This window comes from Dendropsophus ebraccatus, chromosome 14 (genome assembly GCF_027789765.1).
Source record: "Dendropsophus ebraccatus isolate aDenEbr1 chromosome 14, aDenEbr1.pat, whole genome shotgun sequence".
Lineage (NCBI taxonomy): Eukaryota > Metazoa > Chordata > Amphibia > Anura > Hylidae > Dendropsophus > Dendropsophus ebraccatus.
Genome location: NC_091467.1, coordinates 59,229,710 through 59,301,798, shown reverse-complemented (window position 1 = coordinate 59,301,798; position 72,089 = coordinate 59,229,710). Strand labels below are relative to the sequence as shown.

Below are 72,089 nucleotides of genomic sequence, written 5' to 3'. Positions count from 1 at the left end.
ATGTTCACAGAATTATATTGGGCTGACACAGAGGTGAGGGGGTCCCATAGCAATGAGTAAAATGGGGCCTACTTCCGGTGCTGGTTGTCTTTAGGACTAACCATATTGGACAGAAGCTTCCCATTCTCCATCTACGATTCTTGGGTTATCTCCTCATGCTCTTGTAACCATTGTAGAGGTTGAATGTAAAGGTTCTTATCACCTACTAGAATAAGTGATTTAGTCAACCTCCATTGGACCCCCTCTCTCCAGTGAATCCATGGTAGATGCACTCTTGCTTCGGGTGGTAAAACTAAGCTATGACTTTGAATAGTCTTCCTTATAACATTTATGCAGTTAAAATTAATAAAGCTCATAAAATTTTAGCTTTTTAATGAAAATAAGGCAAATCATAATTTTTCTACAGAAGAATACTACATTTCTATAAACCTTTAAGACTGGGTTCACATCATATTTGGACTGTACTTTATCGGCCCATTGACAAAATGCGGTTTACTGAAGCGATTGCAGTCTGTTAGGGACTACGTTTGGTCTTATTTTTTAATGTATAGTGTACAATGTAAAGTATTGTCTTACATGATTTCGAGTCCTTCAAAAAAAAAAAAAAAAGACTTGGTTTTTGAGTCGCCAATATATTTGGTCCACTATAGTGGGCCCAACTTGGGTACTGAAAAAGTAGTACCTGCTTAGAACAAACTTCCAGCAGATGTGGTTGATAAGTCCACAGTAAATTAATCTAAAGCTGCCTTGGATAAACATATATCCATCCTAATAATAAAAAAAAATAACATAAGGGCAGATTAGATGGACCAGGATTTTTTTTCTGCTGACCATAAAATGGCATACCATTCTGTCTGAATTCTGACTGGTATACTGGCAACCTACAGCCTCAATGTAATGTGAACTCAAAATACTAGTAAGAGTCATAGGGTAATGAAGAAGTATAAAATCCATATAGTGGCCAAATCTTAGACCTTTCATCCTTGGTCAAGGTCCAACCATGTGGTAGAATTATTCATGCACAACATATGATGATTTAAAGGGGTATTCCCATCTCAGTTTGTTATGGGCTATGCAACTGATAGCGTCCGACTGATAGTACCCCATGTTATCATCCCCGCAATCAATAGAGCACTCAATGCGCCTGGGCTCCATTCATTCTCTTTGGGGCCTCCAAACATTTTCTGCGTTTAGAACATTTGGTGGCCCCATAGAGAGTGCTCCATGCGTTGCAGGAATAATTGTGTCCTGTTCTTACAAATAGTTGGGGTCACAGCAGTTACACTTGTAGCTTGTTATCCCCTGCAATTAACTTGTTATCCTCTATGTCCTGGCAAGGAGATAAACAAACTCAGATGGGAATACCCCTTTACGTTCTGTTTACATTGGACGATTTTCGAAATCAGTAATGGAACATAGAACCATTGCTAGCACATCTCCCCGTATAAGGGGCTGCCCAAACAATCCAGTGATCATCCGTGTGACCTGGCTGCATGATTGGATTGAACCTTGTAAAAGAGTTCTGATCTTGCTGATCACTGCTTGTTTGCAGCTAAAGGTCCTTGGTCAAGAATGTGAAGATCATTAACATAAGAGGCCTATGGGTAATAAGTCTTTCCCCAATTGTCTCATCCATTGTGTGACCCTGATTGTAGGGACACACCAAGTCATTTGATGATCATCAAGAGCTTAGTAATCATAATGAAAGTGGAGGTTTAGTTTGTAAGGTTTGTATGGAGATGATATCGGAAGACTAGCCTGTGGGGAGGAAGATCATGCTAATTTTATTGAGCGAATTTTTATGAGCTGCGTTACCATACCGATAATGATTACTTCTATAATGTGTTATACCCAGTAATAAAGGATAGTGTTACAATGAACACATAGCTGCCAGAGAAGAGCTTCCAGCAAATATATATCCCTTACTCGGTCTCTCGCAGATACAAATATTTGATTGCAAGCTTTAGAATGCAAAGGAAATTATCATGTACAGAGCTAAGTACATTAGCAATTAATAGACGTCGCAGTAATCTCCGTATATCTTGGGAAATTTGTACTACATTGGTTAAATCACTGCAATTCCCAGAAACATTAGAGCATAAATAGCTCTCTTAATAATGAGGACAGGAGAATGGACTATGGGCCTAGGTCGATACATTTCCTAATGGTTACTACTTACTTTATATAAGAATTAATAGCAATGAGTAAATTGATGGGCATGGGAAGAAATTAATGTAAAGAAAAATGAATATGGAAATGATGGACAACTGTGTAAACCAGAAATGCAAAAAGTTGAAAAGATCAGTGATGGCGCTGCTATGTAATAAAACTGTAAGTACTTAAGCATAAAAAAGCATAAAAAGCAACAAGTTTCTGGACCAAAACGGTCACTTCCTCAGGCCAAAAACATGCTTCATCCAAGGATGAAACGGTTCCTTCATCAGGCAAAAAAACATGCTTCATCCGTGGATGAAACGTTCCCTTCATCAGGCCAAAAACATGCTTTATCCGTGGATGAAACGTTCCCTTCATCAGGCCAAAAACATGCTTCATCCATGGTTGAAACAGTCCCTTCATCAGGCCAAAAACATGCTTCATCCATGGATGAAACGGTCCCTTTGTCAGGCCAAAAACATGCTTCATCCATGGATGAAACGGTCCCTTCATCAGACTAAAAACATGCTTCATCCATTCATCCATGGATGAAATGATCTCTTTGTCAGGCCAAAAACGTGCTTCATCCATGAATGAAACAGTCCCTTTATCAGGCCAAAAACATGCTTCATCCATGGATGAAATGGTCCCTTTATCAGGCCAAAAACATGCTTCATCCATGGATGAAATGGTCCCTTTATCAGGCCAAAAACATGCTTCATCCATGGATGAAATGGTCCCTTTATCAGGCCAAAAACATGCTTCATCAACGAATGAAATGGTCTCTTCATCAGGTCAACAACATGCTTCATCCATGGATGAAATGGTCCCTTCACCAAGGCAAATAAAATTCTTCATCCATGGATAAAACGGTCCCTTCATCAGGCCGAAAAAAATGCTTCATCCATGGATGAAATGGTCTGACGAAAGGAATGATGAAGGGACCGTTTCATCCATGGATGAAGCATGTTTTTGGCCTGATGAAGGGAACGTCTCATCCACCCATGAAGCTTTTTTTTTGGCCTGATGAAGGGACTATTTCGGTCCAGAAATACGTAGCTTTTTATGCTTTACTGTACAGTTTTTTATGCTTAAATACAGACAGTTTTATTATATAACAGCACCATCACTGATCTTTTTAAATGTTTGCATTTCTCGATTTCCTACGGTGGTTCGTTTGAACTCATTGAACTGGATGAGAGGCTGCAGCTTTTCAGAGATCTTTCACTTCCTATAGGCGTCAAGGTGTTGTGCCCTGTGCATAACCCACCCAGGTGATCATGTCTCTTCATTCTAGGAGAGTACTGTTCTCACCACCTTTTTCTCTGCACATGAGCGCTTTCTCCTTGCTTTGTTGTAACAACTGTGTAAAGTAACACTACACGGCAGGTCAACCCACCCATTGGTTCAGGTTGTGCCAGTCACAATGCCATGACCATATTGAACCATACATTGTAAAGCTCACAATAAATGAATTGGGGGAAACATACATATATACGTAAAGTCCTAGACTATGGAAATATATGGTAATTTAGGTTTTTCTAATTTGGAGCTTGGATTAGATATCAAGGTAGAAATGTAGACAATCTTGGAGATGGCATTGGTGAAGTATATAGGAGAAGAAGCTTGGCCTGAGGTGTTGTCTAGAAAATACTGTTTGGTCAATTAAAAATCCAATACACAAAGTCATTCACAAGCATTTATAACATTTAGAAGCCCTTCTTGAGGAATCACTACAACTATCCTATACTCTTGATGTTAGTGTCTTATGAGAAAATGGAACCTTGGTTTGGAATGATGGAAAAATTACTGTAAAAAATTGAGTATGTACTAATCTTCTGAGTGGTACGAGTTACTGTATGTAAAGATTGAGCCACCAGGTTGGGTAGCATATGGCCCAAGTTAGACTCAGTAATACATGATAAGAAATAGGTAACCAAATAGGTATCCATCAGGCGAAAATATGAGGAAAAAAAGTTTTGGGTCTCGTTCAGGACACTGGGACTGGTAACTATGTCATCCTAACTTACTATAAATATTGAAGATAAGACCTATTGATCCATGTAAAGAGGAGAGGGATAGTCAGCTATTTTTTGGATCAGTAAAATATTGCACATAAACTTTAACACATAAATTTAAACTTACTGCATCAACCTTTTAGGATTTAAATTTAAATTCAATTTATAACAGATGATTTTCAAATTTAAATTTGGCTTTAAATTTTCAGTTAACGTAACAGATATAAGTAGCCATTTCATTGTCAAATTACTTTATTATATGTTTAGTTTACTTTATTTACTGTCACAAAAAATCCCTCCATTATCAGTGCTCAAAATTAGAAATAATTAGCTTAAAGTGAATCTGACACCACCCTGACAGCCTATCGAGCTTCTGGCACTGTCAGATATATATCAATAAAAGCATTCAGAACATATATTTTTTGCCTATGTTTGGGCTTTGAAAAGTGTCAAGGAGGCGGGGGCCTATCATTCCCTTTAGTACCACTACTCTAGCACCACTACCGCTCATAGCCCTGTATGCCCGCCCTTTTTTTTTACTGTGCATAGTACTAGAGCTGAGGGAATGATAGGCCCCACCTCCTTGACACTTTTCACAGCCAGAACATAGGTTTGTTTGTTTTTAAATAAAAACACAGGAATAATAGGCCTCCTATTATAATAGGCTCTACCTCTTCAACGCTATTCATACCTCAAATAAAGATGTTTTTATGATCACAGACACAGGTATGTTCTTACAGCTTTTACTGACATCTATCCAGTGGTGCTGCCAGCTCAGTGGGTGATCAGGGTTTGATCAGGGTTTTAGGCTGTGTGTATTCATTTTATGATAATTATAGATGAGCTAGACTTGAGCATGCTCGAGTTTGATCGCTCGGCATTTGATTACCAGTGTCTGACAAAGTTAGATAAAGCCCTAGGGAGTCCTGGAAAACATGGATACAGCCTATGGCCTATTGCTGTATCCATGTTTTCCAGTGCTCCCTAGGGCTGCAACCTGATCCTTGATATAGGTTTTAACCTATAATTGTTGGGCGCCGACCGCCAATCACTACGTGTAATAGCGGTGCGCTACTGACGATTTACATTACCTGTCTCAGCTGACAGGCCGCTCAGCCAATCACAGGCCGGGACCGCCGCGGCCAGTGATTGGCTGAGCAGCCTGTCAGCTGAGACAGGCTGCTCTGAAGCTGGAGCGCCCGGGACCCAGGGAGAAGAAGACCGCAAGAGGAGCCCTGCAGCCTGGATAGGTAATGTATAAAGTTTAAGCAATAATCGGGCCATGGAATAGGCCCAGTAAACGAGCGCCGATCTTGCAGATCGGCGCTTGTTTACAGTTATTACCAGGTCCCCATTGGCCCTTGTAATAACCCGTTATTCAAATGCAGAACGATCCAATTCCAGCATGCTCGAGTCTTGCTAATCTGTAAAAATTATCCATTTTATTTCTAATGTTGGGCGCTAAAAATGGTCTACCTATAGGAATTTTTTGTGACGATTATATAAATGATGACAAAAAAGATTATATAAGGATTTCTAAACAGTAGAAAATGAGATTTTTCGAGAATGAGAAACTGTACCTAAAGCGTCTTCATTTGAAGAAATAATAAACTAGGGAATATACTTCACTCTGCAATTGTGTTCTGATCCCCCACTGGTCTCCATCTGTCCCTGCCGCTCTTCTCTTTAGATTCTGGCATATTGATATTTTGTCCATAATAACTTCATATCTTGTTACTGCAGTCAGTCCTAATGGTCAAGTTGTCTAAAGGCCAGAGATATTTTTCTTCTTCTTTTAAATAGAATGTCTGTATTGTAGGTATCTGCTCGAATTGTGGAAGTATAGGTAAGCTCAGTTAGTTAAATAGACTAGAAAGGTCACCAGTTAACTGTTGTTTAAAGTGAATGTACCATCAGTAAATTTGCTTTAAGTTTTGCACACAAAGAAAACGGCGCTGATGCGAAGAAAACGGCGCCGGTGCGAAGAAAACCGGTGCCGCGATGCCTTTTTTGAACCATGGCCCGATTCCAACGCAAGGCGCTGGTCTATTACCAAGTATCGGCTGGGGGTGAAGCACTGGAGGTGGGTAGGCCTGCCCCCAGTGGGAGGAAACCCCCACCCCTCTATTCCATTAGAATCAATGGAGCCGCATCATAGACGGGCGGGCTTTCCTCTCACTGGGGGCGGGACAGCTCGTTTTCAATGCTTCATCCCAGGCCGCTGCTAGGTAATAGACTGATGCTGTCAGACCGTTGTTCACAAAAAGTACTGCTGCACCGGTTTCCCTGCATTGGGGCTGTTCTATTCATGTGCAAGACTTGTATTGATGGTACATTCACTTTAAGGGTAGCTTTACACGTACTGATTCCGATTGCGAGTTTGCGGATCCTGCAGTGTGAAGCTAAATGGGTCCCATACACGCAGCAGATCGATCCGCTGCGTGTATGGGACCCAGCCCCTCTAACCCCCCCCCCCCCCCCCCCGCCGCCGGCTGCCCACAGCCCTGGCCCCTTTAAGCCCCCGGTCATCCGCCCGCAGCCCTGAGCGTACATTACCTGCTCGACGCCGCAGCTGTGTGCGACGCTGTCGGTTCCACTCGCTCCTTATCAGCCAATTAAGGAGCGAGGGGAGCCAGAAGCGTCACACACAACCGCAGCACCGAGCAGGTAATGTATGTTCGGGGCTGCGGGCGGGCCGCCAGGGAGTTAAAGGGGCCGGGGCTGCGGGCGGGTGGGCGGCGGCGGCGGGGGGGTTAAAGGGGCATTCAGCTTCACACTGCAGGAGCCGCAGCGGATTTCACTGCAAACTCGCAGCGTAAAATCCGCTGTGGATCCGGTACGTGTAAAAAGCTACCCTAAATGCTATTTAAAATTCAACTTTGAGATATGTAAGGATTTGATTGCCCTACATACTGTGGGTCTCTTGTCAAGCAAATAAGGAATTCCGACGGACACTAAACTATTCTGAAGGAGAAAGAAACATGTGTCACCTAGATTTGTATTTTACTGATCAGAGCCTCATACTGAAACGTGTGCCTTTTTCTAATCTGTTTTTACTTTCTCATTGTAAGTTTTTTATATTTCATCTTTTGTACATTATTAAGGAGGCAGATATATTGCCTGAACTGCTTTAAACAGCATTTACAGATATGCTTTACAACAAGCCCCATGGACATGGAAATAATAGGGTTGGAGCGTTGACTTTTATAGGTTTTCTAGACATGCTCTGTGACCTGTGCAGGGAGGGGGAGGCTGAGCTGAATTGTGAATGAACTGATTCGATCTTATCTATGTCACCCGTCATTGCAATCCTGTCTGTCTTGATAAGGAGGAGGCTGCTGAAAAGTTTTCTCTGCGGAACAGAAAGTGCAAACGTATTATTAGGCTAATTTACAACATAAATAGTGAAATGAATAGTGTAATGTAACATAAATAGTTACTTTATACTTTTACACAATAGGTCATTTTGTGATGACACATTCCCTTTAAGCATAAAATACCTCCACTCCAAACCTTGGGTAACTTCGGGCGCAGGTCCAAAATGAGCATAGGTAATATAAAAGGGTTAGATTTATTTAAAAACACAACGCGTTTTGAAGTCGTACTGACTTCTTTCTCAAGTGTCCCTCAAGTGTCCCTTAAATAAATCTAACCCTTTTATATTACCTATGCTCATTTTGGACCTGCGCCCGAAGTTACCCAAGGTTTGGAGTGGAGGTATTTTATGCTTATAGTAACCAATTTGGTTCTCGGGAGTGGCTGCGGTCCATCTATCTACATGCTTTTGCTGAGTGTTGTGCCTTGCATTTGCACAACCTCCACAGGTAAGAGTCTCCTTTTTTCTCCTCTCTTTCCAATTGGTTTTGTGGGAATCACACTATGGAGCGCTGTTCACATTTGTATCTACATTCCCTTTAAGGCTATGTTCCCACACAGTATTTTTGCTCAGTATTTTGCAACCAAAACCAGGAGTGGATTGAAAACACAGAAAGACTATGTTCACACACACTGTTGAAATTGAGTGGATGGCCGTCATTTAATGGCAAATAATTGCCGTTATTTAAAAACAAGGCCGTTATTTTGAAATAATGTCCGTTATTTGCAATTAAATGGCGGTAATCAACTCAATTTCAACAGTGTGTGAACATAGGGGGAGATAAAAAAAACTGGTGTAAAGTAGAATTGTCTCAGTTGCCCCTAGCAACCAATCAGATTCCTCTTTTTATTCCTCACAGACTCTTTGGAAAATGAAAGGTGGAATCTGATTGGTTGCTAGGGGCAACTGAGCCAATTCTACTTTACACCAGTTTGATAAATCTCCCCCATAGTCTTTCTGTGTTGTCATTCCACTCCTGGTTTTAGTTGCAAAATACTGACCAAAAATACTGTGTGAGAACATAGCCTAAGAGCCAGTTCACACGGAGTAAAAGTGGTGGAATCCCGCCTGCCTCAGTGGCATGCAGTCTGTCTATGGGAGGGCTCATGTACCTCCTCTGTCAGCTCCACTTCTCTCAAAGAATTGATATGTCCGATGCTTTTACTCCTTGTCAACTGGCCCTAAAGGAATAATCCGGAGTAAAAAATCAACTGTTATCAGGAAGTGGTGTATTCTTTCCAGTCTGACACAGTGCTCTCTGCTGCCACCTCTGTCCGTGTCAGGAACTGTCCAGAGCAGGAGAGGTTTTCTATGGGTATTTGCTACTACAATGTACAGTTCCTGACACGGACAGAGGTGGCAGCAGAGGGCATACAGCAGCAGGACATACAGCAGCTGATGCGTACTGGAAGACTGGAGATTTTTAAATAGAAGTAATATACAAATCTGGATACCATTTAGGCACTTTTAATGCTTCCCTTGTGCTTCTCAGACAAGCCTAACCACATAGGACACAGGATAGGGCACCTAGATTGATTCCATCCAACCCTCCATTCTCCGCACCCCTTACCAAACAGAGTAATATTCCATACAGACGTCCATCCGAAAATGTGACACTTTAGTGTTCTTTTGGCTTGTAATGGCTCCCCACTGAGACCATAATAGATGTTAGTCCCCCTCCGACCTTTCGTGGCAAAAGACAGAGAGAAGTGACAGTAAGGCGATATAAGTGTTTGACACCAAACGTTTGTGGACGGGAGGTTCTGTGGAGACTGGATGGGTATATTAAGAGATCATCCGCACAGGCTTCTATTCTCCATCGCTCACCTTGTAGCCTCTGATGTTCTTGTTGTTTCTAATCGCTATCAGCAGGTCCTCATAGCAAGAATAATAAGCAGCGGGGATAGAGGGCACCCTGCTAGCTCCCATTATTGATGTGTATTAGCTTAGAACAAGAACCAATTATTTTATTCATGCAGATGGGGCATACTAAACACCATTTTTCCCCTCACTTTAACTGAAGCCGGGATGAATCTATAAGAGGGTGTGGTGGACTAGCACTTTAATATGTCTTTTTGCCATCTATTAAGTGTAACATGAAGATTGATTGGGAGAAACGCCTCTTTTTTTAAAGGGGTAGTCAGGAGCCCGACATTTTTTTCAAAGAGTCGGGGAGGAGGTGGCGGAACTACATGCACCTACCTCCCCGGCTCCAGTGCCAGGGTGCGCTGTCGAACCCTCCGGTTCCTGGTCCCCCGGCCAAATTCTGGTTGACCACCCTGCTTAGCCAGTCAGTGGTTAACGCAGGACCCTGCTACGGCCACTGACTGGCTAAAAAGGGCACGGGTACCCGCTTAGACAAGGAAGCCGGGAGACTGGGAACCGGAGGGGCCAACAGCGCCCCCCAGCAATGGAGCCAGGTAAGTAAGTGCATGTAGTTAGGTTCAGCCAACTCCTCCCTGGCTCTTTAAAAAAAATGTCACGTGCCGGTACCCCTTTAAAGAGACCCTGTACCCACAATCTGACCCCCCAAACCACTTGTACCTTCTGCTTTTAATCCAAGATCTGTCCTGGGGTCCGTTCAGCAGGTAATGCAGTTATTGTCCTAAAAAACAACTTTTAAACTTGCAGCCCTGTGCCTAACAGGAGTATCTGTGTCCTAACTTTGCACCACCCCTCCGTCCCTCCTCCCCACCCTCCTCATCATTAGGAATGCTCCAGGCAAATTGCCTCCTATTCCCCACCTGTGTCAGCACGGTACATGTGCTGGATCATTAAGCACCTCTGCAATGTTCAGCATGGAGGAAATGTTCCCCACAATGGTGCCGACCAAATAGTAAAAAAAAAATTTCGCTTCTCCAACTGGTACATTTGCTTTAAGCCTTTCTCTCTCTGATATAACATTGTAGTTGATGTAGTCCGTGCCCGTCTTATTATCATATAACGTTACGATGCAAATCATAGATCAGTTGAGCAACAGTTTTAGTTCGGACTTGGATTTCCTGACATTACCATGTTGTATAAAGTTGGGCCCCAGTCGAAATAAGCCCTGTACTAATTCCACCATGTATCTTCATCATGTCGTCTCTTCATTGTACCAATAAAAAATGCCTGACTATAATAGACGGTTGATGTGGTTAAACCCAATTACTAGTAGACTCAGAATGAAACATGATTTATAACTTACCACCGTGTCCTGCTAAAGAAGATAACGTGGTGGGCCCTAGTGGGACAAGCGCCTTCTCTACTGCATAGACAATTGATGAATGCACAATGTAACATATTTCCAATTTGTAGGATCAATTACAGATTAGAGGTTAAAAAGATTCTCTATGAAGTTTATTTCTATGCAATTGATTTCTCACTGGTTGCAAAAGCAATACTGTTTATTTTTTTTTTACATTTCCATTATGATAGTTGATGTTTATGGTGATGATGGTGGCCAGACCTGAAGAAGGTCGATAGCAAGTAATAACATGGTGATAACAGCCAAGACCTATACGGTGATGTACATGATGAAGCTCTAGGTGGAGATAATCTGTCACTACACAGTCCTCTCCATGGTTCCCTAATGCCCTCACAGTCCTGATAAGGCTAGGCTCACACTGCGCAGCGTCTTTTATGTCTATTTTAGCCGAAAGGAGTGGAGGAAATAAATTAAGGGGGTTTAAGTGTAGCATGGGCTATCTGGAAATCCTCCATCACTTTTTAAATAGCAAGCATCATTTCAGCACAAATGTACTGCATTGATTACACGTGTGGGATCCAGGGAAACATAGAAACACAGAACATTGTCGGCAGAAAAAGACCATTATCTAGTCTGCCCTATTAGTATTTCCCTTCTTATTATCTTAGGATAGATAGATGTTTATCCCAGGCAGGTTTACATTCAGTTATTGTAGATTTACCTACCACATCTGCTGGAAGTTTGTTCCAAGTATCTACTACTACTACTACTACTGTGTCCCCTTGTTCTTGAGTTTAGTTTTTTTTCTAAAAACAATTTCCTCCTGAACTTTATTTAGTCCTTTCACATATTTAAAGGTTTCGATCATGCCCCCCCTTTCCCTTCTTTCCTCCAGACTATACAGATTTAAATCCTTAAGTCTTTTCTGTTTTATGTCTGACACCCTTTTGTAGCCTGTCTTTGGACCGTTGTATTTTTATCAATATCTTTTTGTAGGTGAGGTCTCCAGACCTGGTCACAGTATTCCAGATGTGATGTCACTAGAGCTCTATACAGCAGAATCACAATCTCCCTCTTCCTACTGGTTATACCTCTAGCTATACACCCCAGCATACCATTATATATACAGCCCAGCATACCATTATATATACAGCCCAGCATACCTTTATATATATACAGCCCAGCATACCATTATACATACAGCCCAGCATACCATTATACATATACAGCCCAGCATAATATATATATATATATATATATATATATATATATATATACACACACAGCCCAGCATATTATTATATATGCAGCCCAGCATACCATTATATTTACAGCCCGGCATACCATTATATATATTATATATACACACAGCCAGCATACCATATAGCTATACACCCCAGCATACCATGATATATATACAGACCAGCAAACCATTATATGTACAGCCTAGCATACTATTATATATACAGCCCAGCATACCATTATATATACAGCCCAGCATAATTATATATATATATATATATATATATATATATATATATATATATACATACATACACACACACACAGCCCAGCATATCATTATATATGCAGCCCGGCATACCATTATATATATATATATATATATATATATATATATATATATATACAGCCCAGCATACCATTATATATATACAGCCCAGCATACCATTATATATACAGCATAGCATACCATTATATATGCAGCCCAGCATACCATTATATATACAGCCCAGCATACCATTATGTATATACAGCCCAGCATACCATTATGTATATACAGCCCAGCATACCATTGTATATACAGCCCAGCATACCATTATATATACAGCCCAGCATGCCATTATATATATACCATTATATATACAGCCCAGCATACCATTATATATACAGTATATACAGCCCAGCATACCATTATATATACAGCCCAGCATACCATTATATATACCATTATATATACAGCCCAGCATACCATTATGTATATACAGCCCAGCATACCATTATATATACAGCCAGCATACCATTAGCTTTCCCCACACCTGGTTGAACTGGTGACTCATTTTAAGGCTGTCAGAAATCAATGCCCCTAAATCCTTCTCTTCTGAAGTCTTTGCCAACACAGAACAGCCTATATGATACTTGGATAGAGGATTCCTCCTCCACAAGTGCATTGTTTTACATTTGGAACTTTGAAAGGATAGCAGAATGATACCTGGGGAAAAGGGAATACAGTAGTCTTCCTGCCAGCCTTGCATAGTGTATGGGGAGCACCATAAAGGTTAGTGTGTATTTGGTTTTTGTTTAATTTTCTTGCACCTAAGTTACTAAACTCAGTTGTGCCTCATGCTTTTACTGGGTTTTTGTTTTGGCTTTTTTATACTATGAAGACAATAATCGCTACATGCTACAACCTATTAAGGGGGTATTCCCATCAGAGCTTGTTATCCCCTATCCATAAGCCGATCGCTGGGTGTCCGACTGGTGGGAGCACCTACTGATCCTGAGAATGGGGATGCAATCGCTCTGCAATGAATGGGGTGGGTCAGCGTTTTATTCAGTCTTTATGGGACCACTGAAGTCATCTGAGTGCGGAACTTGGCGGTTGAACCCCGAGTGATCAGCTACCTGTGTATGGGGAGGATTGGAAGTTATTGGCGGTGTATGGCCAGCTTTATACTGCAATTGTCTAATAGTCTTCCAGAGGACTCTTATAAAACAGTATAATTCAGACTCTATGGGACATGTTGTAGATGGCTCCGTTATGGGGCATATTGACGGATACTGTTATGGAGGAGCAAATGTGTCTGAATATACTTAGCACATGAGCCATGAAAAGTATGTAGCCATATAGCGTATACAGCAGATCACTGTATAACTGTATACAGCAGTAACATCTTGGCACTATATAGACAGTATATCCATATTATGTAGGCACAATAAGATGGTATTATGTGGGCTGTATATAGCAGTACTATCTTGGCACAATATCGGCAGTATGTCTGTATTATGTGGGCACAATATGATGGTATTATGTGGGCTGTATATAGCAGTACTATCTTGGCACTATATAGACAATTTATCCATATTATGTAGGCAGAATATAGTGGTATTATTTGGCTGTATAAAGCAGTACTTTCTTGGCACGATATAGGCAGTATGGCTGTATTATTTGGGCACAGTATGTTGGTATTATGTTGACTGTATATAGCAGTATTATCTTGGCACTAAATAGACAGTATGTCCATATTATGTGGGCTGTATATAGTAGTACTATCTTGGCACTATATAGGCAGTATGTCTGTATTATGTGGGCACAATAAGATGGTATTATGTGGACTGTATATAGCAGTACTATCTTGGCACTATATAGACAGTATGTCCATATTATGTGGGCTGTATATAGCAGTACTATCTTGGAACTATATAGGCAGTACGTCTGTATTATGTGGGCACAATAATGGTGGTATTATGTGGGCTGTATATAGCAGTACTACCTTGGACTATATAGGCAGTATGTCCATATTATGTGGTCTGCATATAGCAGTACTATCTTGGTACTATATAGACAGTATGTCCATATTATGTGGGCTGTATATAGCAGTACTATCTTGGAACTATATAAGCAGTATGTCTGTATTATGTGGGCACAATATGTTGGTATTATGTGGGCTGTATATAGCAGTACTATCTTGGCACTATATAGGCAGTATTATGGGGAGATTTATCAAAGGAGTGTAAAGTAGAGCGGCATAGTTGCCCCTAGCAACCAATCAGATTCCACTTTTCATTTTTCACAGACTCTTTGGAAAATAAAAAGGTGGAATCTAAACCAGTTTCACTTTACACCATGTTTGATAATCCTCTCCCTATGTCTGTATCATGTGGGCACAATATGGCGGTATTACGCGAGCTGTATATAGCAGTACTATCTTGGCAACTATACCAAATGTTTTTTTTTCTTTTCTTTTCAACACGACCAACATGTCTTATATGAGAAGCATAGGCTGAAAGAGCCCCTGAAGCATCCCTTTGACGTATAGGAGAAACATGGTGTGAACATAGCCCTAGGCAGATTTGTGCTGCTAAACAGTATACAGTTTTCTGTATCAGAACAGACACAGCACCATGGCCCCAGGCGTCTGCATTTACCCACAGCCATCCTGTACTGGATTACAAAGATTGAGCGGGACAGAACTGCCGTCTATGTGTTAGTAATCAGACGCCATTGTTTTTCAGTAAAGGATTTACTTAAATATGGTAAAGTCTCTAGTAAGTAATAAGTAAGGAGTGATATAATGCAATGATATTCACCAATAAATCATACAGATATCAGTGTATGTACTCTATATAATGGGATTAATCCATAACAGCTGTTGGGGCCATAAAGTAATGGACACGCATATTGATGAGATTATATATATATATATATATATATATATATATATATATAGTATGTTGGGAGCTTGTCATGATGATAGACGGTCGAGCATGAAATTGGCTTACTGGTAAAATGGCCACCAAAATATTTGATCAATATATGTCTAGTCAGGAAATTGGTTCTGCAATAAAATGTCATTTTTTATTCCTTATTGCATTAGGACAAGTACATGGATTCATTTGTCATTTCATATCATCTTAGTCAATGCCGACTACATTTATCCGAACAGGCAAGACGCTGACTAGGCCGTTTGATTTCCCGTCTCGATGACTTTGACCATTTACCTGTATTTGGTCCTTGATCTTTGTGGAATCTCTTCGCTTCATTATGTTGTGGTGATCGATGTGGCAGCCGGAGCCCCTTTTAGTGATTGAAAGAAGAGCAGGTTTTAAAGGATTCCTTAGGATCCAAATGATTCAGAGGCAGGGTTGGACTGGCCCACCAGAGGACCGGAGAATTCTCCGGTAGGCCCCCAGCTTTAGAACCTGTACTAACATAGACTGACATGTTGGTTCTTACTAGTTCTTCATTGGTGGGCCCCTAGGATCATTTCCTCTGGTGGGCCCTAGATACCCCAAGTCTGACACTGTTCCGAGGGTTCTGTTACATAAGGGGATTATGGACCAAACCGGCCAATATTCATCCTGTGTAATAGGCCCAATGAAGAAGCCAAATCTGATGAATACTGGTATTGGATAGGTGTAAAAATCCTTGTCTATTGGCCGCGCACCGCTCTTTAGGCATCTGATGAATGATTGCAGTAAAGGGCCCCCAAATAGTCTAGCCAATGTTTCAGCAGCCCGGATTACCCCAATACCGAACTATGTAATAGGCTCAGAGTCGTTCTTGGAGACACGGATCATGGATCGTGTTGTGTAACTGTCCAAGCATGTAGCAATACAGACCTATAGGCACGCTGAGGGCAGTCATGCAGGGAGGAAACTCAAGCCATCAATTCTTATTTAACTGTGTATTGCGGTATTATTTAGGAGTTAAATTAAGTGGGATCTTTAATTAGTAATATTTATTTTGTGGGCACAATAAGGTGGGATTACATGGGCTGTATATAGCAGTTAGTATGTAGTATGTTGGTATTATGTGGGCAGAATATGGTGGTAGTATGTGGGCTGTATATAGCAGTACTATCATGGCACTATATACACAGTATGTCTGTATTATGTTGGCCGTATATAGCAGCACTATCTTGGCACTATATAGGCAGTATATCCATATTATGTGGGCACAATAAGATGGTATTATGTGGGCTGTATATAGCAGTACTATCATGGCACTATATAGGAAGTATGTTGGTATTATGTGGGCAGAATATAGTGGTATTATGTGGGCTGTATATAGGAATAATATCTTGGCACTATATAGACAGTATATCCATATTATGTGGGCACAATAAGATGGTAATATGTGGGCTGTATATAGTAGTACTATCATGGCACTATATAGGCAATAAGTTGGTATTATGTGGGCAGAGTATAGTGGTATTATGTGGGCTGTATATAGCAGTAATATCTTGGCACTATACAGACAGTATGTCCATATTATGTGGGAACAATATGGTGGTATTATGTTGACTGTATATAGCAGTATTATCTTGGCACTCTACACGCAGTATGTCTGCATATATAGGCAGTATGTTGGTATTATGTGGGCAGAATATAGAATATAGTGGTATTATGTGGGCTGTATATAGCAGTAGTATCTTGGCACTATATAGACAGTATATCCATATTATGTAGGAACAATATGGTGGTATTATGTTGACTGGATACAACAGTACTATCTTGGCACTATATAGAAAGTATATCCATATTATGTGAGCACAATATGGTGGTATTATGTTGGCTATATATAGCAGTACTATCTGGGGGGGGGAATTTACAAAGTGTACGCCAGGTAGAGGGTGCAGATTCGCCCCCTCTCCCTGGATTACGCCCCCCGCAGGCGCAAATCATGACGCGAATCTACAGCTGCTAGAAGCACGCGCAGGTTTGGTGTGCCGGGTGCAGACTCGGGCACCCGGCCGGATTCACTAATACGCCTGCCTGGAAAAAGGGAATGGGGCTTAATATAAGACCGGTGTACTTGTACGCCTGTCTTCGTAAATCCCCCCCCCAGTATATCTATATTATGTGGGCAAAATATGGTGGTATTATGTTGGCTGTATATAGTAGTAATATCTTAACACTATATAGGGAATATGTTGGTATTATGTGGGCACAATATGGTGGTATTATGTTGACTGTATATAGCAGTACTATCTTGACCACTATATGCGCAGTATGCCTGTGGGCACAATATGGTGGTGTATTATGTGGGCTGTATATAGTACTACTATCTTGGTACTATATAGACAGTATATTGGTCTTATGTAGTTTATAATTAGAAAAAAACTGTCTAAAAAATTGCAAACAAGGAAAAGAAATTTAACGCCTGGACACTATGTTCTGCTGGCATTATATTCCTGGATGGCAGCAATGCTTCTTGAAGGTATATCCAAGAAAAACCTCAATGTAACTCCAAACATTGGGAAGGTACAAAATAGGACCATAGTAGTAGCCTAAGGGTACCTGATATATTATGGATCGGCAAAAACCAAATCCATAACACAGCCATGAGTCCTAACCCATAAACCTATGTCAGGTGCAATTTATGGTTCTTTCCCTTTTACCTCTAGGCCCATTCCCCTAACCCCATCTGCCTGATTGGCATCACCCATGTTCTTGGGTTATTACTTATTATTGAGGTCAGTAGCTTTATTTAATGCAATGCTTTACTGCTGTATTTCTAGCTAAGCACTGTCGCATTTTCCCTAAGGCGATAAGAAAAATGGAGCTTGAACAGCGACGCAATAGCGAATTCCTATCATAAATACTGTATGTTGGATTTTTTTTTTTTTACAAATTATTCTGTCTCCCCGCACTGTGATGTCTGCAGATGCCCCAGAGTGTTTTCTTACAGGCGAAACTTTGTTTAAGGTGGCAGTGCCGCCTATTCTTTATAGGGAATGTATACAGCCTATATACTATTTAGATACAACCTATATTAGAAGTTTGGTCCATTTTATTTTTTTTTTCTCCAAACAATTTTTTTATTGTGATCCATTTATGAATACATTGTATTACTCACTGATGCCGGGTTACAGTCTGTATTTATCATAGCCAAGAGCTGCATTCACAATTCTGTCAACAGACACATCGCTGCTGTAACATCTATGCCAGGTCTCCTGTAATGCAGTGGGACAGTTGGTTTTCCCCACAGCAGACTTCAGTATACTTTTCTGTGAACTGACAATGTAAGGCTGGGTTCACACTACGTATATTTCAGTCAGTATTGTGGTCCTCATATTGCAACCAAAACCAGGAGTGGATTAAAAACAAAGGATCTGTTCACACAATGTTGAAATTAAGTGGATGGCCGCCATTTAATGGCAAATATTTGCTGTTATTTTAGAACAACGGCTGTTGTATTGAAATAATGGCCGTTATTTACTGTTATATGGCGGCCATCCACTCAATTTCAACATTGTGTGGACAGAGCCTTTCTGTGTTTTTAATCCACACCTGGTTTTGGTTGCAATATGAGGACCACAATACTGACTGAAATATACGTAGTGTGAACCCAGCTAAAGCTGTAAGTCAGGACCACCACAGGATAAGTAATGTAATGTATTAAAAAAACCCTGTATTAAATAGACACATGTAAGTTTTCTTACACTTGAAAATGACCCTAAAATTTTTGCCTCTAGGGGTCTCACTTTTGATGTATTTGCTTTTCAGTGCCTGTTACTAAGCTCAGTCTGTCTCTAGTAACAGACACAGCAAGACAGACTGCATTAAGTGGTGGTGATGGTGGGAGGGGTAGTGTTTATCCTAAGCTGCTCTTGTCTGCTCATACAGCCAGTGCTGTATGAGGTACTACATATACATACATACATACATACATACATACATAGTAACATAGTAAATAAGGTTGAAAGAAGACAAGGTTCAACCTAGGGAAACCCTACTGTGTTGATCCAGGGAAGGCAAAAACCCCCACTAGGGAGACGACAACCACCCCACCAAAGGGAGAAAACTCCCACCCCCCCCCCGAATCCAATGGCAACCAGAACAATCCCCGGATCAACGTATCACCGGAAATCTAATGCCCATAACTTGTAATATTATATTGTTCAAGAAAAGCATCCAGGCTTCCCTTGAACTTATTTAATGAATCGGCCATGACAACATCATGTGGCAGAGAGTTCCACAGTCATACCGCTCGTACAGTAAAGAACCCGCGTCGATGCTGATAAAATCTTCTTTCCTCTAGTTGCTACAAGTAAGTCAGATATTTCTTTATTGAGGCCAGACAGCTTCTTGTATGGTTAGCTGCCTGTATGGGATTTAGATATGGGCAGTCAGGAAAGTGAGGGCAGGAACTACATCATAGGGCAGTGCTGGCAGATCAGGGCAGGCTTTCAATTCACCTTAACTGTTTATGTAAATGTTGTTCAAAGTTTTATCTAGATTTATCTACTTTGGACATCTACCAGTACTGGGGGGGGGGGGGGTGATCACTAGATCGTCCGGGCAGCCCGTAGAGGATAGCGGTGGTCTTCTGTGGCCGCTCCTGTTCCACGGAGTGATGGCAGCAGATTGTTGCTATCCTGGTCGTTTTTCTTTCAACATGTTGAAAGACAAACATATACCTATATATGATCCAATGGGTGTATACCCCAGGGTCCATATGCACACTACAATGCCAAAACCAAAAAAGGGAAAGAAGGGGGGAAACAAACCCACCCCGCTAACCAACCATGCAGGACCAAAAATCACAAAGTTTTATATAATCATATATCTTTATTTGTATGTATGAAAAGTATATTACAAAACAAGATTAAAATATTTTTTACATAATGGAGGAACTGACACATGAACAGAACCCCAGAACAATGGTGGTGGTAAATAATATAGAGCAATATATGTACAAAATACAGAAATAGTAAATAAATTTACACAAACGGAGCACTGGGCATTGGGCATGTAATAGACTAAGTTTCAAGCATAGTGCTTAATAAAGTGCATACAAAATACTACCCATATGTCCTTAATGCAACGACCACCATACCACTCACCCGACGCGCGTTTCGCGTACTTGCTTTATCGAGGGTGATCACCCTCGATAAAGCAAGTACGCGAAACGCGCGTCGGGTGAGTGGTATGGTGGTCGTTGCATTAAGGACATATGGGTAGTATTTTGTATGCACTTTATTAAGCACTATGCTTGAAACTTAGTCTATTACATGCCCAATGCCCAGTGCTCCGTTTGTGTAAATTTATTTACTATTTCTGTATTTTGTACATATATTGCTCTATATTATTTACCACCACCATTGTTCTGGGGTTCTGTTCATGTGTCAGTTCCTCCATTATGTAAAAAATATTTTAATCTTGTTTTGTAATATACTTTTCATACATACAAATAAAGATATATGATTATATAAAACTTTGTGATTTTTGGTCCTGCATGGTTGGTTAGCGGGGTGGGTTTGTTTCCCCCCTTCTTTCCCTTTTTTGGTTTTGATGTTGAAAGACAAACGACAGCAATGATTAGTCGAGATCGTTTATGTCGGCTGATCATTGCCTTCTATTACACAGGACGATTATCAGCCGTAACGGACGATATCGGCCAAATGCGGATGATAATCGTTACGTGTAATAGGGCTTTTAGCCACCCCATTTGTGATCACCACAATCGTCCCAACCCAAACCTAACATGGCGTCTTAGGCTGGCGTCTGTTTAACATATACGTTTTATGGAAAAAACTGCTGCAATAATGGATGCAACTGTGTGCCATCCGTTTGGATCCGTTTTTCCATTGTCTTCCAGTATAAAAAAAAAAATGATCGAAACGAATGCGTTTTTTTTTTTTTACGTACTCAAAAATAGTGTTGACTATGTTTTTCTGTCCGTTAGAAGTAACCAGATAAGAACGGATACTTCGAACGGATAGGAAAAATGTAGTGTGAACCCAGCCTTACAGAGATAAGTGTTTATGAGGGTGGAGCTACAATGACATGTAGTCATGCCCTCCTCCCAGCCACTCACGATTGATTGCCATCCACTGTACTGATCTTTGTATTTATCAAACTTATGGCCAGAGTGTATGCCACGAAGAAGGCACAGATTCGCCCCTTCTTCCTGGCATATGCCTGACGTATCTCCCACTTGCCCAATGGGGATACTGGGGGGGGGGGGGGAGGTGTGGCTAGCCCCCCCCCCCCCTTATTTATCTTCATTTATTTGTAGGTGTAAATCATGATTCAAAGGGTCGGGCGTTCCAGTAAGAGGCAGGGTGCCAGACACAGCATCCAAATAGTGTTCTAGACATCTATATGATACTGTAAGGGATGTGACCGTATGACTTAAGGATTTAACCTGTTTTTCAGAGTGCCCACATATATAGTATATAAGATGATCAGCTGTATATAATCTAATCCTGATGGCCAGCTGTAGCATTTATTAAAAAATAATAGGAAGCGACGAAATATTGATAGTGATGAAGAAGCTGCACAATCCTGGGAGTATAATGAGGACGATGATGACAACAACATGAGCTAAATTGTTAGCTAATCTCATCTACTTATGTATTTGAACTTTAGCTTTAGAACTTGGTAATTGATTCTCTGTATATTTACAATGAGAGCGTTGTGTGTTTTGTGCGTATCATGGAAGTGGTAATATTTCTGCTGGGAGACGTCTTCGTGCCTTCATCGTACTTCACCAACCTTTCTGTCTTTTATTAGTCTGAGGATTCCCATAGTCCATCTTTAAAGTATGACCTCCAGTACTCCTGTTCCCCTGTAGGCTTTTAAAGTTATCTTTATGGTGTTGTTATTTATACCTTCTTCTGCTATATTCATTACCTTCTTGAGATGTAGTTCTAGGTCCTAAACTGTTGTCAGTCTGCCGCGTGTGGTGTTATGTTATTACTGGGTTAAAGGGGCATTTCCATCTGGACATCTAATAGATGTGTGACCCGCACCAGTCACAAGATAGAGGACCATCATAGCCTGGAGATAGTTGGATAGTAATGTTGGGCGAACTTGAGAAAGCTGTCCGGGTTCGGCAACTTCTCCAAACCTGGACAGCTTTCTCAAGTTGACTCAATACTACTGCTTGGCATTTGACTCCCGGTGGCTGGTTGAATGCCGCCCTAGGGTGTTATGGAAAATATGGATACAGCCTATAGCTGTGTCCATGTTTTCCTGGCAGCCCTTGGGCGGCATCCAACTTCTCCAGAAGCCAGGAGTCAAATGTGGAGCGTTTGTGTTTGGAGAAGTTGCTGAACAGTTTTCTCAAATCTACTAAACACTGTTCTGGAGTTAAAAGCTGAGTGGGCTATTTACATGGTTTAAGTAACTCCCAATGACTTTAATGGGAGTTGCGCAAACAGTATGTATCATGGTGCTTTGGGGTTTAAAGTAAATGTACCACCAGGTATATCAATTTACGTTTTTTCCATGAATGGATTGCTGCCGACACAGAAATGCCACTGCCGCAGTTCTTCATATGAACCGCCCATCGGTTCCTGTGCACAGCCCCGGTCAATTCCCGGGCACCGTCCCGCATAAAGCACAAGAGACAGATCCTCCGGCTCCAGTGTGACGATCCCCCCTCCCCTCTGTGATGTGGCTCTATTAGAATCAATGGAGGGGAGGAGGTTACGTCACAATGGGGGCCAGCAGGCCCGCCTCATATGCTTCATGCAGGGCCGGTGCTCGGGAATAGACCGGTGCTGTGTGAGGGAACCAGGCAGCAGTTAAAAAAAAGGACCGCAGCACCGGCATCCCCACACTGGTGCTGATCTATTCATGTAAAAACCTTAAAGAAATGGTATATTCTCTTTAACTAACTACCATTGAAGTCAATGGGAGTTACACAAAGTGTCTAAAACAGCCAGTTCAGTCCTCGATCTCGAGAAAGGTGCATGTCCCAGCGGTGAGGACTACATATATCAGTTATTTATGGTGTATCTTGTAGATATGCTGTAGATGTCCAAATGGGAATACCCCTTTAGTTACTGGAGGGAAATGATTACAGAGGTGCAGGGACACCTAACTTTCCTGGAGGTGGTCACTTACTATGTTTGTTTTGTCTTCAGGAGATGGAAATCCCAAGGAAAGCTCCCCTTTCATTAACAGCTCAGAAATGGACACCGGAAAAAACATGGCCCTGTTTGAGGTAAGTCTCAGATAAGAACAGAAAAGTGGGTGAAATAAGTAAAAACATATAAAGTTATAAAGTAAAATTTAAAAAAGGGACACGTGTCCATCATCGCTATTCTGAGATCAAGTTATATGAAAAACCCCTGAGCCATTGGAGCCAATTTGGCCTCATAAAAAAAATTATTTCTTCCTCATCCTACATGGAAAATAAATAATTTCCCTGAATCAATTACATCTTTCCACAATTACAAAGTATAACTCTATTATTATAACACAATTTCAGCATTAGTCATTAGATATATGTCTAGCCCACCACTGAATGCCATTATTATATCTGCCATTATTTTAACGTTTTACAGCTCTAACTGTAAAGAACTCTTTTCTATTTTGATGACTGAGCACTTTTTTTCAAGCTGTGACCATCATCTATTGACCTTTCATTGTACCCTTGCCTCTGATTATAGTGAGCAAAGTTTTCTTAACAGAAGATAAAGTATAGAGCTTATTATTAGGCTTGGTGGCCCTTACTCCTAAGAGCCCTTTCTTGACAACTCCTCTCTAGAAATGATCCCTCACAGGGCTTACAAACCCTCATCTCATGTACTAATGTGCATACTCACCTGTCCCACTTCCCCACCATTCTGATACACCCTGGTTCTTCTGCAAAGCACTAACTGGCCTTGTTCTCATTAAGAAGAAGTTCCCACTCAGCTAAGCAGTGGTGACCAGACTAGTCACAGGCTGGCCAGGAACTTCATTATATGATCAAGACCAGGAAGTGCTGTACAGCAGAGTCAGCAGCAGGAGAGTGGGGCAGGTGAGTACTATCTTGTCACCCTCACCTCTATCTTCAATCTCCCTTCATTCTATGGAAATCTGGTGTTCCTATACTCAAGTAAGATGTGAGCAAACAAGAGTTCTATATTACCTTTAAGAAGTGGATGCCATTATTCTGTTGTTTCTCATTGTTATATCCAATATCTCTCAAAATGATTCAATGTCCTATTTGCAGGAGGAAATGGATACCAGTCCAATGGTATCCTCCCTTCTCAGTGGCTTGGCCAACTACACAAACCTGACCCAAGGAGTGCGAGAACATGAAGAAGCTGAAAACAATGAAGGGGCTAAGAAGAAGCCTATTCAGGTGAGATGTTCCAGAAGACCATCTATCACGTCCATTAGCTTGACTGGGCTCTACACTAAGATCTCATACATACTGTATGTTAACTGTGAGCTCAGTTATATATTATCATAGCTGACAAGCACATCTCCATTAGGCTGTATCAGAATAAAACCACCTGGCTAATGATCTATGCAGAGAAGCGTAACGTAAGACTTTCCTTTTATCTGATTCATGAGATCCATGAGGCTTACTACAAATGCTATCAATATACTGTAATGATCAGGAAGAGAGTGGCCACAAGGGGTTGGCTAATCTTAGCTGCAGGGAAATTTGAAGGTTGTGGCCTTCGAGTTAAGCTGGCAATACGCTTAAGATTAGGATCGGCCAAAATGCGGAAAATCAATCCTTCATATGAAAGATCTTGCCGTCATTATGCCAGACTAAGCCGGAAGATCAAGGAAAAAAGTGTAAAACAGCAGAGTGGGGATGCACATGGTGGCCTATGATAGACTTTTGCCGATCTTACCATACACATCAAGGTGAACACGTCCAACATCATGGATTATTGTTTCGGCAGACAGTAAGATTTCTGTCATTGACCATCGCGAACACAAAGAACAATAGACAATTCCCACTTCTAATAAGTTGGGTTAGTCAAATTAAGTAATCAAGTAATGTTGTCAGTCTCTATGAAATAAAAGAGTTATCTGGAGAATACATTTCATGTAAGGATGTGACCAGGCATGGGTGAAAATTAAAAAAAACTAAAAAACGTACTCACTTGCCCTGTTCCGACAGAGCCTTATCCCACTGTACAGAATGCGCCCGCATCGGCATTCAGCAGAAGTAAAGATCATCCTGCAGTATCGGCTGGGATGATCTTCAGTAACAGCGGCCGTTCTGTGATCCGGCCGGGTCACAGAACGGCCGGTGTTATACTAAGTGGAAACATGGCCTAAAAGTGTAAAGAATATACTAAATGTTCTTTGAACAAGAACTAGATCCAGATCGAAGACTAAATTTATTACTGGTAATTTCCTTACTTGTCCTTACTTCTCTTACCTTACTTGTCTCCAGGGGATTCCACTATGGGAACCCCACTAAAATGTAACCTGCTAGTTATGTTTAAAGGGTTCTCCCTGTTCCCTGTTCATTTACTATGTTATCAATGAGACCCCTAGTATAACGTCATGTATAAAAAAAAATGTAGCTAGGCAAAGCTTCTCCTGGCAGCTTATTGCCAGGGTCCAAGGTGGCAGATTTTTTTTTTTTTATTATTATTATTTTGGGGGGGATATTAAAGGGTTATTTTTTACTCAAACATAACTTTTCATACGTTGCTGCACATGTTGAGACTAACAACTCCTTCTATACAGTCTATTCAGTCTTTTTCATGCAGCTGATTTCTGCTGAAGACACAAAAAACTGTGTGCAAGCTTTTCTCTCCATCTCCCCCTCCTCCCTGATGTAAACAATTTCCTATCTGCAACTTTGTAATTCTGAGAGGGAGTTCATTAGCGACTTGACCTTAGATTAACCTTCCCAGCATTACAAAGAAGCTACAAAGTTGCAGAGAAAGCCAGTCAGGGACTTGTTTACATCAGCCGTCAGACATCAGCAGCAAGCAGCAGATGAGAACTGGTGGAAGGAGACTGAATAGATAATAACAAATATGGAAGGAATTGTTAGTCTCACCATGGGTAGCAACATATAAAAAGTTATGTATGAGTGGAATACCTCTTTAATAATGACTTTTTGAGACGACCCTTTATGGAATAAAACCGAGAACCTCTGCTCATACACCCCCTCAGCCTCTCCCTGTTACAATGGTGTAAAAGTCCTAGCTAATAAAACTAGCATCCTGATAACTCTACAGTTCTGTAAGCTTCTGGTCAATAATATCCACCCTGCTATTTTTAATTCCTTATAAAAGCAATGGCTTAATGAGACCAGAGGATGCGTGTGGCTTTGACCCCACACTGTGCCGCTTTGACCACACACTTTTCTTATGTGCCAGTAACAAGGAAACCTCAGGAATGAGGAACCATTCAGACTTCTAAGAGAACCTTAGAGAAATGACAAAACCTTACCCAGGAGGCTCATGGGAACACCATGCTCATTAGACGCCAAGCTTTAGTGTTAAGTTAATAGCTACATGGAGTGAACCGCCAGACAGACTGAAAATCCCTGAAGTACGTCAGTGACATGGATTCGGTTGTCCGACAGTTCCTTTAATATCACTGTTCACAACACAAGTAACGCCGGGATTTTCCATTTTTCATTTTCCAAAGAGTCTGTGAAGAATGAAAAGTGGAATCTGATTGGTTGCTAGGGGCAACTGGGCCTGTTTCACTTTACATCAGTTTGATAAATCTTCACCTATATTTCAAAAATTCAAAAGGTGTTTTTTTTTGGGACAACAAATAAACATGGACTAAAAAAAATTCTAAAGGTTATTATCTACACCAGATGTCTTCAACTTGCCGTTTTTTTCCAGCTCTTGCAAAACTACAACTCCCAGTCGCTGTCCAGACATGCTGGGAATTGTAATTTTGCAACAGCTGAAAGAGCCGCAGGTTGGCGACCATTGATCTACAGAATATTGTAGTAATATGCCCCCTCTCAGCTATAGACATAAGGCATAGAAACCCTTGGTAAAACATAGAATGGACCACGCTTCCCCAGTGTGGACCACTTCTTGCAGCGTCCTGACGCACCCCCTGTCCAGCGATGTGGCAGACGCATCCATTGAGGTCTATGGAGCGCTAGAGGTCTTGCAGGTACCGACACATGCATATATGTACCGTCTGGCTTTTGCCTCCAGCGCTCCAAGGAGAGGTGTCTCCAGCCCCCCATTAACCCTTGTGACTCCAGCCCTGCAGCAGAGTGGCCCCTGGCAGGAGGGGTAGAACCCTATAGGAGATGTCCCCATGTCCTCCTGCAGCAGAGGGCTCTGATGTGAGTTGTCCCCCCCCCCCTCCCCCCTATAGTGGTTCACCTGCTCTGATGCTGCCTTCTATAGCAGCTGCAAAGGAAGAACCTGTGGAGCCTCATTTAAGAGTCCTGAAACACAGGACTAGCCATATACCCCTCCGGGAAGGACCCAGACAAGGGGCGGTTCCTGTTGGGAAACCACCAAAACCACCATTTTAAGTGGCCCTGTAAGTCAATGTAATGACCAGGGAAGACCAAGGCCAGGTAGCAGCTGACCCTATAGTAGATGGCCATCTGTGAGGTGTACCCCTAAAGTAGACCATCTACTTTAGGGGTACACCTGGTACTAGTATACGCCACATTCCCTGTGACTTCTCCCTGGCGCACGCCAGGGGCACAGTGTTCGTAATTGTCCCCCAAAATGTCCACCAGTCAATACACAACAGCGAGAAACAGCTGTCTACCGATGGGTAATCTCTTTTTCTGCCTTGGCATAGATTACTAGGGATGTTTTATGACTCAGTTTGAGAGAGACATTAACTTTAAGGGAAAACCACCTTGAAAGGGTGACGTGAAAGTTGTTTTGCATATCCTTACTCCCAGATTTCCCAATGGAGCATGAATGGCCTGTAGGTCTTCATACATCTTTATGATGCTCTTCTCAAGGAGAAACGTAACCCGTTTGTTCCCCCGACACTTATATAGTGGAAACCAGTAGTAATTACAGCACGTCTCCAGTAATGTATTCTTCTTTATTTAAAAAACATTGATCCGCCAGGGAACATGATCATAGATGACTGACGCGTTTCGAGCACTAGCTATGACTAAGAGCTACTGCCCAAAACACATCAGACATCTACAATCTTGTTCTGTGTTGCATAAATATATTGAAAAAGTGACGTAATAAATAGTTTTACTTGAGAATTGGCATGATAGATTGACCGTAACTTCCACAAGATGACCTAACTGCTTTGGGGAGCTGACCGCGCGCTCTGACTTTGACACAATTATATATTATTCATCAAACATACTATAGCTCACACTTTTATGTCTTTACAACAAGACAAGAAGAATCACCAGGGTGGCCTAGATGCTTTACACTAGGTTTTGGTATATGACCTGGACATGCCCTCCAATAAACAGGTTCAGATCTTTAATAGTGGATTTTCCTTACTAGTCTCATCTCCAGTTTATTTGCTGGGTCTTCTTCCTGAAGATGGAGGCAGACACATCGCATCTTCTTAAGAGGATCTTTGTTCATCATATGCAAAGTATTGCTTTGCTATGATACAGGCCTACTATTCCAGTCGTGGAAGCCAAGCCAGAATGCTAAAAAAAAAAAAAGAAAGCATACTCACCTGCCCTAATACCCTCCCATGGTTCCCATTCCCTGCTGCTTCCTGTGATGTGTTGATTCCACTGGAACGGCCCATCTCTGGCAGAGGCAGATCACTACCCCCGTCAGTGAGCAGTTACTGTGGGGTCAACACGTCACAGGAACCAGGGTGTAGCAGCAATCAGGAAGATCTGGAAGCGATCACAACAACAATGGAGGGGGAGTATGCTTTTTGTATGATTTTTTTTTGTATGAAATTTGTATTTTTCTTTTCTTTTAACCAGTTTGTTTCCTATGAAACATAAACATAGCAATTGAATTTCATAAAATTATTGTTGTTCTTTATCCCAGGCACCAAGAATGGGAACCTTCATGGGAGTCTACCTGCCCTGCCTGCAGAACATTTTCGGTGTCATCCTGTTCCTGCGTCTCACTTGGGTTGTGGGAGTCGGAGGCGTCCTGGAATCTTTTATTATGGTGCTGATGTGCTGCTCCTGTGTGAGTATGGGACTGGGGAGTAGTAGATGGCAGAAGGAAAGTAAATCAGACCATCATGAGGAGTCTTAATTCCAGGGCACTTCGGTAGGAAATAGATAAACGTATGTTTAGTTACCTAAATCCAAAACGTATTTCTCCAGACACCTATACATAGACCAATACAGCTATCCCAGCTATCCATAGTTGAGCGTCCTATATAGGTGTCTTGCCTCTATATAGTCCCAGATTGCAGTAGATCCCATGAATATAGGAGTTTAGAATTTTTTGGAGAATTGTGTTTATCACTGATGTTGTATGTTTTTCTCTATTCCAACCTTTAATTCTCGATGTTGCCGTATGTCCGCCCATTCCTGTTCTCATAACCCTCTCATACCTAATCTTTCCTGCCATCTCCACTGACGCTCTTCATAGCTTTTCTACTTGCAGCATTTGGACAATTCAGCAGCCCTAACCCCATAGGTTACCTTGTGCGCATGACCTATATGCATGCGCACGATATTAGCCGGCGTGGCCCATATCACATTCCGTGTCCTATGGCCTGACAGTGTGCGATGTGGCATCTATTCTGTGTTTCTGTTCCATGATCTTGTCTGATGTTGCTGCCAGTGACTGTGTCTGATATCACGCCCACTCTTTATAGGATCACGGCTAGTGCCAGAGCTAATCCTTAACTGAGCAGCACTGCTTCTTGAATTATCGCCTAGTTTCGGATTCTATTGCATGTGCTTATGTGTAAGTGCGCTATCTGGAGAGCACTAAAATGGTAAAACTCATTTCTGATCTAGGCTATTAAGTTAAAGACGCAGAAGACATTGCATTAAGGTTGCCAGTGCTTTTTAAAGACAGTCTTTTGCTGTTAGAAAACAAAAGCAAATCAAATCAACTGTTTTCAGAAAGTCATATAGATTTGTAATTTGCTTCTATTTAAAAATCTCAACCCTTCCCATACTTATCAGCTGCTGTATGTCCTGCAGGAAATGATGTTTTCTTTTTAGTATGAAACAGTGCTCTCTGCTGCCACCTCTGTCCATATCAGGAACTGTCCAGAGCAGCAGCAAATACCTATAGAGAACATCTCCTGCTCTGGACAGAGATGGCAGCAGAGAGCACCGTGTCAGACTGAGAAGAAAACATCACTTCCTGCAGGACATACAGCAGCTGATAAGTACCAGAAGACTGGAGATTTTTAAATAGAAGTAAATTAAAAATCTATATAACTTTCTGAAACCAGTTGAATTTTTGCTGGATAACCCCTTTAACTTTACAGGGAATCATTTAGAAAAAGCAAAGTACAGTGTATAGGTGGTTTTACATAGGACTGCAGGAATCTCTGAATGATTATATATATATATCACATTTTTATTAAAGGGAACCTTCATGCAATCCACTTTCTAGGCACCATGTTATAGAGCAGACTGATATCTAGTTTTATGGGACCAGGATAACTGGTACTTTATGTTCATTCTGGGCTATGTAGTCAAGTGGGCGGTCCTGCTCAGTGATTGGCAGCTATTTATGTATGTGTGCATATAGAGTGCGCTGTCAGTCACTGAGTAGGACCGCCCACTTGACTATTTAGCCCAAAATTAACAGATATTTACATGATTAAATGAATTTTACCAACAAAACTATATATCAATCTGCTTGTAGACTATACCACTATATACCAGAGCCAGGTAGGAAAATGCAGCAGGGCCTGGTCTCCTATCTGACATACAGGATGGCAGGAATGGCCGCTTCCTGAGAACACTGAGGATTGGATCGGTTCTGGTATAGGTTTCCTTCCTGCATATTACACCCTGCCGGAGGCAAACTTGCCGGATTTATGGGAATGGGGCCTTGGATATTTAACCACATCATAACTTGTGTTACAGCCACATATTCATCTATCAGTCCTATCAATGTAATAGCCATGCTTGCCACGAAAAGATCCCGTGTAGTCACCTCTGACGGTACAACATGTTGCTATGCAGATGTCTCTTCTTTTCGTATCAGCAGATATGGTAATGCCGCTCCTGCAGACTATTACTGTGCCTACCTGCCATTTGTATCCCAGTGATTGTGTGTTATGACACCCAGTGGCTAACTCTGGTATTGCACCACTAACTCAGCTATTACATTGCAGCCTGGGCTGTTAGACAAGAGACTCTGATGACATTGTCAGATTGCATATATTTTGTATATTATATAATCTTAAATTAAATAAGGTTTATTTTAGTAGACTAGACACCTGGGGGGAGATTTATCAAACATGGTGTAAAGTGAAACTGGCTCAGTTGCCCCTAGCAACCAATCAGATTCCGCCATTCATTTCCAAAGAGTCTGTGAGAAATAAAAAGGTGGAATCTGATTGGTTGCTAGGGGCAACTGAGCCAGGTTCACTTTACACCATGTTTGATAAATCTCCCCCATGGTGTAAAGTGAAACTGGCTCAGTTGCCCCTAGCATCCAATCAGATTCCACTTTTCATTCCTCACAGACTCTTTGGAAAATGAAAGGTGGAATCTGATTGGTTGCTAGGGGCAACTGAGCCAGTTTCACTTTACACCATGTTTGATAAATCTCCCCCCTGATGTGTAAAACATTAGTATATACATTATTAGTCAAAGTATTGTGGCTGTAGACCGTCTTGCTGCCTATGCGGCAATGTGGCTGCGGGAGTCAGAGGTGACCGTGTCGCCCTGGTCTGAAAGCGACGTCATAGCTAACGCCACAATTCTTTTATTTCTGGGTGGAGGTAACTGTGCATCCATTTACATCTCCATCACATGTAGATTATACGTTCACATGTTTTACAAGTGTGAAAGTCACTTTTGTGAAAATCTCAAGGAATTATCACAGCCTCATCCTTCACACCAACATTACCAAATAGTAAGTCAGTGCCACGTAACTGGATTAGAATAGAAGCTGCAGCCAAAGACGTCTCGAATTGTTCTTCACGTCTCAAAAACATATTCACGGCTGATCCCGTGATCTAGAAGCGTGCAACACGTTTATCTGTGTGTGGTGGAATATCAGGGCCGGCCCTAGGTTTTTTTGGGCCCTCCGGCAACGGAGCCTCAGTGGGCCCCTCATCCATCCACTATGCACCCATCATCCACACACTATGCACAATCACTTGAGACATCAATAACATACATTATTGACACAGATACTAACTGACTGACACACCAACTGACATTTACAGACACTGACTGACACAGACACTGACTGACTTGGGACATTGTGCTGACACCGGCCCTGTGCAATATGGCTATTATATGACACCGGTATAGGTGAATTTGCATTACGCACCATTAGGCTATGTTCACACAACGTAAGTTCCATGGGAATCACAACCATTGTTACAACGGCCGTGATTCCCATGGAACTCACGTAGCGCTGCCTTTTGAGGGAATCCCGGCCAGAGTGTATACACATAGTATACACTCCAGCCGGGATCTCTTGCGTTGCCGTAAAAAAGTGATGTCAGTTTTCTGCAGCCACTATTCATTGAATAGCGGCCGCAGAAAGCCCTGTCAGTGCGCACTATAGAGTGAGCGGCTCCGGCTGCACGCTCCATAGTGTGCAGTGGGGAGTTCTGATGCGGATGCGCCCACTTCAGAACTCTGCGGCGCTATAGATCATTCGGCTGGTACTGCAGTACCGGCCAGGATGATCTTTTCAGAGACCAGCCGTTCTTGTGTAATGTGAACATAACCTTACAGTAGAACCTGACTGCTACATTACTGCCAACCAATCTTCCTATACAAGAGAGGTTCTACCCCCCCCCCCTCCCTTCTATAGGATTCTGACACTTCCCATCAATAGTACATATCTTGTGAACAGAATATCAACAATCAATATCAGACTTTTTATTCAGACTATTATTCATGAGGTGGCAAAGAGGTGATGGATTTTACTAGATTTTTAAGCTATGTATTAGCTTGTGTCCACATACATTAAAGAAGATTTACATGTCACACATGTACAGTAGGGAATAAAAGAAACTGCTTTCATGTCCCTTCTGGATTGACGGCAACGAGAATATAAAAGTACTAAATAAATTTCCTTTATTCCACTAATTTGTTTTAACATTTAGTCAGAGGACAGATGTGATTTTTGCCCTTCTACACAGTCTCCTCTTATACAAGCTTTGTTTTTGCAGGGGTTATACAGGCTTAGACAAACATGGCCGCTTTCTCCTAGAAACTGCATCACTCTTGTCTTTAGTTTGGGTGTAGGGTTTTACAGCTCGATTCCATTGAAGTGAATGGAGGTGAATTGTAATACCACAGACAATCTGAGGACAGGTGTGGCGCTGTTTTTGCAAGAAAGTAGCTACTTTTTTTCGGGGGATATAGCAGGCGTACGCCATAGATAAGGGGTGAATCTGCACCTTCTCCCTGGCGTACGCCCCGGCCGTAAGTTTAATAAATATCCCCCTAAGTGTCTGATCCCTTGGGGACTGCTGGACCAATCACAAAAATGGGTGTCCAAACTGCCCCTGTTTGAACAAAGCAGAGTATGAACATTGCCGCTCCATTTAAACTCTCTTCGACTATGAAAGATACCCAAGCAATGCACTCGTCTATCTTCAGCAGGCTTACAGAATTTGAACGGAGCAGCAGTCTTATTACCGATCCTGTGGATAGGTAGTAAGTATTCATTATGATAAAGCCCATTGATACCCACCTGCCCTGATCCCCTGCTGCTGTGATTTCAACTGGTCTCTGGTGCTGTACACTTCTTCTTGCTTCGGATGACATGCTGACCCTTCAGGAACTGCCCACTCAACTAGCACAGTGGATCATGAGCCATTGGTAGGGAGACAGGAGGGAAGGTGAGTATCCTTTTTTTTTTTTTTTTTGCAGCACCTGTTGTCCTTTGTAAAAAAAAAAAAAAAAAAGTGCCTGTACAACCCCCTTGAAGATGAAAGACAATTCGAGCAGTTGGACCCCAATCAATCAATAAAATGTATTCATTAGTGCTTTACATATAAGTGAGGCTTGTAAGAGTTGGAAATTTACTCTTATCTGGGCAATATTCACATTTTTTGGAATACAAACAGCTGGCACTACTACATGCTCACCCTAGGTGGACGGGCATAGTCAGGCTGACTTCCAAGGGTCTCTCTGATCCTCGGTGGTGCATCGCTAGCCACTAAGACTTGAAATACAAATATTCACAAGCGAAGGAAGAATGAGAGCAGCACTCACCATGTTTGGATACAAAAGGATGCTTTATTTCAGGGTGCAGCAAAACAATACAGCAGGTGTGTTCCACAAGTAGAGTGACATCAGTTTTGCGCAAGTGTCTCTGTACCTGTGAGACGCACCTGCTATATCGTTTTGCTGGACCCTAAAATAAAGCATCGTTTTGTATCCAAACATGGTGAGTGCTGCTCCCATTCTTTCCTGTCTACAACACCTCTATGACCACATCTCTGCAGTTTCTATACTCGGGCAACCTGACAAGACACGGATCTACCTTCAGTATAATTCTATATTGTAAGTGCTCGTATGACAGTAGTGCGCCAATGTTATGGCAAATGCTTTGTGATATCATGTCTTCCGTGTCTCATTCCTTCTGTATGATATTGCATCCTCTGTATCCAATGTGATATCGGACATAACAGTTACCACATTAATAAATCCCACGTTAGTTATTTTTGGCCTCCATCCAGTGACTGATACGACTTCTTATTTTTATAGTTCTGAATTACATTTCCGTATACAAACGTTGACCAATTTTGCCCAATTTTGTGAAATTTTTGACCATTGGAATTTGCCATAATTTTCTACCCTCTCCAAGTGCTTATTCATTGCTAATCATGGAGAAACATTAAATGTGACCTCATGAGATTGTCCGCCTGTTGCGTCTTCTACTCTCTAGCTGTTTGCTGCATCTGATATCACATGTTCCGACTGTTCACTGCATCTGATGTCACACTTACACCCCCCCCCCCCCCCCCCCCCCCCCCCGGTTGTATGCTGCATCTGATCTCATATCCTGTGAATGTACACTGTATTTGATATCACACCCCTTGAGTGTGCAGTGGATCTCAGGTTATGTTGTCTGAGGGTGCACTGCGCCTGATATCACATCAAGTGTGCACTACATCTCAGTTCCCATTGTCTGAGTGAGTGTTGGATCTCGGGCAATGTAGTCTGAGTATGAACTGCATCTGATATCACATCCTCTTACTGTGCACTGCATTTGATATCATTTACTCCCACCATGCACTGCACCAAAAATTCCCCCCCACATTGCACTGCGTCTGACATCATCACCTTACCACGCACTGTACCTGAGACAAATTCTTTTCATGGTGCACTGCTTCTCTTATCCTCCCATGATGCATTGCGTCTCATGTCTCCCCCCTTATGATGCACTGCTCCTGTCATCATCTTCCCCACCCCATTATGCGTTGGGTATAGGCTCATGGCGCCTACCTGTGTTTGCTCTGCAGACCATGCTGACTGCTATCTCAATGAGCGCCATCGCTACCAATGGAGTTGTGCCAGGTAGGGGGGAAATCCAGATGAACAAAATAAGGGGAGATGCAGTGCGTGGGAGGAATTGGGTGGGGGTACATGATACTGCTGGATGCAGACGCAATGTGTGTGGGGGTTTTGGGGACTATATGCCAGATGCAGGCGCTTTGCATCAATCAGATTAAATAAAGCATAAGGGGATTAGTCCTTAGGAGGAATGTATAGTGATGAACATGTCTAGAAGTATAGAAAGAAGAAAGGACTACAATGAAGTATTTATAAAGTTGTCTGTTGTAATCATCTGTATAGTTTGTGAGGCCATATATGTGAAACCTAAGATACTAAGCACAGCAATACATGGGTGCAGTGCAATACGAGTGCAGTGCATTGATCCCTATGCAGTGGTATGAGGTGCGGTGATACCTTGATGTGTGATATTGCCCATACTATCAGTGTACGTTTCTGAGAACTTTATCTCTCTGTAGCTGGTGGCTCATATTACATGATCTCTCGTTCCTTGGGCCCGGAGTTTGGAGGAGCTGTGGGGCTTTGCTTTTATTTGGGAACCACATTCGCAGGAGCCATGTACATCCTGGGGACCATCGAGATTCTGTTGGTGAGTTGGGAAAATAACGTTATGGATAGTGTTGAGTGAACCTGTAAAAAAGTTTGGGTTTGGCAATGTTAGCCGAACCCGAATGATCTGTGTTTGATTGCCCATGGCTGTATAAGTTGGATGCCGTCCTAGGGAGTCCTGGAGAACATGGATACAGTCTGTGGCGGCAGTCAACTTCTGCAGGTCAGGGGAATCAAATGCAGAGTATTCAGGTTCCGTTAACATTGTTGAACCCGAACATTTTGACAGTAATGAAGTGTTTGAACTACTGGCTTAGTGTTATCATGTTTTTAAGAGCAAAAGTTGTATACTGTGTCACTGGCAGATCCACTAGTTATCTCCTATCCTATCATTTTTGTTTCTGAGAATACTCTTTAAGGGTATGTGCACACTATAGAATCCAGACGTAGAACTTCAAGCGGATTCTGCCACGCGCCGCCTGCTTGAAGTTGCACCCATCCCATAGGCTCCATTCTATGCTCAGGCTGATTCGGCCGTCCGCCCAAAGAAGACAAGTTCTACACGCGGATTCCATAGTGTGCACATACCCTAGAAATGATGATGTGCCAATGGTCCAACGTAAAGATCATAAGGGATAAGACATATGAAGCTAATAGAGATGAGCGAACCTCGAGCACGCTCGAGTCCATCAGAACCCGAACTTTCGGCATTTGATTAGCGGTGGCTGCTGAAGTTGGATAAAGCCCTAAGACTATGTGGAAATCATGGATATAGTCATTGGCCGTATCCATGTTTTCCAGACAACTTTAGAACTTTATCCAACTTCAGCAGCCCCCGCTAATCAAATGCCGATCGTTCGAGTTCGGGTGGACTCGAACCCGAACCCGGTTCGCTCATCTCTAGAAGCTAAATAAAAAGGAAAAGCAGGTATATGAATACATGACCTCACCTATAACAGTGGTCCCCAACTTTTCTTACCTTAAAGGAGAAGTCTTGCGATTTATAAAATCTGGCAGCTGGCGTGGTATAATTTGATAATAAGTAGGAACTTACCTCTCTCCGTGCCCGCGGTGAGCGGTGGGACCGATCCAGTCATTGATTGGCTAAGAGGCCAGTCCTTCAGCCATCAACGGACTTCTCCTTTAAGAGTCATGTTCACCACAGTCACGAGCTTATTTAACGTAAAGAGATTGTAGAAGTCATATAAATTATATAAAACAACTGGAAGTACTCGAAAGCATCAAACGTGACAGTTCAGTGTGAGACCTGGCACTACATATTTTCAGTGTTTCAAAATGTGAATTGTACTTAGTGACAGCCGTACGCCCACAGTCACCCAGGTGTTCATCTGTCAAATGGCTTCTATATTTAGAGGCAGTGAACAAATTCCTTACGTGGGGGCATAATTCTTTTTATGGGGCTAAGAAAGTTCCTCCTTATACATAAGCATGGTGCCTCACTCTTACCTCCATCTTCCATGTGCTTATGACTTAGCCGACCATAGGAATGTTCCTGGAGGAGAGCATGGAAGGGATGAGAAGCCATGGTGTGTTCCATTATTGAAGTCACACACACCTGCACACCATGGGGAGCCAAGCCTGCAAGCCACAGCAGCCTAAACACGGGATGTAGTGTTATTGACGTCACATGCCGAAGGGGGGGGGGGGGGGCAGCCAAAGTGACTGTACAGTGGTGCCTCCTCCTACTTATGTCATGACACATCAAAAGTTTTTGCAAATTGGGTTCACACAAATTTTTTGCAATCAGTTTTTTTTATCCGTTTTTGAAAAAAAAATAAAAAAAAAACGGATGAAAGATTTGATGGAAAAACAGATGCAATTGTGTGCATCCGTTTTGATCTGTTTTTCCATTGACTTTCACTGTAGAAAAAAACAAACAGATCCTTTTTTTAAAATAATAAAACCCAATGGAAGAACGGATCAAAACAGATGCACATACTGTAATTGCATCTGTTTTTTTGCAAAAACGGAAAAAAACGGGTTGCTTAAACGTAGTGTGAATCCAGCCTAACAGGGGTGCCATGTGGTATGAAAAAAAGTCAATAAAGTATGTCCGAAAACTGTAATGTATTACATCATTGGCTCAGAGCAATATACTCTTATTACAGGGAAAGGACCATTAAGTAGTGATGAGCAAGCATCAGGAAAATGTCCGTGTCCAGCTGCGTGGCCGAGCACAAACATTTAGCATCCAGCTCCCGGTGCAGAAATTGGATGCCAGGACTCCCTCAGGTGGCATGGACTTTCTTCAGACGCAGAGAGTTGAATGCTGAGTGTTTGTGTTGGACCACATGGCCGAACACGGTCATTTTTCCAATGTTCGCTCCTTACTATTATTATTATTAAGCAAAATACTTTCTTTAACATGCATAACCTTTATCTTTATCCAGACGTATCTCTTCCCCTCAATGGCCATCTTTAAGGCACAAGATGCTAGTGAGGAGCCTGCTGCGCTACTTAACAACATGCGTGTATACGGCACGTGTGTGCTATCCTGCATGGCCTTTGTGGTTTTTGTGGGAGTGAAGTACGTCAATAAGTTTGCGCTGGTGTTCTTAGGTTGCGTGATCCTATCCATCTTGGCCATATACGCTGGAGTCATTAAGTCTGCATTCGACCCACCCGACTTTCCGTGAGTTTCCATAAATATTCTTCAATTCTACCCAGTTTTTCTGTGATTTTGTTACGCTTTCATCTATCTAAAATGGTCAAGTAACCCAGTCAAAATGGATGTTCTTATGAGTTCATTCTTAAACTGCCGACAGAGGATGGATCTGCAGTGTGTTGATTGATCTGCAATCAGTCGATTGATCTGCTAACTGTGTTAAGCCATGGTCTAGGGGTAAATCTCCTGTCTAGAGACCAATAACATTTATTTTTTTCTGGGTTTGATTCCCTAAATGGAAATGAAATATTGTTATTCGTTTTTTCCCTTTTTTCTAATTATTGTATCATTTTTAAAAGTGCAAAGAATTCCCAATCAGGTCAAAGTTAGTTTTAAAATTCGTTTGGGGGATGAGAGGGGACAAATAACCGTATTTTATTTCCATCAGGGGAATCAAACCCAATAAAAAACTGTTATGGGTCTCTAGACAGGTGTTTCCCCTAGACCAGGGGTACTAATGCTCGGCTCTCCAGCTGTTGCAAAACTACAACTCTAAGCTGAGGCTTTAGCTGTCCAGTCATGATGGGAGTTGTATTTTTGCAATAGCTGGAGAGCCAAGGTTTCCTACCCCTGTTCTAGACCATGGCTCCTACACAGTGTAACTGATTGCAGATCAGTCCTCTGTAGGGAGTAGGGATGGTCCGAACCGAGTTCAGTTCGGGTTCGTACGAACCCGAACTCTCGGTAATGATTCCCGCTGTATGCCCGGTCCGTGGAGAGGGTGGATACAGCGGGAGGACCACCTGGAAAACTGGGATACAGCCATAGCCATAGGCTGTATCCCAGTTTTCCAGGCGGTCCTCCCTCTGTATCCACCCGCTCCACGGAGCGGGCAGACATCGGGACTCTGATGCAGAGCGTTTAGGTTCATACGAACCCGAACCTCGGCAGTTTCGGACCATCCCTAGTAGGCAGATAATGTCTGAAATAAACTCTAAGATATAGGCTGACAGCGTGAGTAAGCAGGAGGCCGAGCAGCAGAGATTAGTCATGAAGAAGAGGGAGGAGAAAGCAGTGATGCCAGAGTGCTACACAAACACTGAGCCACAACTTTTTGAATCTTCATCTACAGCAGGAGACCCAAGATTGCTCATAATCTACTCTATAGACAAATTATCAAATTGTACTATACTCATTAGGGGACTGCCAACTACAGTACACTGTCGGCACGTCGGGTAGGATCCAGGAGCTGACAGATTCCCTTTAAATAGGTGCAGCCAGTAGAGGATAGGTAGAGGACACTTTACAGAAGTGCGTGGGCCCCTAGAGGGCAGACGAGGAACTGCAGCCATAGTTGGAATGTAATATTTGAAGAAGGTTCTAGCACCCTTCTACTATTAGATCTTCCTTTTACTTAATTCTATTATTTTTCTAGTTTTATAAATGCAGAGGGAAAAGAGCTTGCCCCTCACTGCCACCTATTAAATGTACCATTCCTTCAAATCAATGTTCTATCAGAGCCTTAATACATGACTCGGATCAAATGCCAAGCTAAGATCTCTTCCAGAAGTTGTTAACTTTCCTATCGTCCTTCTGAGAGATTCTGGCTTATCATGCCTTACAGGGGTTATTCAGAATAATAATAATAAAAAAAAATCTACTTTGCAAAAACAGCACCACCCCTGTCCTCAGGTTGTGTGTGGTATTACAATTCAGCTCCATTCACTTCAATGGAACTGAGCCCAAACTGAGGACAGGAGAGGTGCCATGTATTGTAAGCCTGGACAACCCCTTTAAGGCTCTTTAAGGGTCGGACATTGATTTGAAAGTAGGGTTCTTTTTTATTTTATGTAAAATTATTAAAGGTTACAGTTTACTACTGTGGTCTGATTTCTGTGATCAGGGGAACGCTGCATGTACTGGGGCTTGATGAATAGATGTGTCCTTTGTTTTAGTTTTACCAGATGTCTTCAATGTTGCATATGAAAATCAATTAATATATGCAGAAATTGTACAGAAAACAAGCTGAGTCGCAGGGTGCATCCAGGAAACTGCAGTGCTAAACAGTCTGGTGTTAATTCCCGGGCAGGAGTGCAAATGTAAAAATAGAATAAAACATAATTAAAAGTACTTAAGGCGCTAATGTCATCTTCATAGTGTTGTATACCAAAAATGTAGGACATATAAGACAATAATTTCTTATGGTTTCTTTTGCTCACATTTTCCATTTTTAAAATCAGCCAAACTTATATTGAAAATAATTGGTAAAATTAGAATACTTGGTCAAGATACAAATGAAATGGGTACAATGTATCCAGGCAGCTTTCACAGTGGCACCATAGCTTCTTAGAGGAGTTAAAGTGTCACTGTCATTTAAATGTTATTTTTCAGAAATCAATAAATATCAATAGTACAAGCGATTTTAAGAAACTCTGTAATAAGTTTTATTACGTAAAAGAGGTTTTTTTTCATGCTAAAAAGTCCAGTCCATTGAGTGACACCGCCCACTGGACTCCTTCACATAGGATGATCAAGGATTCTATCAACATGTAACAAGTTATACTGAAACCTTTCCCACAAAGATATATATCAATCAACTCAGCTTTTACTGCTCTATAACATGATGGCGAAAAATTAGATAGCATTGTCTCAGTGACAGGATCCCTTTAAGCAAAAGAAGAGCCTGTGGAGCCTCATCGAAGAGTATGGAAACACAGGACTAGCCAGATATCCCTCCGGGAAGGACCCAGCCAGGGGGCGGCTCGTGTACTGAGGGATATCTGGCTAGTCCTGTGTTTTGAGACTCTTTGTTAAGGCTCCACAGGCTCCTCCTTTTCATATTCATGTTTCTCAGGGGGCAATGCACCTAGGATTTCACTGCATTGAGCGCTTTCACTAGCAACTGGCAGTGTTATTGTTTGGCGGGTCTCCCTGAGATCAGTGATCTGTTTCTCTTAAGGATCCCTTTAAGGTCATTTTTGGACCGTTCCTGGATAGGTTAAAGAGACATAAATTTGACTTGTTATTCCAACTTTTTTAATATTTTGCTGGGGGCACTTATTAACTCATAACCACATTGACCCCCATTATTCCTACATGCACAGAGACAGCTAACGCAACTCATTCATATGAGGTGCGAACAGATTGCCACAGATCTAGGGTTTCCTGTAATCCTACGAGAACGGTTTGACTACAACGTCTGACAAAAATGATTGAATTACCGCACATTCTGGCTTCATAAACTTAACTCAAATACATAAAAGTATAATATTTTAATTAACGGCATATGTTTTTCAAGATCAAGTACAGGGGGAAAAAAATTAATTTAAGCCCTCGATGTCGAGGAGGAAATCATGGAATCACCTTGTAATTTGCATTTCTAAAAGAAATCCCAACTCAAGTCTAAAAATGCAAATTAAGTTGAAGTTAAAAGAGAAAGTGCTTAAAGATCTTACTGAGCTGTGGGACTCGGCTAATGGAAAGAAAACATGGCCCCACCAGGAAAGAACTGAAAGGTTATAAAAGGAAAACGTACAGCTAGACCAAGGTAGACATCATAATATCAGGAGAGAAAATGCAATATGTCTTGAATATAGAAAAAAAGAAATACGGAAAACCTATGAAAGAACTGAAAATGGAATTTACCTATAGTTACCCCAACTGAAAACTTAGAAAATAGAAAACAAGACTAGAGTCAACTAAAGAGAAGCCATCATGGAGTGTGAAGAATGAAAATGATATGCATGGTTTTCTAACCTGGTGATAATTCCCTACTGCACATGGGGCGATGAGGATGAAGGTATGTCTGTTACCTTCCTCCTCTGCACCGTTCCCGTGCAGTCTGTAGTGTAATCCTAGGTCCGGTAAGGCCGCTTGGAGCACTGAGGGTAGGGGTACTGCCTCTTCTAATGATTATCAGTAGAGCGGGCCAGCCGGGGGTGGGCTGGATCGGTGCTGGGGGGAGGGGGGTAGCCCTGCCCCAGTGCTCGCAACGGCCTTACCGGACACAGAACTATATTACAAACTGCACTGAAAAAGTCCCAAGGATGAAGGTAAGATACTTCATCCTCAGCACCCTCTGCGCAATAGGGAGATTTCAACAGGTTAGATTAATCTAAACTGGTGAGAGTTCCCCTTTAATAATGTGATTTATGGTCTCTCACTTCTATTACTGAGGCTCTGGGAGTCCTCTTCATGGTGTAGTTTATTTACATTATCTCTATTTCAGTGAGTGAGACCAGAGCTGGGCTGTTTGCCAGCAGTACTCAGACAGGGAGTTGCTTTTTCTTACTTGTCCTCACCTACTGCTCTCTGCTATACCATGGCATAATGTTGGAGTGCACAGTCTGACACTGTGCTGGTGTATAATTTACATAGTGAATTACTATTGATAGCATATGGAGGGGAAGAAGGGGTTAATGATGCACTGGTTTTGCAAAAAGCTATGCGAGCAGAAAGGAAAGAAACAAACAGCAACAGCACAGCAAGCCCTGAGCCGCTAACGTAAATAATGATGACAATGATGAGAAGCCTGCAAACTAAAGAGTAGGTGGAGGGAGAGATTACATTCAGGAGGCAGCACTGTGTACATACAGCATTAGAATACTGGTATTTACACAAGGAAAAGCTGCCCAGAACTCTATGGGTTGTTAGAGAGTAGAGGGAAGCACTCTTATTTATTATATAGGGTTGCATGTCAGATAAAGGACCAGGTAAGAACATACTGTTACAACTTTTTCTTTAGGAAAAGGATATCAACTGATATGGCCAGCTAACAGTTCACATTTATAAACTACAGAAAATGAAACAAAAAGTTCTATTAGACGGCTCCATCCCTCAAACCTGATTTGTCAATTGCTCTTCGAGAAAATTGGATTTAGATTAATGAAGAATATAATTTCTTATCAGTGAAGTCAAGGCCTCAGGCCATCATAAAATCCTTTTTTGTTGATGATTCCATAACTTTCTAATTAGTATTGTATGATTCAATATTTTACTTTACTTGATAAAAAAACAAACAAAAAAAACATGGCATTTATTGGAACAATGTAATTTATCTGTATTTACTATGAAATTTACAAAAAAAAAAAAAAAAGCAAGCAGCGTAAACATCCTTTAAAGTGATAGTCACCCTCCCTCTTATGCTATGTGTGGTTCTGTTTGGTGGACAGTGTCACCTAGGCGGGGCCTCACGAAAGTATGGCCCAACTGCCGCAAAGCCCCGCCTAGGTGACTCTGTCCACCGATGAAATGAATCGATTTAAGGGCAGACACGTTTATACAGGTATATATCGAATATGCAGCATCTAAGCTTGTGGATGGTGCATAAAACCGCATATTGAGTAACGGGGGTGACACTATCACTTTAAGTACGGTAATTTCATAATAATAGAGGTTGTAGAGTAGAAGGCTTGAGGTTTACACTAACCTGACCACTGCACCAATGCCACCTCTTTTAGAGTACTATTAATTTTCTCACCTAAATACTAATACTGGATTCAAGGCTGCTACTCAGTTGACAAAATACATTGGGGTGTAAAAACAAGTTTTTCAATGTGCAATCCGGATACTCAAAAAGGCTGTATGATAGTAAAAAACAAAAACAAAAACACTCACCTACTTCAGTCTCTTGGGGCTGTGACATCATACTGCCCCCCACAGTTTTGTCTGCTTCCGAGACAAGCTCTTCACAGCCGTTACAGGGTTATACCGATCTCAACTAATATAGTTATACTTGTATCTCATCAAGTTTTTGAAAATACAATCATTTAGAAAACTTGTCTCCTTCTCCTCCTGATATGCTGCTTTCCCTCCCATTGTTGACAGCCCATTGTCTAGGTTGCCGACCACCACTCTGCTCTAAAAGCAGTGGTCTGGCTGGTGTACACTAAATAGACACTATAGGAGGATTTAAGAAGAGTACGCCAAAGGCGTACACCAGGGAGAAGGTGCAAATTCGCCCCTTCTTCCTGGGGTACGCCTCCTGTACGCCCCACTTGTACGGCGGTCTTCGTAAATCCCCCTAAAAGGCTATGTTCAAACTACGTATAAGCTCCATTCACTTCAATGGAACTGAGCAGAAAAACCCTGCCCAAGCTGGAGACAAGAGTGGGGCTGTCTCTGGAAGAAAGTGGCCATGTTTTTGTAGCGCTGGATAACCCCTTTACCTTGACGATTCCTACAAGTATAACTATATTAGTGGAGATGGGTATACCCCTTTAAGAATTTTTCCTGCATGTAGGCAGAGCGCCTGGGGACCAGATAATGTCTTGACTGAGGTAAGTGAGTATGTATTTTTTATTTGTCCCCTAGCAGTGTATAATGGTATTTTTGTTGTTATTTTTTTGAGTATCCAGATAACCCCTTTAATTCTTCTACCTGTATGTTGTCTGTATTATTCATGCAGTTCTATATTTTTACACTAACATGAACCACTTCTCCTGTCTCTTCTTCCTTCGCTCCTCTTCAGTATCTGCATCCTCGGCAACCGCACCCTGTCCCGAAAAGGTTTTGACGTCTGTGCTAAGTTTATGGACATAGGGAACGAGACGGTCACCACCAAGCTGTGGGCTCTCTTCTGCTCCTCTCCATTTTTGAATGCGACATGTGACCTGTACTTTTCTCAGAATAACGTCACCGAGGTTCAGGGCATTCCTGGAGTAGCTAGCTCACTTATCCAAGGTAAATTCTCTTGCAGAAGCAGATAAAATGCGTTGGATAGTGGGATAGAAATCATAACGACGTGTGTAAAAATTTACACTATCTGCATGATGAATAATTAATTGTATTTTCTTCTTCTAAATCTTCAGAAAACTTGTGGTCGAATTATTTACCCAAAGGTGTTATTGTGGAGAGGAGAAATATGCACTCTGTACCCTCTGGAGATCCCGTCAACCTGGACCAGCCATATGTCTTTAGTGACATGACTACATATTTTACACTGCTAGTGGGAATTTATTTTCCCTCTGTTACAGGTATTTTTTAAATTGTTTTATTATATTATACAGCTTATATTTACTCATTTTGCGGATTTTGTGATGCAAAGTCTTTGTTTAGGGCTATGTTCATCCGTAGTTCGTACGCAGCCGTACATGTGCGGCTGAAAGTACGGCCGTGGGTGAAATAGACATGCGGCCGGATTGCAAACATTTGTTTCGAAGCGATCTGAAACAGGTCATTTACTTGGAAATCTTCGCCCAGCCCAATAAAACTCACAGAACCTTTTGGATCTAAAAGTCAAGTTCAATTTGGCTGAAATAAGTACTCTGTACGGGACCGCATGGAAATCCACGGCCGTGAGTTGGAACAATTCCGTCCTCAAACAATGGTCTTGTTCATTTTTCACGGCGCCGTATACGATCCGGCTGTAAGCTCATACGTAGTGTGCACTGTGCGGCCGTATATCGTATACTTTCAAGCGAACGCATCAACCTCAAAACTATGTGCGTATATTCGTGGTTCGCACTACGGCCGGAAAGATACGTAGTGTGAACATAGCCTAGAGGTGTAAAAACGGAGCTAAGTAGTCAAGTGGGCGGTCCTATTCAGTTGTATAGGTGTGCATAGAGATAACTGATAATCAGTAAATAGGACGGCCCACTTGACTAATTAGCCCAGAAAGTTATACTTAAAGTGTACCTCTCATTTGTAAAAACATAGAGAAATGTTAAAAGTTTTGATCGAGAGAATGAGCAGAAGAGGACATGCTGCAGCGCTGTCCACTCCCGCTCTTAGTTAGAAAAAGAGAGATATAGGAGCGGTGGCAGCAGACCACCGTTACTCTCTATGGACTGTATGTACAATCTAGCGTTCCCCGGGGAGTCTCCCCGCAACTTCCACGGCCCTCTTCGCTTGCCCGCTAGCTGCTGACACTTGTAATAACCTCAGCAGCGAGTGGGGAACGTGGAGCATGCGAGCGCTGACCTGACCCTCGTCGTCCCGTGTAATAGGGGCTTAAATGAGAAGTAAATTTTATTTTAAGTATTGTATTGTCCCCAAAATCTATACAAATCACCAATATACACTTATTAAGGGAAATGCTTATAGAGTGCTTTTTTCCCTGCACTTACTACTGCATGAAGGCTTCACTTTCTGCATAAAATGGTGATGTCACTTCCTGGATAAAATGGTGATGTCACGACCTGACTCTCAGAGCTGTGCGGGCTGTGGCTGCTGGAGAGGATGATGGCAGGGGGACACTGAGGGACACAGGGCACTGGAGGGAAACTGAGCATTCCCTCTGCCATCATCTTCTCCAGCAGCCACAGGCCGCACAGCTCTGGGAGTCGGGTCGTGACATCACCATGTTATCCAGGAAGTGACATCACCATTTTATCCAGGAAGTGAAGCCTCGATACAGTAGTAAGTGCAGGGAAAAAGGCACTTTATAAGCATTTCCCGTAATAAGTGTATCTTGGGGATTTGTATAACTTTTGGGGGGCAATACAATACTTTAATAAAAAATTTCGCCGGACTTCCCCTTTAAGTCTATGGAGCTTGACTTTTTTTTCTTACACAGAACGGGGAGAGGAAATGCTGCAGCATGGTCCTCTCACCGCTTTTTCTCCGTCAAAAGTTTTTACAAACGACATTGACACTTTCCCCACAAATCTATACATCAATCTATTCAGCTCCTCCTGCTTTATAACATGATGCCTTAATTTTTAACGGGACAGGTCCCCTTTAAAGAGATCTTACTTTGTGTCTTTAAAAGGGGAGCAATCTGCTTTGGCGTTGTTATCATTATTGCATTCAGTGGCTCGTGACGCACTTCGGCTTCACGTGCCTCCTCTTTGATTAGGAGAGGAGTATCTGGAAGAGGATGTAATTTGAGCATTGGAATATTCAACCTGACAATATTTTTAATCACTTTTCACAGTTTGAGATAATTGAGCTTTAATGAGAACCCATGTTATCACTTCTGGGTAGTGATTTAATAAGCACGTTCCTTGAAAGAAACGATCTAGAAGCAATGATAAAAAGAACATAGAAATAAAACAACTAAACAATATATTGGCTTTATCGGAAATGTGCAAATATCTTCTATTGCATTATAAAAACTTACTGAAATGTCACATTCACGGAACTAATTAAAATGTGGCAAAAAAAAAAAACAACCAAAAAATCATCAGCCTCCAAAGCAAATGTATTCTCACCTTTAAATAAATAAATAGGTCTACAGCTGAGGGTGATAAATGCAAAGAGGTGCGAAAGGTAGGGTGTGTGTGAGTCATGGTAATGGCATCGCTTTGGGTACTTTTTATTGTATCCCTTCTCTATCTGAATAAATGCTTCTCTTGTCTTTTTCCCCAATCCCACAGGAATCATGGCTGGTTCTAACAGGTCCGGAGATCTCCGCGATGCACAGAAATCTATTCCTATCGGCACTATAATGGCTATTGCCACTACATCTTTTGTATGTATCCTTAACAAGGAGAGTCATCATTTTGACTATATGTAGGCAAGGCTTTATCACTGGAATTTATTCTATAAAAAAACTGTACAAAACCCACTCGGCATGGCCAAAAATTGCTGTGTTTTCTTTGGGGTGAAGAGAAGTAAGCCGCACCAAGACTGCTTTGGCTGTGGCTCATCTCTCCAAAGGTGATCGGGCAGCGATTTTCAGTTATGTCCAACCCCTATCTCCACCGACTCATACACTTTATACTGATGGCCGAACCTGCAACGAACCTCAGATTTGTCCGACAGAAGTATAATGTTGTAACGCCTGGAGTAGTGGATCCACTGGACCGGCACCAGCGATGGCACAAACCTCACCAGGGAGCGGAGTCTAAGGGGCCGCTGGTTTTCACCAGAGCCCGCCGCAAGGCGGGATGGACTTGCTGCGGCAGGCGACCCCCAGGTCGCTACCCCTGGCTTGGTTGCTGGTGTCGGCAGGCGAGGCGTGGCAGGAGATGGCACAGGCAATGGTCTGCAGGTGAGAGCGCACGTGACAGGCTGGACACGGGAACAGGTGGAGTGACAGGGAAACAGGAACCAGGAACAGGGACTTGGGACCAGGTAACGGACAGGACTCAGGAACAGGGACTTGGGACCAGGTAACGGACAGGAGTCAGGAACAGGGACTTGGGACCAGGTAACGGACAGGACTCAGGAACAGGGACTTGGGACCAGGTAACGGACAGGACACAGGAACAACAGGGAGCTGGGCCAAACGCTATGGGAAGCATGTAGAGGCTCCAACACAGGGGACAGGGCATGCTGGGATTTATAGGGGAGTGATTAGGTGCAACTACCAATTAGGAGCGCACTGCCCCTTTAAATCTGAGACAGCCGGCGCGCGCGCGCCCTAGGCGGCGGGGACGCGCGCGCCGGCCGGCACAGCGGGAGACAGGAGCGTGGAGAGGTGAGGCGCCCCCCGGGGCCGAGGTGATAGCAGCGCCGGGTCCCCGACTATGGACACCGGCTGCTGCATGGGGCAGGAAGCGGTCGCGGCGGCGGCCCGGAACGCGGGACGCCGCCGCGGCCGTGACAGTACCCCCCCCCTTTGGCCTCCCCCTCTTTCTTGCCTGCAGATGGCACAGGAAGCCACAAAGTCTTTGACATCTTGAAACAGACTAGGCCACCAGTAGTGGCGAGAGATCCGTTGGCCGGTCTTACGGACTCCAGGGTGCCCGGCCTCCAACGAGGAATGACCCCACTTCAAAATACCTCTTCGAAGCGCAGGGTGAACATGAGTCTTTCCGGGGGGGTACTCTCTGAAGCGAGGATGTGACGACTGGTGCTAGGCGATCAGGCGGTAAAACATGGCAAGGGACTGTGGGTCTGTGGACGAGGACCTTCTGTAAGTTCTCCCGGTGGTGAGAGGACACGACCTTAGTCTTGGGTACGGAGAGAGGGTACACCTCGGCAGAGAAGGCATCCGCCGAGTCTTGGTCTTCTGCCGGTAGGTCGGGTAGAGGCTTGGCTGGGACAGGAAACGACATAGTACACTTGGTCTGAGGTGACCTGAGACACTGGTTGGAACAGTCCTGACCCCAACTGAGAATCTCCCCGGTTCTCCAGTCCAGTTGAGGGGCATGTTCTTGCAGCCACGGGAGTCCCAGGAGGACCGCGGGGGAAGAATGGGGCAGGACGTAGAAGGATAACTCTTCTTGATGTAAAGGACCCACCTGGAGGACTAAAGGTGCGGTCTGGTAGTACACACGGTCGGTAAGAATTTCGCCTGTGACCGAGGAGATAGACAGGGGCCTGGCTAGTCGGGTCACGGGTAGCCGCCATCTTTGGACCAATGTTGCCGCAATAAAACTGCCTGCTGACCCAGAATCGAGGAAGGCAGTAGTCTGATGATTTCGTCCTGAGAGAGTCCGGATGGAAACTGGCATAGACAGACTTGGAATGGTGGCATTCACACCTAGGGACACCTGTCCCACCGGACCTAGGTGCGAGCATTTTCCGGATGTTTGGGGACGTAGGGGACATCCCAGCCGGAAGTGATCGGAACCACCGCAATAGAGACAGAGATTCTGCTCCAGGCGCCGGATTCTTTCATCAGGCGTCAGGTGAGCCCGTTCCACCTGCATAGGAATCTCAGGAGAGGGTTGGGACATCGAAAGGTCAGGATTCTGGAAAACCGGCGCCAGCTGGGGATGGCGACGGGAACGGGTTAGTAAATGTTCATGCCGAACCTCCTCCTCCCTCTCCGAAAAACGAGTATCAACTCGGGTGGCCAGTAGAATGAGTTCGTTCAGGGAGGTAGGCAGGTCTCGGGCAGCGAGCACGTCTCTCACACGACTAGACAGGCCCTTCTTGAAGGTGGCCGATAGGGCGGCCTCGTTCCAGTCCAATTCGGCTGCCAGGGTGCGGAACTGGATGGCGTAGTCACCAACAGAGGAGCTGCCTTGAGAGAGGTTGAGGAGAGCAGTCTCGGCTGAAGAAGCACGGGCAGGTTCCTCAAAGACGGAGCGAAACTCGAATAGGAAGGCCCGGAGATTGGCAGCAACTGGATCATCACGGTCCCACAGTGGCGTGGCCCAGGCCAGGGCTCTACCTTCTAATAGGCTGATGATGAAAGCCACTTTAGAGCGCTCGGTGGAAAACTGACTACTCAAAAGTTCAATGTGCATGGTGCACTGAGTCAAGAATCCTCTGCACAACTTAGAGTCCCCAGAGTACTTGCTTGGGAGGGCCAGTCGGAGTGAAGAAGAAGCGTCAGGAGGTGGTGTGCGCTGGGCAGTAGTCTGCTGCTGTAAGGCGGCAGTGAGTTGCTGGATCTGCTGTGACTGCTTCTGGATTTGTTGCGCCTGCTGAGTGACCACTCTGGCGACATCACGGAGATCAGGCACCTCGCCGGGATCCATGGTTGGAGCCTACTGTAACGCCTGGAGTAGTGGATCCACTGGACCGGCACCAGCGATGGCACAAACCTCACCAGGGAGCGGAGTCTAAGGGGCCGCTGGTTTTCACCAGAGCCCGCCGCAAGGCGGGATGGACTTGCTGCGGCAGGCGACCCCCAGGTCGCTACCCCTGGCTTGGTTGCTGGTGTCGGCAGGCGAGGCGTGGCAGGAGATGGCACAGGCAATGGTCTGCAGGTGAGAGCGCACGTGACAGGCTGGACACGGGAACAGGTGGAGTGACAGGGAAACAGGAACCAGGAACAGGGACTTGGGACCAGGTAACGGACAGGACTCAGGAACAGGGACTTGGGACCAGGTAACGGACAGGAGTCAGGAACAGGGACTTGGGACCAGGTAACGGACAGGACTCAGGAACAGGGACTTGGGACCAGGTAACGGACAGGACACAGGAACAACAGGGAGCTGGGCCAAACGCTATGGGAAGCATGTAGAGGCTCCAACACAGGGGACAGGGCATGCTGGGATTTATAGGGGAGTGATTAGGTGCAACTACCAATTAGGAGCGCACTGCCCCTTTAAATCTGAGACAGCCGGCGCGCGCGCGCCCTAGGAGGCGGGGACGCGCGCGCCGGCCGGCACAGCGGGAGACAGGAGCGTGGAGAGGTGAGGCGCCCCCCGGGGCCGAGGTGATAGCAGCGCCGGGTCCCCGACTATGGACACCGGCTGCTGCATGGGGCAGGAAGCGGTCGCGGCGGCGGCCCGGAACGCGGGACGCCGCCGCGGCCGTGACAAATGTGTATGAGGTTCTTTAGAAAACGACATCTTCAGTGTCTACAAAGAAAGGAATATTATTAACGTAAAGGAGTTAACCCCTTCAGGACCAGGCCAATTTTCGTTTTTGCGTTTTTGCTTTTTCCTCCTTGTGCTTAAAAGGCCATAGCACTTGCATTTTTACACCTACAGACCCACATTTGCCCTTATTTTTTTGGCGTCACTAATCATACTTTGCAATGACAGGCTGAATTTTTCCATTAAATATGCTGCAAAACCAGAAAAAAATGATATGCGTGATATCGTTTTTATGCCGTGTGTCCTATGGTAAAACTGTCATTGTATCTGATGGCCTGTAAAAAATTCAAACCATTGTTAACAAATGTATGTTCCTTAAAATCGCTCTATTCCCAGGCTTACAGCGCTTTTATCCTTTGGTCTATGGGGCTGTTTGAGGTGTAATTTTTGGCGCCATTATGTGTTCTTTCTATCGGTACCTTGATTGCGCATATTGCGCTTACGCCGTTTACTGCGCGAGATCAGGAATGGGACAAATTAATATTTCGGAGGGGTTATCGTCACACGGGGGGGCAGTAGCCAGGCCTGCCTCCAGTGCTTAAGCAGAAAACAGTGGGAACCCAGTAGCGTTCGCTTTAAGTTATTCAGTTTATTAAAAAAAATTAATTTCCAAATTCAATCCCCAATGCTTCATTTTGCTGCTCTGTAACCTGGTCACATGACCATGCTCCCCATTGTTTTCCCCCAAATCGGTGACATTTCGTATTCTCGGTCTTAGGAGTGCTCACCATGTGATCGAAACACCTAACTTTACTTATCATCCCTCCTCAATCTGAGGCGCCCCCTGGAGGACATCTTAAGTGTCTATGAGTTTTCAAAAACTTAATGTAAGATCCCAGTGGACGACTAGTAAACAGTGTAAAAGGGAATGAGTTGTAGTGATTGTCCTGGCACCTGTGTTCTCTCTGGCTCTGGGGTATCAGCTATGTCTTCGTGTCCAACACACAAGCAGTGCACAGTCTGGAACTGGAGGGGACATAGCAATTAAGATTCTCGTTGCAACATAACCCAGTACAGGCAGTATACCGCCTGGATCAAAAGGACATTGTAGAGCTGACTCCCAAGGGTTCTCTGCCACCTGGGTTGGTTGTTGCTGGGGGAAATGAGAAGGACCAGCTGAAACGCCTCCTGTAAAGGGAAGAGATCCATGCAGGGGCCAGTGAAGGAACTCTCTAATAGAAAACGTAGACCTGTCATGGAGTAGAGTTGAATCAGAGGAGGTAAGATGTTGATGCAGATAGAAGGAGGCAGAAAAGAATCACAGGCCCTTTAAGCACATGTTCAGATAATGCAGATCTGTTGTCGATCCCTTGTAGAAAACCTGCAGCTGTGTTTCTGCAAAAAAAAAAAAATATATATATATTTTTTTTATAAATACAAGTTTGCAAGATGAAAGCTGATCTGTGATGGACTACTATGGGCAAAACCAGATAGTTTTTGGTTTCAGGCAAACTAATAAGTCTGGGCCAATAAGTCTATAATTCATTGCAGAAATTCTGCAGCAGATCCGCCTTGTGTGACCATGAACCCTTAGACCAGCGCAAGGAGACAAGGGACCCAGGAGGGAGCAGGACAAAACTTTGAAATAAATCACAGAAAAGGCTACAGGCAGAGCAGCATCATTTTAATCTAGACTAGTTGCATTGTTACACTCAAAAACACAAAAACCAGCTCACCAATAATGGCAAGACAAGACAAGACATAAGCCCAATACAGATATGAAAATCAAATACTAAAGAAAATCTCCATACAAATACTGAGGCTCTTGGCATACCATTTACAAATAGTATGAGCCATCCCACCACGGTAAGGTGGGCTCATGGCTGGGATGGACGCTTCACTGTACTTTGGCCTCTCCATGGCTAATAATGAACCTATGCTCTATGCCTGGATGATGTTTTTTTTTTTATAAAAAAAATAAATTATATATATATATATATATATATATATATATATATATATATTTATAATATTACAAATTATGGTTGCTAGATTTTTGAAAATAGAAAGTTGACTTTGTTTCCCAATGGGCATCTGACTAGAGATGAGCGAACCTGGAGCATGCTCGAGTCGATCCGAACCCGAACTTTCGGCATTTGATTAGCGGTGGCTGCTGAACTTGGATAATAATAATCTGGAAAACATGGATATAGTCATTGGCTGTATCCATGTTTTCCAGACAACCTTAGAGCTTTATCCTAGTTCAGCAGCCACCGCTAATCAAATACCGAACGTTCGGGTTCGGATCGACTCGAACCCGAACCCGGTTCGCTCATCTCTATTCCTGATTTATTCAGTCCCGTCTTAGATTCTCCTTTACAAGTGAATAGATATTACCTCCGTCATTCTGTTTGGTGCCTGCATAGAAAATGTTGTTTTGAGCGACAAGTAAGTATCTGTAATATCTTATTTGTACTGTAAAATCTAAATTTTACTTCTCTTTACTTCTGTATAACATGGTCTTTTTAGTCATTTGGTGCTCCATTCCTAAAGGCGCACTATGTGTTATATTTTTGAAAATAAATAAATAAATAACTAGCTGTTTTTTTCCCCTTTAAGATTTGGAGAAGCTGTCAATGGAAATTTAGTGGTGGGAACATTGGCCTGGCCTTCACCATGGGTCATTGTTATAGGGTCTTTCTTCTCTACCTGTGGAGCTGGTTTGCAAAGCTTGACGGGAGCTCCACGTCTCCTACAAGCTATATCTCGAGATGGCATTGTACCTTTTCTGAGAGTAAGTATATTTTAGAGTGCTTAGAAAAATCCTAATATTTACTGCAACTCTTCCCAGAGCGTCCATGAGGTTATTTTTTTCTCTTAGAAAAACTAACAATAGCATAATACACAAAAAAAACTAACAATAGCGTAATACACAACAAAAATCTAAAAAGAGCGCAATACAAAACAAAAAACTAACAATAGCATTATACACAACAAAAACTAACGATAGCATTATACACAACAAAAAAACTAGCAATAGCATTATACACAACAAAAACTAACAATAGTATTTTATACAACAAAAAAACTAGCAATACTGCAACTCTTCCTAGAGCGTCCATGGGGTTATTTTTTGTCTTTTAAAAAAACTAACAATAGCATAATACACAACAAAAAACTAACAATAGCATAATACGCAACAAAAAACTAACAATAGCATAATACGCAACAAAAATAAACTAACAATAGTATAATACACAAGGCCCAATGCCCTGAAAATATTTTTCTGCTGTTTAGTTTATGATTTTTAATGGCGCGTTCACACCTACAGGATCTGCAGCTGATTTTCTGCAGCAGATTTCATTTAAATAACTGAACACAGCATCAAATCTGCTGCAGATCTGCTGCAGATCCTGTAGGATCTACAGGATCACCCTAACAGTGAAAAAGAATCCTACCTAGACCATATGAAAACACACAGTGAGTATAAAAAATCTACACTTCTGTTAAAAAGGCATTTTTCGTCAGATTTCTTCCCACCGTGACCCAATGTGACCCATAAACTTAACAATTCCATTGAAAATTATATATATATATATATATATATATGTGTATAGGACTTTACTTTTCCTTTTTTTTCCAAATCAACTGGTACCAGAAAGTTAAACAGATTTGTAAATTCTTTCTATTTAAAAATCTTCAGTACTTATCAGCTGATGTATGTCCTGCGGGAAGTGGTGTTTTCTTTCCAGCCTGAAACAGTGTTTTTGCTGCCACCTCTGTTACTAACAGGAACTGTCAAAAGCAGTAGAGTTTTTTTTATAGGGATTTGCTGCTGCTCTGGACAGTTCCTGAAATGGACAGAGGTGGCAGCAGAGAGCAGTGTGTCACACTGGAAAAAATACACCACTTCCTGCAGGACATACAGCAGCTGAAGTACCCAGCGGGCAATGTTCCTCGACTCATTAAAGTGAATAAACATGTGATCTCCCTGAGGTAAACTCTCATTCCTTTGATAAGTACTTACAGACTGGATATTTTTAAATAGAATTAATTTACAAGTCTGGATAACTTTCTGGTAAAAGCTGATTTGAATATTTTTTTTAATGAAATATCAGCATGGAGGGAACACGGACCACAGTTTGGCTGTTTGTATAACGTTGATGTAAATTAGAGAAAATTGGGAGAAAAAAAACAGTATATTGCAAAATTGCTTGCGATCACGATTCCTGTTGATTTCTTAAAAAAAAAGAAAAAAACTGCAACAAGTACTCTTTAATGTCACCTCCTTTTTAGTATGTGCAACACCATTCTCAGCACCATTCAAAAGCTTACGGGCCGCACATTTCCCTGCTCAAAATTGCTTTTCAGCGTTGGTGAGCAGCTGATGATGTCATGGAGGAGGCGGGGACTATACACCAATGTAGGCGGGAAGACAATGGCCTGAAGCCCTGCCCAGAGCTGTGTGGGCTGTGGCTGCTGGAGAGGTTGTGGGAGTCGGGTTGTGACATTTTTTCGCAGGACTTCTCCTTTAAGGCCACATCGTTTCCTTGTTTCACGACCATGCTTTGCTTTTTACTAGCCTTTATATTTCTATTCTTTAACTGGAGTTGGTCCATTTCTCCACAGCCCTGGTGTTCATCATGACTTGTTTTTTACCATTTGCATAGGTTTTCGGCCATGGCAAGGCGAACGGAGAACCGACCTGGGCTTTATTACTAACAGCTTGTATCTGTGAGATTGGCATCCTCATAGCATCTCTGGATGAAGTTGCTCCAATTCTCTCCATGTACGTATATTGTGTATTAGACTTTCTATACGTTACTTTTTTCATCGTAAAGCTAACATTCTTATCTTTTATATTCACCCACCTAAATCTTGGATTCTTCTGTGACTGTTTCTAACTTTCGAGTCCTGTCTTTTCTTCTTCTTCTTCCTTGCTGTGACTGCAGGTTTTTCTTGATGTGCTACATGTTTGTTAATTTGGCCTGCGCAGTTCAGACATTGCTCAGGACTCCCAACTGGAGACCTCGATTCAAATATTACCACTGGTGAGTGATGGCCTGAAATGTATCATGTGCAAGGGTTGACTCCATATAACCTCAATATCAGAGAAATCCGTCTTCCAACTAATTCAAATATAGTGATCCCTCAACATTCGATGACCCCAGTATACGATTGACTCAACTTGCAATGGCCTCTCGAGGGCAATCGCAAGTTGAATGCATCATTAACCTACAATGCTTACCAGCATACTATTTTATGTTGGGTGCAAAAGCTGTCACTCATTAATGGAGCTACCTGGTGAAGCCAGTCGCTAAAGCTGCCGCTGGGCTGCTTTGATGATCTGCTGTCCAATATATCACTTACTTAAGCAGCCGCCTGGCAGAACCACATGCTGAAGCTGATGCCAGGCTGCCTAATAGTCCCTGCCTCCCTCTGTACCTGGTGCTTAGTTAAGCAGCCGCCCAAAAGAGCTACTTGCTTAAAGGGGTTTTCCACCTAAGGGCAAAAAAATTAAATGCTATCTGGTCTTACTCACCAAGTCCTCTTGAGTATTTTGCCTTTTACCTACCTTTTACCATTCCTGAGTTACAAGTTTTTCTAAACGCCGATTTCCCACGCATTGTGTAGCTAAGTGCTGAAAAATGGGCATCTGTTTACCGGGAATGGGGGGTGTAGTGTAGGTTTAGATCTCTCCTTGCTGACTGTAAATGAAAACATTGCAGTTCCATCAAGACTCTAAGAACACCCATAACACTTACAATATGTAGAGCTGTAGCACAAAGACAGGTACATAAGCCTGCATTCACTGACAGCAAGCAGAGATAGAACTATAACTTTTCATATTACAGAAACCTAGGCTCAGGGACACATGTAAGTCTATGGAAGCAGCACAGGTGCATGGAGATGATGCAAAAAATGTCCCTGGGGGTCAGGTTACCAAGTCAATAGGCAGCTAACCTGGCTCCCAGAGAGATCACATGTCTTGTGACTACAAAGGGAGGGGGGAAGAGGGAGCTGAACGTGGTCTAAGTGGACCCAGAGTAGAGGATTTTACACATCCAGAGCGGATAAGAATGAGAAAAAAAAAAACAGGGAAAGGGTGCAATATAAGTTATACATGTATATTAGACATAGGGTGGTATTGGGAAGGGGGATTGTTTAGAATATTGTTTTGTTACCCGGATAACCCCTTTAGGCTGCCACTGTATCCTTACCTGATGTTTACATTAGTTAAGCAGCCAGAGAGTTGCTTGCTAGAACTGCTACTCTCCATGTTTAGCCCTATTTCACGGAACGATTATTGTTCATAGACTCGCTCCAACGACCGCTCGTTAACCAGCACTTAGCGATTTTTTTAAGCGAACGATAACACATAATACGTGTGGGAACGTGAACAATATCTGTAGTGTAACGATTTTTTTCGGTCGTTACATCATTACATGGTCGTTTAAAACGTGGGGAAATGTAGGTAGACATTTCAAGAACGACTGAAAGATTTTTTATTCAACGAAAAGATTAGCGAATTATTGTTGAAAGATCAACGATTTTTTTTTGAATATTGAACGACTCAACGACAATTTCGCTGTTGTCGTTCGCTCGTTTACAGCTATTCCACAGAACGAATATCGTTAACGAGCGGTCGTTTGAACGATTTTATGAACGATAATCGTTCGAAAAAGTTCCGTGGAATAGGGCCTTTAACCAGCGAATCAGTCTTGGAGACAGTTTCCCAAAAGGGAAAAGCTTCAGTATGACAGGTACCCTTTAATCTTAAAGGAGGTTGTGGATATGCTACTGGTAAAGAGTTCTATAAAAGACTGTCTACAAAGCAGGTTTTACGGAATGTACCTTGCAATATAAGTAAATTTGCATTCTCTCTCTTTTGCAGGACTCTCTCATTCCTCGGAATGAGTCTTTGTCTATCGTTGATGTTCATCTGTTCTTGGTATTATGCCCTTGTGGCCATGCTGATTGCTGGTCTAATCTACAAATACATTGAGTACCGCGGGTGAGTATAGAAGACAGAGCTATGGTGGCATTGCTGTGCTGAAGTAGACTACTTTTTTTTCAGCTATTCAGCCTTTGGATAGTTATTTATCTATTGGATATTTTAATTGGATGGAATAAGGTCACATTTAGCCAATCGACTACATGTAGAATGTATATTGTATTTTATTTTGTCCTAAAAGACCCTAGAAATTTTTGCACTTAATTGTTCAGTCTCATTTAGTAGCTGATGTTGAGTAATTTTCTTTTCTTAACCTGATTGTTTGCACTCGGGAAATATTGTGTTGGCTCATTTGCTGAGCCCACACTGTATGCTGGTGCCTTGATATTTAGACATAGGTGGTTAGTTGAGTGAATCTCGGGCACGCTTGGGTTAGTCCAAACCCAAGCATGCGACATTCGATTACTGGTGGCTGAAAAAGTTGGATGCAGCCCTAGGGAGTCTTGGAAAACGTGGATACAACCATAGGCTTGTTTGTAGCCTAAGGTTTGGCAATCTAATACAGCCCTTAGGCCATGTTCTCATGTATCCATAAAAAGTGAATAGGCTGTATCCATGTTTTCCAAGCAGCCTGAGGGCTCCATCTAACTTTTTTAGCCACTGGTAATCAAATTCTGCACGCTCGGGTTTGGATGAACTCAAGCGGGCTCAAGATTTGCTCATCTCTAGTAGTTAGATATGGGGGACACCCCTTCTTCATTCAATTGTGGGGGCCTATTGATTTTGGTCACGTGAACCCAAATAATACGGATTACAATATAATCAAAAAGTCATAGAACCAACAAAAACTGCAAAATGCGGTGAAGCATAAAAAAAGTGACAAATAATGTTTGAATAGTGTTACCATGTGTTTCCTAAAGTGTTTGGAGCTTGTTTACAGAGCCTTCACTAGGCTCAAAAAAAGAGCCTATCTTGCTGATCGGCACTCGTTTGCAACCTTAGGTTGGGCCGTCTAATACAGCCCTTCGGGCCATGTTCTCATGTATACATAAAAAGTCATTATGTTCTTATGGTGAAGAACACTTTTTCCATACCCTGTAATTTTGTAGCTTTTATGGCAGTTGTGGCATGTTTCTAGCACCTATATAAGATTTATAGTGCTATTACCTGAATCAGTTTATAGAATGTTTCTCTAGTAAGGCTGTGTTCACATATTCATGTATTGAAAGGGGGTTTCTGGTAAAAAAAAATAGACTGATGAGCTCATGTTCACACTGAGTAAAAGTGGCAGAATACCACACAGAGCCCCCGCCACAGACTCTACTTGGAATCCTGCCTGCCTCAGTGTCTCAATGGGATGCCTTGTGTGCCTCTGCTCAAAGAATTGACATGTCTGAGGCAGGTGGGATTCCAAGCGGAGTACACGGGGGCTTCGGGCAGAATTCCACCACTTTTACTCAGTGTGAACATACCCTAATACTGAGACTTCCCTATTCAAATAAATGTATTCAATAACTGTGATTAAAAACCTGTCTGTGTGAACACACCCTCAAAGAATTTTTTTTTATTTTCCGGAGGTATACCTGCATTTATTTATCCATCAAAATTCTATATACAGGGCAGAGAAAGAGTGGGGAGATGGAATTCGTGGACTGTCACTCAGCGCTGCACGATATGCTCTTCTAAGATTGGAGGAGGGCCCCCCTCACACAAAAAATTGGAGGTATTTATGTGAATTAATAAAAATCACCATTTCTGTAGAAAGAAAAGATCATTTCTCTTCGTTATTTAATAACTTATTATTTAATAAATATATTATATTTACTTATTATAACATATTCTTTTCATTTCAGACCCCAGTTGCTTGTACTAGTTCGAGTGGATCAAGACCAAAATGTTGTTCATCCTCAGCTTCTTTCTCTAACCAATCAGTTAAAGGCAGGTAAAGGCCTGACCATTGTTGGCTCTGTGTTAGAAGGGACATACTTGGAAAACCATCCCCAATCTCAGCGCGCTGAAGAGGTAAGTGGCAGATATTCTAAAACAGCAATAACTATTATCGAACGCCTCTGTTCGAGAACCAAGCTGTGTGTTCCCATAGGAAACAATGTAAATGTGTTTAATTGGTTTTTATGTTTCATGGGTCAGGTGCAGAGCGCCCAGTCCACAGAGTATAAAGACTAGCAGTAAGTAGCAGTGCATTTTGCACCACTACTTACTGTAAGTAATAATGGGAATCCCCGCTCTAAACTGGTGTTCTCCATGCCAGAGAGGCAGAAGCGGGGCGGCTGTTTAAATTTGCTGCACGTTAGACGTTGCCACTGTTAGAACTCGGAGCCAGATTCAAATTGGCCAGTGCAGAGTTTTAACAGGACAGAGCGGTGGGAGCTGCAGAAACTCCTCTCCAGGCTGCCAGCGCCCAATCTTTAGAACGAGTCTGGAGAAGAGCCCCCGCAGTCCTTTCCACTGCTCATCCTACAGGTGCTGGCCACAGCTTTCCCCAGCCTGCCGCTGCTTCTCCCCGACACGAGGAAAAGGTCCACCAACCTACCTTAGCTCCGGGAACCCTCCTCCAGGCCGATAACGCTCTTGCTCCGGCCGCCCTCCCCACTGTTCATCCTGCAGACACTGGCCACCAATTTCCCTGGGCCATTCCTGCTTTTCCCGGCTGCAGGGAACAGCTCCTCCAGCCAGCCAGTTGCCGGAACCCATTTCCAAACCCAGCAACAATGTAGCCATATCTTTAAAAGGCCCATATGTTATAGAATTTATACTTTGTATGTTTTTCGTATCATTTTAGTCATTACGGAGGCTTATGGAAACGGAAAAAGTCAAAGGCTTCTGCCAGGTGGTTATTTCTTCCAATATTCGAGATGGAATTTCTCATTTGATTCAGTCCAGCGGCCTTGGGGGGCTGCAACATAACACTGTTCTAGTTGGATGGCCACGCAATTGGAGACAGAAAGAAGACCACCAGACATGGAGAAATTTCATCGGTACTACCTCGTGTTTTTAACATGCTTCATATACACTAGTGTGTATATATATATATATATATATATATATATATATAACACGCATTAACTTTTATTATTGCAGAACTTGTTAGGGAAACTACGGCTGCCCATTTGGCTTTGATTGTCGCCAAGAATGTAGCATTGTTCCCAGGAAACCAGGAAAGATTTTCTGAAGGAAACATTGATGTCTGGTGGGTGGTCCATGATGGTGGTATGCTGATGCTCTTGCCATTCCTTCTGCGACATCACAAGGTAACTTCAAGATATTTAAATCAATGAACATTTCATGGAACCATGTAGAAATTATATGATAGTTTGGGCATACACTATCCAATGCATCTATCCTCAGGTTCACGCCTCCTTAACAATATTTATATTAGCAGTCTTTGGTTCCCCAAGGGGGCAGTTAATTCTCCTTTGAATGGGGTGAGAAGCTGCGGCTCATCCTACTGAAAATTGAAGTTTGAGTATTGGCATTTTGGGCCCTGAAACTAACAACTCGAATACATAAAGGTGCCCAAACCTGTAGAACTAGTCAGTTCCCATGGGTAATGATGGTGCAGTTTTTCAGAGGACAGATTCTCCTTAAAATGAACAGGTTTTTTTTTTTTTTTTTTTACATTACATATAGTATAGCTTATATTTTCCTGTCTCATAAGCAAGACATTGTGGCCTAATGCTTTTCTTGAAAAGGATATTACAAATTATGGGAACTAGATATTTAGTGATACATTGATTTAGGGATTATTCTGATGAGTCTGGAAGGAATTTTTCTCCCTTTGATGGGGCAATTGGCATCTGCCTAAGGGTTTTTGTAGGTTGAACTTGACAGACTCTTGACTTCTTTCAACCTCACTAAGTTACTATGTTACTCAAATGTAATTGTTCTATACATTATATGAACAAAAGTACTGGGACACCTGCACATTACGACCACAAGACCTTGTAGGACAGACATCTCATTCTTAATTTTTGGGCATTAAATGAGAAGTCCGGAATTTTTTTTAAATTAAAGTATTGCCCTCCAAAAGTTACACAAAGTTACAAATCATCAATATACACTTATTACGGAAAAAGCTTATAAAGTGCTTTTTTCCCTGCACTTACTACTGCATCAAAGCTTCACTTCCTGGATAAAATGGTGATGTCACTTCCTGTATAACATGGTGTGCGGGCTGTGGCTGCTGGAGAGGATGATGGCAGGGGGACACTGAGGGACACAGGGCACTGGAGGGACACTGAGCCTCCCCCTGCCATTATACTGGGTGACATGCACTCACCTTTCTGGCTCCAGCGCTAAGGCAGACATTCAGCTGCTCTCGTCCCCCAGCCACTTACTGGTTTGAGATTGGCCAAGCCTTGACGTTTCAGGTTCTCTCAACCAGTCAGCAGCAGAGATGGGACCCTTCTACAGCCGCTAACTGGCTGAGTGAGCCTGAAATGTCAGGTCTCAAGCCCAGTCTCAGACCAAGAAGCAGCCAGGGGACTGGAGCAGCTGGATGTTGGCCTCAGCGCTGGGGCTGGGAAGGAAAGCTGACGTCATTTTTTATCCACCCCCTCCCCGGCCATAGTTGAAAGACTATTGCCCGGAGTAGCCCTTTACGATCTCCCTTTACTGGAAGTAGACATTAATTAAAGAGTCACTGTCGTATTTTTTTTTTTTTGCAGAAATCAATAGTCCAGGCGATTTTAAGAAACTTTGTAATTGGGTTTATTAGCCAAATCTGCCATTATCTGCATGTAAAAAGCCTTTTCCCAGGTCCCCCCCTCCTTCCTCTTTTTCATCCACTCTGAAAAATCTGAAAATTGTGACTTGTTGCAGGAGTCGTCCCCTGTCTGCTCTAGGGAGAGGGGAGGGGGGAGGAGGAAGGAGGGAGTTAGCCGGCAGCAGAAAGCAGATAACAGAGGATTACAGGCACGGAGCTGGGTGACAGCTGTAATCCGAGCTCAGACAGGTCACTGGTGACTGTCACAGGAGATATCCCTGAGGGATTTGTAGATTAACTCTTTGTTGTCCTGTTTTGGTCTTTTCTTTAGCTCTCTCCATATGAGAACAATGAAGACAGGGGGGAGAGCTTCAAACTGCTTTTTCATGATAAAAATGCATTTTTCGGATAATAAACCCAATTACAAAGTTTCTTAAAATCGCCTGGACTATTGATTTCTGCAAAAAAAAAATTTCACGACAGTGACACTTTAACCCCTGAAAAACAACCTTATAGTATAACTTTTTTCGTTTTTGCGTTTTCGTTTTTTCCTCTTTGTGTTTAAAAGGCCATAGCACTTGCATTTTTCCACCTAGAAACCCACATGAGCCCTTATTTTTTGTGTCACTAATTGTACTTTGCAATGACAGGCTGAATTTTTGCATAAAGTACACTGCGAAGCCAGGAAAAAATTCAATGTGTGGTGAAATTGAACAAAAAAACGCATTTCTATAATTTGGGGGGTATTGGTTTTTACGCCATTCGCCCTGGGGTAAAACTGACTTGTTATGCATATTCCTCAAGTCGTTACGGTTACAACGATAAATAACATGTATAACTTTTCTTTTATCTGATGACTTGTAAAAAATTCAAACCATTGTTAACAAATATATGTTCCTTAAAATCGCTCCATTCCCAGGCTTATAACGCTTTTATCCTTTGGTCTATGGGGCTGTGTGAGGTGTCATTTTTTGCGCCATGATGTTTACTTTCTATCGGTACCTTGATTGCGCATATACGACTTTTTGATTGCTTTTTATTACATTTTTTCTTGATTTGATGCGACCAAAATGCACAATTTTGCACTTTGGGATTTTTTTGCGCTTACGCCGTTTACCGTGCGAGATCAGGAATGTTATTAATTAATAGTTTGGGCGATTACGCACACGGCGATACCAAACATGTTTATTTATTTATTTACTTTTATTTAAAACATGGGAAAAGGCGGGTGATTCAAACTTTTATTAGGGGAGGGGGCTTTTAACTAATAACACCACTTTTTTTTTTACACTTATACTAGAAGTCCCCCGCTTCTAGTATAAGTGCACTGATCTCTCATTGAGATATTTGCTGTATACTTATATAGCAAAGATCAATGAGATCGACACTCGTTTGCTTTCGGCTGCTGCTACTGAAAGCATCCGAGTGCCGAGCTGGGATCAGCGCCATTTTGGCGAAGACTCCGGCAGGTAAAGGATGTGTGGACAATGTCCCAGAGGGCCGATCCGCCCCAATAGACACCCCCGCTCTGAACACCTCTTGTGAACGCATGACGTACCGGTACGTCATGTGTCCTTAAGAGGTTAAAAATTTTAAATATAAGTTGGCCAAAAATATAGGTACAAGACATCAGTGCAATTGTACTGAAAAGATCTTCTCAGGGGGTGGTCTTCTCACAGAAAATGTCCACTACTTAAAAAGTATGCAGGCAGACTGAATATCTGTCACATGAAATCTAGTCTGGGTATGGGTGGGTCCACACTAAGGAATCCGTGTGAATTTCCCGCAGATTGTGTCGCTAGTCCATTCTATACACAGACGGATTCCGCCATCCGCCGAAAGAATTGACAAGAATTTAATTCACCCAACCATACATTGGAGTCTATGGGACTGGTGAAAATGCGTGCACGCTGAGTGGCGGAGTCCACAGGAACTTCTCCTTGTGGATTCCTCAGTCTGAACCCACCCAAAGGGAGTGGTCTTCATAAAGAAGTGGTCTTTTAAAATGAGATTCATTGTATTGTAAAAGCACGCATACATTAACAGAGTTAGACAATATAGAAATTGATGTTTATAACATCTGTAACTTATTACAGAACTGCAAAATATACACATAGAAATCAGTAGTCAAAACGAGTCTTATAATAACTGCAATTGACCCTTTCTAAGGTCTGGAAGAGATGTACAATGCGGATTTTCACAGTGGCTCAGATGGATGACAACAGCATCCAGATGAAGAAGGATCTAACCACCTTCTTATACCACCTAAGAATTAATGCAGAAGTTGAAGTAGTAGAAATGGTAAGTTTTAATGACTACGCTAAATATGATTGCAGAATTACGCATAGAAGATATGTGTCTCAGCGACAGTCACAACATTAGCTATTTTTATCATTTGCAAGCATGCAGGAGTTACTGATGTTCAGCTGTCACCAGACAACACTTACTAAAACTGCCCATAGACATGCTAAAAACTGTATTGCCTATTTCCATCATAAACACTCATACAGGCATTCAACATGCCTGAATCATTTGGACAACTTTAAAGAGTTTGTTTGGGAACTTCCTGATGCTCCACACAAAAGTGATACTGACAATAAGGCCAGTATACAAATGAGAAGACTGTAATGGTATCTGTCAAAAGTTTCCATCTCTGAATAGGCTTTGATTAAATAGCACCTTCGTTAAAAAACAAAAAAAAAACCTGATATGTCGGAGACACTAAACACTCATAGGGTCTGAGTGTTTAGAACAAGCAAGGAGACTACCAAGCACTCCTCTCCTTGTCCTGTGTATGTGACCTAAGCGCACCCTAGACATTTAGGCCGGGGACATGGAATGCCTGTAACGGAGGAGGACTGGAATTGAGAAGCACTGGTCTAGATGACGTGACACTGAGCCAAGGAGCAATGTGTTGCAGGCTGACTTTTTTACGACACATTCTCCTGATTGGTTACAGTCTAAAGACTCAGAAACTGACCGATCAAAACTTTTGACTCTCTCTGATATATCCAGTGTTTTGTGACAGTGCCCATTTAACAAAATTGATGATATCACAGCTAATATTTGCACTTTTTTTTTGCCTTTATTCTCTTGTGTTGTAGCACGACAGTGATATTTCAGCATACACATATGAGAAGACTTTAGTGATGGAACAACGATCTCAAATCCTAAAACAAATGCATTTAACAAAAACAGAACGTGAGAGAGAGGTGAGTATACAATATATTTCTAAGACAAAAGATACAATACAAAAGATCTAAAAATATGCAGACACAATTATGATCCTGTGTGTATCATGAGCTAGAAGCATCAATGTTTATTTTTTTTTTAAGAATGTGCCTCCTCTTCCTGTAAAACCCCTTTAAACAGATAACAAGTCAAAGTAAATGCCCATGTGGTTCGCACTTATTAAGCTTTCTTCACGTCCAGATTCAGAGCATTACAGATGAATCACGTGGTTCGATAAGACGTAAGAACCCTACAAATTCTCGACTGCATCTGAGTGTTCCTGAAGAGCAAGTAGGAGATTGTGAGGAAAAGCCTGAGGAAGAGGTGAACTTGGATCCAATTTTTTGCCTTGACCCTTAAATTGTTTATTGCTGCCTTAATATGGATCTTCTTTACATTCAGGAAAAATTAATACATGAGGAAAATGCAACAAGTACACCGCAATCTCCGCCAGAGGAGCCAGATACTTCTCAGGATAAGGTGCACCTTACCTGGACAAAGGATAAGTTTACAGCAGATAAAAATAAAAGCAAAAGTCCTAGCACTCCAGAGGGCATAAGAGACTTTTTCAACATGAAACCGTAAGTACTAGTTTTATCTAATAGTTCAAGTACGACTGTAGGCATACTTAGATTAGTATAGCTTCTAGAGTACGGACGGGGAACCTGTGGGCCTCCAGCTGTAAAACTACAATTCCCTTTAGCTGTCATAGCATGATAAGAATTGTAGTTTTTCACCAGCTGGAAGGCTGAAGGTTCCCCAACCCTGTTCAAACATATGTTATGGATTTCACATAATGAATCTAAAAGAATTGTGAAACTTTTTATTTCATACTTTGTGGTAAGGTGATCAGAACCCCAAAATTGTACGAATAAAAGCTAAAAAAAAAACCACTGAAAATCTCAAATAGCTCTCTAAAAGAAAACATTAAAAACGTACAGGGATCACAACATGGCCATGCAAAGCATGACAAAAATATAAATTGGGTATTGTTATAATTGCAGTTACCTGCAGAATAAAGTTAACAAATCAATTTTTGTTAACCCTCAAAAGTTTTTCCCATTTTTACGCCACAAATATTTTTGGCTTCATGTTACACTTTCTGTTAAAATGTATGGTGCCAAGAAAAAGTAGAATTGGTCCTGCAAAAAACAAGCCTGAGTGCTCCTTCGCTGTTTGAAAAAATGAAAAGCCAAAAATGAAAATGATCTGTCCCGAAGGAGACATAGACACAAGAGCTCTTGAGCAAACCATTCTCATAATTTTTTTTTTTTTACATATCACATCAGTTTTGTACGCAATTTAATAGTAATGAACCACAAGTCTTTCTGCATGTTCCTGTTGAAGTTAATTCACCAATGTTTTTTTTTTTGCAGTACATAAAGAACCAGAAAGACATAAAATATGCTGATATTCTTTCATTCTATACTAATTCTGTTTTTTTTCTATTCCCTCTTGCAATCAGAGAGTGGGAAAACTTGTAAGTCTCTCTGTCTTGTTAACCTGCCTATTGAATGATGTATAGTGTTCATATTCTAGCAGACGTAAAAATACATACAAATTTCTTTTTACTTAGGAACCAGTCAAACGTTCGCAGGATGCATACAGCTGTGAAACTCAATGAGGTTATAGTCAAGAAATCTCATGATGCAAAACTTGTTCTACTCAACATGCCTGGTCCACCTCGTAACAGGAAAGGGGATGAAAACTGTATCCTTTTCTGTGAAACAGTAACTATACAAAACTTATCTTCTTGAGCGTATAAAAATAATACCTTTATTTCAATAGCCCCAGCTTTAAATAGCTTGTCATTGGTCAATTCAGTCCCTGCCCCTATAAGGGCTCACAATCTAGATTTCAAATTCACCTACCTTTGTTTTCGGAGCATGAGAGGAAACCCACAAAAACATGGAGAACTCCTTGCTGATGTTGTCCTTGGTGGGATGTGAACCCAGGACCTCACGGTTGCTAACCACTGTGCTGCTTGTATTTTCTCCCCAACCCTCCACAGATGACATTAACGCAAAGAAGGGTTGTGCAAGACTGATTTGTAATGCCCAACCCTTTTTTTTTCCTTGGAAGGTTAGGTAGGCGCCAGAGCAGTCTGGTGGCAGTTTGCCTTACCTCATTGGGAACATATGAACCTGCCGATAGGTCATGCGCATAGGGATGCCAGGAGAGATAACAGTCAGCTGAGGGTTTGTCTGACAGGTCTAAAAAAATTGTATGGGCACCTTAATTCTTCATATATACCATTTTCATATTCAAAATATTGGAATCTCATTTGTACAGCTGGTCTAACAAGACATAGTATCTTTTACTGTTACTAAAGATGACCGAATTTATAGTAATAAAGCAAATCACTTCGTTATCTCGGCAAGCCGCTCATCAGCCTACTGCCTTATACCTCACTGCCGCTTCACTCCGGTTGGTGGGAAAAGCTGAATCCAGTCCTGAGAAACTGGGAGAAGTTTCCCTGGACTGTATCCAGGTTTTTCAGGGATCTGGGAAGGAGCAGCATGAAGCGACACAGAGTTAAAAGGCAGGAGGCTGATTACTGGATTGTAGAGATAAAGTGTTTTGCTTTATTACTGTAAATTCTCTTATTATACCATGTTATAACTCATTTTTATTCTCCTTAACCTCTGGCATCAGATATGGAGTTTTTAGAAGTTCTCACAGAACATTTGGACCGGGTTATGTTGGTTCGTGGTGGAGGACGTGAGGTCATTACCATCTATTCTTGAATCCCAACACCCGGATGAAGTTTTTGCCGCACTTAGCAGGAGTCTTCAAACCTCTCTCCACTTTGCAAAAGTATTAGAGATCAGGAGAGATGGGGGGGAGGCATATGGTCAGTGCTCAGAAACTTCACTTGCTTCCACCATTCCCCTTTAATGCCCTTACATGTGAACTGCAGCACCAGATCTTCCATTCCAGCACAAGTGCAACTGTTCCTCATATCTTCATCGGCGTGCCACTGATGAAGTTTCTATAAAAATCTTTACATAAGTCTATGTACGTTTCTTAAACTGAGCCGCACTGCTTAAGATGCTATAGGTACTGGCCCCTCTGTGCATCCTGTGATCCACTGTTACACTTATTTCTCCCTGACACAGACTTGGAGAACAAATGGGTTGTACTGGCAGAAATCAGAAGAGAATTCTCACCTACTGGTGATTAAGACCAGAATCATTAGATAAAGCATTGGTGTGGCAAGATAAGGGAGAGAGGGGGTATTCACCAGCATGCTTTACCGTTCCAAATGTTCCTCCCTCTATGCCCTTTTCTTGACAGCCGCTATTTTCTCCTCGGCTTCAGCAATTTGATATGTCGGGATTTGGGGTAACCGCAGATGACTTACACTGTCTTATTCAGACTGCAAATGCCCCAGATCAGGAAGAGCAAAGCCAAAGTCGCAGAAGAGGCCAAGCAAGACATTAAGAGGACCACTCAGCTGTGCAGGAAATCAAGCAAGGGCTGTTAACACATTGTCTGACGCCGAGGAGCATGTTGCAATAATAATCTGATGCAAAAAAAAAAAAAATTGGAACAATTGTTTCTGCCTTTTACTTTTCCTCTACCCTTTTGCTTTTGTAGTATTGCCTTCGAGGAACTGCGCCAGAAGAATGGTGCAGGGAGATTACAAATTTCAGACAAGGTGACTGGGGCAATAATTTGCGTAGATTCAGATCGGTAGCAGGGAAATCAGGGGACCTTTTGAAGACTGTGATTTGCTTCCACGGTCTCAAATTGCATGGCCTAGGATAGATCGCTTATGTAAAGTTCATTTCACACTATCCTAATCATCAATCTTTCCGCTGTGATCTTTGTGCTTGATTTTCTTTTTTCCTCGCACCACCACTGCACAAAGTGGATCCCGCATCACATGTAGTGATGGTAAAAGTTTATCGCTGTCCTCAATGATTCTTGATATTGTTTACGAAAAACCTACTGAAACGATATACAAGGCCGGTCATATTTATGCACCTTCGAAACATCACATTTTAATCAAAATAAAAAGAAAAAAAAAAAAAAGAAAAGAAAATTTATCTCCAAGAACCGGTCTTCCAGAACAGTAGTATATAGGATACAGTTGAAACCTTTGTTGGGCTTTAAAGTTTTATTTTGCACGTTTGTTCCTTTGGATGGTCCCTTTGCCGTAATAGTAAGGGCTGTCAATTCTGCACCTCCCCGTATATAATAAAAAAATTTAAAGTAAAAAGGCCCTACACATTTTAGGTGTTTAACGTTTTACAGTGCCATGTCAATAGTGCTGTGACTTTAAGCTGTATGTGGCGTAGGTGTTAAAGAGCACTCGCCAATGTACATATATATATTTTTTAACTATATAAATATATAAACAGAGATTTATTCAGAATGCAGAGTTCTACTGTTTAAAGCAAAAGTGAATTTAAAGGTAGAGTAAGCATGTACTGCTAAGTTCTATTAATTTTCTCATGTGTAGCACATTCAGTCAATATTTTTATAACTGTAATAGCTCAAGCTGATCACAGATACCTTGTAAGAAAAAAAAGTTAAAATATTGCAAAATCTATATATGACTTATTTGCTTATGGTGTTCCATTTTATTTTTTCTTAATCTGGTGCTTTCATGTATGAAATGAAATTGTAGTGTTTGCAATAAATGTATTCCATTTGTCCTCAAGTCAAGTGAAAACCTGCCGAATACAGTAGTGATATGGTCTCAAACAAGGACTGCAGCATGAAGTCAGCGTCTGGAGAAAATCCAACTCCAAACCTTATATATGGTTAATACATACACACAAAAAAGTGATTTTATTCAGTGTAGAATACGTGATGCCCCCTTCTCATCCTCCATTCTATTACAGGCTTGAACTACTCTCGTAGTTTGGGTCTTGCTGTTGTATCCAGTTTCTAGTAATTCTACTTTGCCTTGTGTAGAATGATGAAAAATCAGAAGCCTTGCATGACTGCAATGGTAAATGCCATGCAATTTTTGTTCAAGTGCAGGTTATTTTTGAAAATATGAATATCACCCGTGATGGTAATGTAACTTTGCAAGGTCCAAGCTTATCTGTGCAAGGCATCTTTGGCCGCAGGT

General features: G+C 42.3%; 1 protein-coding gene across 1 annotated transcript; it reads left to right on the top strand.

Annotated features, from left to right (window-relative positions):
• Positions 1-23,336: 23,336 nt before the first annotated feature.
• Positions 23,337-71,384, top strand: SLC12A5 (solute carrier family 12 member 5). The gene is made up of 25 exons (XM_069951890.1): positions 23,337-23,435; positions 24,432-24,563; positions 29,164-29,310; positions 35,762-35,816; positions 36,272-36,402; positions 38,774-39,015; positions 45,458-45,669; positions 45,798-45,962; positions 48,309-48,407; positions 54,485-54,542; positions 54,714-54,888; positions 56,765-56,883; positions 57,047-57,145; positions 58,990-59,109; positions 60,668-60,772; positions 60,903-61,071; positions 61,850-62,045; positions 62,149-62,318; positions 65,942-66,073; positions 66,877-66,984; positions 67,205-67,327; positions 67,406-67,584; positions 68,469-68,483; positions 68,580-68,713; positions 69,659-71,384. Exons 1-25 carry the CDS (start codon positions 23,337-23,339, stop codon positions 69,748-69,750), a joined length of 3,276 nt encoding a protein of 1,091 aa, XP_069807991.1. The 3' UTR covers positions 69,751-71,384.
• Positions 71,385-72,089: the final 705 nt, after the last annotated feature.

Bases quoted from the DNA above. Each gene is read 5' to 3' on its own strand.
- SLC12A5 (XM_069951890.1), top strand. From the start codon at position 23,337: ATGTTTGTTTTGTCTTCAGGAGATGGAAATCCCAAGGAAAGCTCCCCT. The intron at 23,436-24,431 runs GTAAGTCTCAGA...TCCTATTTGCAG, and splicing joins AAAACATGGCCCTGTTTGAG to GAGGAAATGGATACCAGTCC. The intron at 56,884-57,046 runs GTACGTATATTG...CTGTGACTGCAG, and splicing joins GTTGCTCCAATTCTCTCCAT to GTTTTTCTTGATGTGCTACA.